The sequence below is a fragment of the Neopsephotus bourkii genome, unplaced genomic scaffold (genome assembly GCF_033783945.1).
Source record: "Neopsephotus bourkii isolate Nb327-2 ecotype Australia unplaced genomic scaffold, CSIRO-AGI_Nbou_v1 NB_1638, whole genome shotgun sequence".
NCBI lineage: Eukaryota > Metazoa > Chordata > Aves > Psittaciformes > Psittacidae > Neopsephotus > Neopsephotus bourkii.
This window is the reverse complement of record NW_026902113.1, coordinates 7,036,609-7,108,232: the sequence shown is the minus strand read 5'-3', so window position 1 is coordinate 7,108,232 and position 71,624 is coordinate 7,036,609. Positions and strand designations below refer to the sequence as shown.

At 42.6% G+C, this 71,624-nt stretch overlaps 1 protein-coding gene across 3 annotated transcripts; it reads left to right on the top strand.

Annotated features, from left to right (window-relative positions):
• The first annotated feature begins 14,302 nt into the window (after positions 1-14,302).
• LATS2 (large tumor suppressor kinase 2) lies at positions 14,303-64,586 on the top strand. Of its 3 annotated transcripts, none has more exons than XM_061374411.1 (8): positions 14,303-14,339; positions 18,589-19,160; positions 49,219-49,351; positions 52,902-54,439; positions 57,177-57,759; positions 58,365-58,547; positions 61,082-61,188; positions 61,941-64,586. In XM_061374411.1, exons 2-8 carry the CDS (start codon positions 18,822-18,824, stop codon positions 62,433-62,435), a joined length of 3,378 nt encoding a protein of 1,125 aa, XP_061230395.1. In that variant the 5' UTR covers positions 14,303-14,339; positions 18,589-18,821; the 3' UTR covers positions 62,436-64,586. The 3 variants fall into 3 exon arrangements, with proteins under 3 accessions (XP_061230395.1, XP_061230394.1, XP_061230396.1); XM_061374410.1 differs by lacking the exon at positions 14,303-14,339 and adding an exon at positions 17,176-17,297; XM_061374412.1 differs by lacking the exons at positions 14,303-14,339; positions 18,589-19,160 and adding an exon at positions 46,917-47,056.
• Positions 64,587-71,624: the final 7,038 nt, after the last annotated feature.

Genomic DNA, 71,624 nt, shown 5'->3' with positions numbered 1-71,624 from the left:
TCTCAGCCTTACATTCCTGTGATTCCCTGTAAGGAAGGACTGGTTTGACTTCCCAGCATGAAGAATGGCAAATATAGTCTGTTCTCTGCTCTGCAACCTGCTTTCTCTTTATCCAACCTCTTGCTGGGACCAGCACTAAAACATGATGGACACTCCTCCCAACCCAACAGGGCAGAGCACTGAGAAAAGGGAGATGCGTGCAAGCAGTTTGTGTATTCATGCATGAGAGAAATTGTGGTGGCCGTGGTGGTCTCTCATAGTAATGCAGAGCAAGACCGAAATGTGATGAAGGGCTTTTTTTTCAGGATTAAACAGAACAAGAGCCAGTTGTTTTGGGGAAAAGGAAAGCAGTTGCTGTCAAAACGTTTCACCAACTTGGCAAAAATGCCAAGCTGGCCCTGCCTGCCAACATACATGGACTTCAAAGGGCTTATCTTGAATAAGGATTAGAAGGAGCCAGATCACTGCTTCCTACATGCAGTCATGAGATTGAATGATAGGCACAGCTATACCCCAAGGGTGTGTTTTCCTTCTAATGCTAGCCAAGTTGCTGACACCTCTGCCTGCAGGTTTGTGGGACTGGTCTTGCTTTAGCTGCATACACACAGAGGGAGCTCAGTTCTGACCAAACACGAGGAAGAATCACACTCTCACAACTGGTCTCTTCAGGAGCTCAGCTCCACACTGGGAACACTCTGAAACAAATGGTCAGGCCCTGGCTCCAGCAGTGAGCTGGTGGTTCAGGAGGGGCATGTGGTTCTCAAACAGGATGCAGGCTGAATAACCCTCCATTCCTGAAGAGGGTGGTCCCCAAAGGTCAGGGCTGCCTTCAATGGTGTGGCAGTGTGAGAGGAAACTGCCTCAGAGAGTGCTTTCATAATGCTGCAACTACGAATAAATTCAGCCTGTTGTACCCTGGGTTCCTAAGTGTTAGTCATCAAAAACATGAATAGGAGAATAAGGTTAGGAAAAGAACAATTCGCCAGCTGAACTTTCATTACAGGATGAATAGGGGTCCTCCTCCCCTACCCTGCTCTGATTTCAGACAGAGGGCTTTGCATCCTATGTAGGAGTTCTCTTTGCTGCCTAGGAGGAACATATGGATGCAGGTGATACAAACCTGGTAGGGCTCAGCTCACAGAATCACAGACAACCTGAAGTTGGAAGGGACCTCATGATAATCTGATGCAAACCCCTGCTTGAGCAAGGGCAGCCAGAGCAGGTTGCTCAGGACCATGTCCAGTCAGATTTTGCATGTCTCCAGAGATGGAGACTCCACAGCTTCTCTGGGCAGCCTTCAAACACCAGAGACCTAATATCGGAATAGAAAGTTCTGGCACTTTTACCCTTCATGGTAAATTATTAAATACTTATATTTTTACTTACTATTTAATTTATTATTATTTATTATGGTTGTTTTATTTTTATTAAATTATTATTATTTACTATTATTATTTTTATTTATTTAATACTCTTTTTTTGCACTTTTACAAACTTAATACCCCACCTGTAGTATGGCATCCACCTTTGGGCACCCAACACAAGAGGGACATCGACCTGCTCATGTGAGTCCAGAGAAGGGTTATAAAAATTATCAGAGGGCTGGAGCACCTCTCCTGTGAAGACAGGCTGAGAGAGTTGGGCTTATTCAGCTTGGAGAAGAGAAGGCTCTGAGGAGACCTTAGAGCAGCCTTCCAGTACCTAAAGGGGACCTACAAGAAATCTGGAGAGGGACTTTTTACAAGGGCATGTAATGACAGGACAAGGGAGAATGGTTTTAAACTGAAAGAGGGCAGATTTAGATTTAACATTAGGAAAAAGTTCTTCACTATAAGGCTGGTGAGACACTGGAACATGTTACCCAGAGAAGCTGTGGCTGCCTCATCCCTGGAAATGTTCAAGGCCAGGTTGGACAAGGGCTTTGAGCAACCTGCTCTAGTGGAAGGTGTCCTTGCCCATGGCAGGAGGGTTGAGTCCATGATGCTATGAATAAATGTCCTTGATATTCACTTAGTGACTCTGGTTCTGGTGGGCTGGGCATGATGATGTGGAGAAGGACTTGGGGGTGTTGGTCGATGAGAAAATGAACATGAGCTGGCAGTGTGCGCTTGCAGCTCAGCCAACCGTATCCTGGGCTGCATCAAAAGGAACGTGACCAGCAGGTCGAAGGAGGTGATCCTGCCCCTCTACTCTGCTCTTGTGAGACCTCACTTGGAGGATTATATACAGTTCTGGTGCCCTCAACATAAAAAGGACATGGAACTGTTGGAACAAGTCCAGAGTAGGGCCACAAGGATGATCACGGGAGTGGAGCACCTCCCATATGAAGACAGGCTGAGAAAGTTGGGGCTGTTCAGCCTGGAGAAGAGAAGGCTGCGTGGAGACCTCATAGCAGCCTTCCAGTGTCTGAAGGGGAGGCTATAGGGATGCTGGGGAGGGACTCTTCATTAGGGACTGTAGTGATAGGACAAGGGATAACAGGTTAAAACTTAAACAGGGGAAGTTCAGATTGGATATAAGGAAGAAGTTCTTTATTGTGAGGGTGGTGAGGCACTGGACTGGGTTGCCCAGGGGAGTTATGAATGCTCCATCCCTGGTGGTGTTCAAGGCCAGGTTGGACAAAGCCTTGGGTGACATGATTTAGTGGGAGTTGTCCCTACCCATGGCAGGTGTATTGGAACTAGATGATCTTAAGTTCCTTTCCAACCCTAACTATTCTGTTATTCTATGATGTGGACCAAGGCTGATCCATACTTTACCCAGTTTCACAATTATGAATAAAAGACTAGACAAAGTTAAAGATTCAGTTGGGTGCTATGTGGGATTAACACCCTGTGGCTCTGGGAATTCTCCTGGTTCAGGACAGAAGCGACCATTACCCCAGCTAGTGCTGTGCTCATGTAGTGGAAGAAAGGCGAAGGGCTTCTGAACCTGTTACAACAGTAAATCCAGAAGAATGATGGAGACTTTTCATGCTTTAAGACACAAAGAGTTTTCTGAGAACATTTGTCTCTTAAGCTTCAGAAGGTGAGGTAAAAGGCAGGGCCATGCTTTCTGTTCCCGTGCTTCTGAGCCAACACTTTCCCTTGTCCATCATTGTTACCAGGGCATAGTCTCAGTTCTGGCAGGAGGTTCTATCTGAAAGCTTAATTGAGGCAGATTTAGGCTATCCAAGGCAGTTTTATGTTGCTCAAGCTGGAGTCTCTGAGAGGTTTTAATTAGTGAGCAAACACAGTCTGTCACTTTCTTCTGTGTGATGCACAGAAATCTGTTTGCTTCCTCCCCAAGTACAGTACAGCACAGCATGTCTAAGCCACTGGCTGCTATAATTATAATGGAGTAAGCATTTATATGTCTCTATAAGGGTGAACAGGTGAACTGGGTGCTTTGCAAATACAAAACCACTGGTCTCATTCCCAAAAATCCCCAGAGTTAGACGTGGTCAAGAAAAAACAGGAGGCAATTGCCTTGAGGGAAAAAATAGATCCCGCAGAGAGCAAGGATCACTAGGGCAGGATGTTTGAAGGACAGATTTGGAGAGAGGATTTCTGGGTTGAATGACTGCAAAAACTCTGGAAACATAGGAATTTCTTTCCCAATCTGCCATCCACCTCGCAAATGACTTTCAGGAATCAAGGAATCTGGGCACGAGTTCTCCTCCCTGTAAAACTGGCCTTACTTCAACTCATGCAGGTACCAAAATAAAGGCAGGCTGCAGAACAGAGGCTTGGAAGAGATGACAGCTATTGTGGCAGCAGAGTGTTGGGAGGCACACAAGGAAACAGGAGCGGGAACAGGGAAAAATGAGATAAAACCTCTAAAGAGTGAGGAGGCAAGAAAAATGACAAGAATAAGAAAAAAGATGGTCCCCTCAAGCATGGCAGAGGAGAGTGTGGATTAACAACGCTTTGGCCATGCTAAAGGGATTGCGTGCAGAAGATCTTGAAGAGCAGCTGTCAGTGGATTACAGTAGCTGAAGCAGGTAGTGGCCAGAGCATAGAGAAGAATTGTAGTCATGGTGATAGAAAAGCAAGGACCACTTCAAGAAGATACTGAGACAGAAACTAAAAGCTTCAATTAGGCCTTTAATGAGAGACTGGTTCTATGAAATGAAATAAAAGGAGAAAAAGCCTCCCAAACCCAGAAAAAATAGAGAAAGTATTGGAAGCAGATTTAGAGAGAACTGATACTTTTATATTGAAAATACTAACTTGAGGCAGAATGAATATGTAATAGCAGCAAGGACTTCAGGGGGAGAAATTTAAAAACCCACAGAGGTTTAAAATTGGACAGTCATGGACAGAATAGGAACTCATTGGGTAGAATAGGTACTCATAGGGTACATTGAGGAGGAGGGTGGAATGACTAGCAGTGCCATGTGTTGAGGGCAGCGGGCAAACAACTCCAGCTACATCAGCACCAACGTTTGGTGTCACCCACTGTGCACACACACATCTCATTTGCTGAGATGAGGATCTACCTTGATGTTTCAAATGGACACAAAGTGAAGAACAGTAATAACTGTGAAGTTTCAAGTGGCCAAGAAAACACTTGTTGCACAAGCACAGTCTTTGCTTTCACTTGACAACACTGCACAAGGCTTTTCAAAAAGTAATTCTAAATTTGCACACTCATGTTGCTACATATGCAGGGATGGCTAAACCCATCTGCTGTGCATGGAAATCCATTACATAGCCCCAGTCTGCCCCTTTGCTACAGTCACACCAAGGAGGTGGTGGTGTGCAGAGCACTAGAGCATCTGGAGTTATTATATGCAATTATGTGACAAGTGGAAAAGAGATGGAAGAGCAATTAGACTGATTTTGTTAGGCTAAAAAGAGTATAAAGGAGTGTGGAGAGTAATTGTAAATAAATTACAGTTTATTACTGTATAAATTACAGTAATTGTAAATAAATTACCTGAAGCAAGAAACAGCCAGAACACAGAGAAGATTTGTAGTCATGATGATAGAAAAGCAAGGGCCACTTGCGGTGTTCTGCATGCTCTCATGAGATGCTGCTTTAAAACAACTTGTTGCAATTTCTGTGTCTCTATTCACTTTGATTTACAGTATCATAAGTATTCATGTATTTTTGACATTCCAAGACTTACAGAAGACTTTACTCATTTAAGTTACAGATTCATAATGGTGATTCTCAGTATAACCAAATTCGGTATTCTAATCATTTGCAAATCACATATTATGCCTCCTGCAGTTTTAGTGGCTGGTGATGAATAAAAGCTACTCCTGACATTCAGAGCCTTTTTTCTTTAATCATGGAGCTGAGATTTTTATGAGCTGTACCACAGTATGCAAAGGTAACTTACAGCAGAGACTGAAAGAAAATAGCTAAAAATTGACAGTATATTTACGACCAATGTGTAGCTTTTTATACAAGCAAGTGTGCATTCCCAAAGTGAGCTAAAAGCAGTAGCTGTTGTGGGAAGGAAGTTCAAAATAGGTGTAGGTTGAAAGACTGTGTGGAAAACCAGGAGACATGCAGTGGTAATGATAGTCATCGACAGGAACATGTGATGGTGAAAGATTTTTAGAGTGGAATGTCTTTCAGTTTGGATGCTGGTTTCATGTTAGTTTATTCTGTGATGATGCTCCAGTATAGCATTATGGATAGTTGGGGATATTTCACAGTCCCCTACTGTGGTGTGTTGACCCTGGTTGGGCATCAGGTGCCCATCAAAGCTGCGCTTTCACTGCCCTCTTCAGCTGGATAGGGGAGAGAAAATATAACCAAAGGCTCTTAGGTTGATATAAGGACAAGGGGATATCACTCAGCAACTACCATCACAGGCAAAACAGATTCAATTTGGGAAAATTAGTTTAATTTATCACTAATCAAATCAGAGTAGGATAGTGAGAAATAAACCCTATCTTAAAACACCTTTTCCCCAGCCCTCCCTTCTTCCTGGTTTAACTTCACTCCTGATTTTCTCTATCTCCCCTCCAGTGGCACAGTGGGACGGAGAATGGGAATTTTCCCCAGTGTGTTTTTAGAAGCTGTAATTCTGAACCTGATTTGAACTTAATCTTTAAAATGGACATGTGGCAGATATGGAGGACAAGTCCCAACAGGCAATTTTCTGCTTCTGTTGCAAAAGCCAGGCAATGGTTACCCTCATCCTTCCATCTTGCTTGTGATTATATCAACTGATCTACAGGGTTCAGGCCAAGTCAGTTAATTTGTGCAAATCACTCATGGCACAGACAATAGTAAATAGCTTCTCTCAGTTTTCTAGTGTCCTTCTTTGCTGATAAAGGTATGTAAACAAACACAAAGCACACATGACATGATCTCTGCTCCAGAGTACACAAAGCTGTGACTGTAGCTTTTTCTCTACTTAGTATCTTTCTCTCTCCCCCTAGAAAATATGTGAGGTTTGTTAACCAGAGCTTCTTATGCTGCTTTGAGATGCCTTGACAAGTTGTATGTTATTCCACTTCCTTCCTGCAGGCAATCCAAACAGTGGAGGCTTCCCCTGGAGCCCTGCCCCTCACAACTGCACCACTGCAACTGCTCAGTTCTCAGGCCCTCTCTTGCAGCCAGAAATGTGGTGGCTGAGTGCTGGGCTCTGCAGGAGCTCTGGGAATGTTCCACTTCTGTGGGCAGACCTCACACACGAGAGTGCTGCAACCCTGCTGGGCTCTGAGATGCTGTGAGCCAATGGCTGCCACCTCATCCCATGGCACTGTAGACCTTCCCAGCACTGTCTTGCAGATGTGGCAGGTATGCCAACATAAGGCCACCTCAACTGGCACAGTCACCATGAAAAGCCAGTTTATTTAGGAAAATGATATGCTGCAATGGGCTTACAGCACCACTGGAAAATTACTGCATGTCAAAGAGAAGGATAAGCAGCGAGGATCTGAATTTCTGCAGACTGTCTAGGGCAAGACCTAAGTCTTACAGGTTTCCCCATGAGTCCAGGCAATAGCCTGGAACTGAGAAATTGGACATTCCCTCTGACTCTTCATGTTTTGCATCCTTTTAAATTTATTTTTTTTTTTAACCGAAATTATGATCTAGTTGCTGATCATGATTCAGCAGATGAGGATTCTGGCCCTGGCTTTGCCACTGAATTCCTTGTGTTCCTTGTGATCATTCACACATCCTAGCTGTGTTTCTCCATTCAACTTCTCTGACCAACTTATCTGTACAGATGTAATCCCTGCTCTGAAGAGGTGGTCCCTTATTATGTAGTTTTCGGAGAACAGTTGCAATCTTACAGTGTGCCATCACATATAGCAAGATTAAGTGGTACTTGTTGTCCTGTGCTTCTCTGGCATGTTGCCATTTAGTAGTTGTTCCACATATGCAGTTGCTTTGTTAGCATGATTTTACTTCTGTTTCTTAATTTCTGGTCACTGCTGTCACATTTGTCCCATATTCTTCAATGCAAAAGCAGACTTTTTAAAAACAGAGGTATAAATAAGTATTTTTTAAAGAACACCACTTCTACCTATAGCAGACATCTATTCCTGTTTTCACTGTGGTTTTGTTCAGTCTATCTAGAATATAGGAATGCACATAGTTCAATTTCTTATAGCTTGATTTCCATGTTTTATAGTGTCTCGCGCTTTTTCCCTTGTGCATTACTAGTGTCAGTCAACGATCTTTCTAGTTCTCTTCCTCTGCACTGTGTCTTCTTCTCACCCATGGTTGTCTTTGTTTGCCCATCTGTGCTACTATTTCAGTTGTCTTTGGATACACACTACTAGTACTTCTGAACGCATGCCAGTGCCCTTGTTTCTATGCCATCCTTTTCTTTATCCTGTTCCACATCCAGTTTTTAATCAGTTGGTGTTATTTCTTTTTTTTTTTCCTTTCCCCCTTTTGAGCTGATTCAGTCATAATAACAAGGCTTACAGGGAAAAATCCAAGTCTTGTTGAAAGATCTGATCCAAGGCTCATTACCATAGTCACTATTTTTTTGAGAAACTTCCAACTATACTTCCTCACTTTTCCAGACTCTGGCAGATCCAACGTCTCAGAAGAGGGATGGTTTCCTCTGAGTCCCACAGCTAGCCCAAAGTACACATCATGTTTGGAACCTGAAATGTGTTCAAATGATATCTAATCTGACACTTTCTTGTCCTTTTCTGAATAATAGGTTTTCCTTGTATCACTTTTGATAAGGCAGCCTATTAGCAGTGCTCACTTCTGACTCAATTCTGCCCTTTAGCTGTGAGAGAACAATTTGTATGTTTGTAAGGTAATTTTATTTTGTGGACTGACAGCCCTTGCTGTTGAAATCCTTTGTTAGTATATTTATTTTCTCCAGCTGACCTTCTTGTCCACCCTTAGGACAGCACAACTTTGATAAGTTTCTAACATGAAGACACCTTGAGGCTTTCTGAATTGGTCTTGTTTTTACTCTGAGAAGGGTTAGGACTAACTGTGTTAAAATGCCTGTGACTCAGTCTGGTTTGCCACCAAATGGACGTGGGTTCCTAATTAACCCCAAAGATGTAAGTTGTGTGTAATACCTCCTGCTGCGGCTGCTGCCATCTCTTTTATTTCCCTACTAGAGATTATCTACCAGATTTCTCTGGTGAGGTGTATAGTGGGTACATTTATAGTGCTGCTTTTGGGAAATGTGACATTTAGGTTTAGTGACCAGGCATTAATTGCAAGAAGATAACTAAGTAAAAGTACCCATTTTCAAGAAAGTTTTGTTTGCTGCTATTTTGGTTATTTGAGTAGATTTTGGTCTCTGTCACGTGAGTCATTTTTGTCTCTTCTTCTAAGATCTTATCTAAAATAATCTCAGATTTGCCTTATGTATGAGCTGCTCAATAGACAAAGCGTGTGTCATTTTATGCTGACATAGTAGCTTATTTCTATACTCCCAATGAAATGAGACACCATTTCTTCTGCTTTCCAGACTTCTGGTTTTCCATAAACCAAATATTTCACAGGAAATAGGAGATTTCTTCTCCTGCTCTCCCGGTTGGTAACAGAAAACAACAAAACACAGTATTTGGGTTAACAGTTGATTAAAGACAGCCTTTCCTTGGTAAACTCACTTCAAAATACATGTCATTTATCGTAGAGGTGACAATATGAATTTCTTAGCAGCCAACAGTCTTAAATTGATAATCAGTCTAATGCAAAATGTAAATTTTATAGTTACTTAAATATATATATATATAATTTTCTGATGGGAAGAACTACACAGGACTTTAATACCAGGCCTTCTGAAGAGGTGCATTAAACTATTAGAGAAATGAACACAGCTTTCTATTAATGTTAAATTATGATGCTGGGCTTTGAGGCATCAATTTAACATAATGATAGCTCACAGAAGGAGCTATTCATCTAGACATTTCTCGGTCTTTCCAAAATGTGGGAATTATTCCTCTTTCCTTACAAACAGGGAAGCTCTGGTGGAGCAATGAAGTGGTGTCACTCCCAAAGTGGGATAGGGAATGGAGCAGAGCTGATCTATGCTGTCTTTGGCTCAACAGACCTGGCTACCACCCCCTCCCAAAAATCAACATGAGATAGTTTAGTGAAGTGTCACCACTCTTATTGCATGGTCTCTATGATCATCTTCTATGATTCTGATGGTTGCAAATGCCCTTGCACTGGTGTGTGTATGTGTCTGCACAGGGCAGGGACAGTCTGTAGTGCTACATACATGGCACATTCTTCCCCATGTACTCTGGTGCTGCTTTTCCACCCAGTTCTCCTCTGGGAGTTTCCTAGTCCCAAACCCTCACCTCCATACTGGGGATCTGGGATTCCTTTGTATTTTCTTCTCCAGAGTACTGAATAAGTGCCTCATTCGTTCCTCACAGCTCCTTCCATTATTTCCACGCAGGCGTTTTAGGAAGATAGGAAGGTATCCTTGTCCTCACCGCTTCCAGAGTCCCTCATTTTCTGCACCAAGCCAAGGGCTGTGAGTGTGCTGCTGTTCCTCCCACACTTTTTCTTTCTGTCTGGAGTGTGAATCACTGTCTGAAGCAGGATGGGCAGAGCTGTGGTGGGAGCACTGTTATGCTGGAAGATGCTAAGAGCTACTGTGCCAGGCCTTTGATGAAAAGGTAATTACAGGCCAAACTGATGGTTGCTGGATGCCCTCACCAGATGCCAGGGCTTCCTGTGTCCTGCATTACCCACTTGCCATTTTCCCCAGGAGCAGAACTTCCCTGCTTATGGATGCCCAGAAACTTTCCCTAAAATTTTGGAACTAGTTGGCTCTGATGTTCAAAAACCATCCACATTTCATTTGAACTAAGTGATGCCATCAAGCTGACTGCAGGGACTTGAAAATTTGGCCAATTCTTTCACAAACGGTGATCACAACTGGCTCGCGCTGGTGAAATTCCACACAAAGTCCTGACATTCCTGCAGTCCTCTTGGGTGCTGCCTGGGCTCCAGCTGCAGTCAATGATTGATATGGAGTGTGGGGCTGGGGGCAGAGTACATAGGAACATGGGTCCTTGTGAAATTTGAAGTTTTGAACCTTCTGTGTGAGGGCTGAAAGACACTGTGAATATCCAGCACACCCTACCTAGTTAACAAGAGCCTGGATTCATTTTTCCTCTGTAAAGCTGAGGCAGTTTCCTAGTCAAGTTTTTCCTATTTCATCTACTTTGTGCTGAAATAAAATGTAGTTCTGAAGTATCAGCTCTTATGTTCATTACATCCTTTCTGCCCCCCCCAAAAATGCTGTGATAGATCTCATAGTGATGGTCCTGACAAAAAGAACATTGTTAACCATAGTTAGAATTTGGTTAGAATTTATTTTTTCACTCGCTCAAATATTGAAGCAATGAGCCTATCTCTGCTGCAAATGTAATTTTTTATCACAGTTAAATATATATTTTCATATATAGGTTTTGCTGTCTGTACTGTGCTGGAGGCCTTAGAACTGTTTTAAGTTGGTTTTGAATAGCTGATTTTGGGAAGAATGATTCCCATTATCATTCTGCAGAGAAATCACTATATTAAAACAAGAACAGTTCAGCAATGTTTACCTAAATCTTTTTTTCCCTGCACATCATTCATTCTGTGTCACAGTGGTTTGTTCTAGACACGTTGTCCTTGTGAAGGATGTCACTGTCAGCAAATCCTTTGTGTCTGTATGCTCATGCACACATGTGCCCACATGTTCATAAAAATTTCACTTGTGTGTGTATTCCTCTTTTTGAAAAAAGACTAGTGGAGGACTAGACATTGCCAATGATGTTCTTACTTTCCATTTCTTTTTCACATTTTCTGAATGGGTTCAAGTTTTTATTGGCTACCAGCACTGTGTAAAGAAAAAGTTCATCCACCCACATCACAATTATTTGGTTGCTAAGAGTATTTTTAGCAGTATGATTTGATAATTGGTTCCAAATACAATAGTTTAGAAAGATTCACACTGTGGCCCAACAAACAGTGAAACAAGAGTACAGGTAGGGAATGAGGCAGGTGAGTCACAGCATTAGATGCGAGGGGATGGAGCCGCAGAGAGCTCCTGCTTTCCTTGCTGTCTTGGGTGGGTGGAAGGAGAAAGAGTAGAGCTGTGGTCCCTCCCACCGTACCCACACAGTGGGACAGAGAGCTGCTCAGACAAGCCAGGAGGGCAGTGCTGTAATCACCACAGATCCAGCGGAGTCACTCACCAAAGCAGAGTCATGAATAAACACACTGACCCTTACTCATAGTAGATTATTATCTCATGGTCTAGTCTGTGAATGGATTTGCTCATATAGACAAATTGTATTGTTCTTTTCATGTTGCATCTCTCCTGGAGAGATGTGGAGAAGATACTTGGAAGGAATGAGTTGACTGATACACAGTAATCTCCAAAAAACTTGCAGAGATCAAATTATGTTTTAACCAAGTTGTTGTATCATGCTACAACCAACTCATTCCAATTTCCTTCATATTTCTGAGGGATGTGGTTTCTAATAGTTTGGGTTTCTAAGGACTAAAAGCACAAATAGTCTACGGAGTCTTCTCATCTGTGGTGGACCAGCCAAATACAGATACTTTCTAGGGAGCAGATGCAACCCATTTTACCTATACCTGCAGCTCTGCTGGTGGGAATTTAGACTCAGCAACTCTGCAAATGCATTAAATTCAGAACGTGCCACTGGCTGGAACCAGGAGATGAAATAGTGCAGATGAATCTCATTCTCAGATGGATTGGAATGCAAAAGGAAAACAAACAGTTCCAAAGGAGAAAAATAAATTAACAGATCTGTTTTACCTAGATTTAAGAATGTGGATGACAACCAAATCTTACGAAAGAGAATATTAGCACAGAGTAAGCAATTTTTATCTAGATGCTGTGCCTTTAAACCAGCCTAAACTTTGTTGGGAAAAGGTCTCAAGCCATTGAGCAATCTCTGGTTTGGGCAATCACATTGCTATGCTTCATCGACTAAGCACAGCAGTAATTCATAAAATGAAGCCGTGCTGCATCTGTCATATCATTTAAAATTTACTTCAGTTTTGCAGGTATTTGAAGATTGCAGAATGAACTGCATTACCTTGCAATATTCTGCTGACAATGGAATCTGCTCTGAACCTAATGGGTTTCTATAGCTCCCCAGAGCTGGAGGTTTTTCCCCCAGTGTATTCCAGTCAGTGAGACCATTGAAATTCTGACAGTAATTTATATACAGTAACTGGCTGCCCTCAGATGAGATGCTAAACGATTTCTGTTCACCAGCCTGCATTTTTCTCATGAAATGTAGCACTCCATTGGCAGTCACTTCTCCCAGACCAGCATCATTTATAAGGACTATTAACATTTTGCATGAGAGGCATTTAAAAAAAAAAATAAATAAATTATGATAAACAATCTCAGAGAAATATCCTCAGATGGGACTGTCCATGAGTAATATTACTCACAAAAATAGTCCCTATGTCTTGGAAAAGGCTGTAAATATAGCTCTCATCCTGGAGAGACAGTTATGCACAGACTTCTCTTTATACGTGCTCTTGGTCCTGTTGAAGACACTGGGACTGGTTGCATGATTAAAGATAACCATGTGTCTCAAGCATCTGCAAGATTGACATTTTCCATACCAGACAGAATGCCTCTATGATGAGCACCTCTCAGCTTTGCAACAGGATTTCAGGAATTTTTATTTGAGGAATAAAGGCTTATTCCATGTTAATGTTCTAAAGTTACATGCATATATCTATACAGAGGAGCTTACTTTCTTATTGTTCTTACTCAGTATTTGTGGGTTATTGCTAGTGTGCGTATCTGTCATGCTACGGGATCAGAGCCAGCCTCCCAGATCCAAACATTACTGTATTTGGGGGTGTGTGGATTATTTCTCATGAATAACTGTCTTTTATTAAAGACCATAGAGATAGCTAAAATCAGAATATTCCTGCTTTCATAGAAAACAGGCTCTTATCCAGGCAGTTCCATCCATAATAAGGTCAAAACACGAGCTTTGCATCCAAAAATCCTTTGCAGCTGGGTCTGCATTTTTGTTCCAGATGCGAATTTCCTGGCTGCCCTCCTCCAACACCTTATAGCTCCCTTGTCTCCTTACCATGATGAAAGCACATGAAAAATAAGTAACCACCTCAAAATGATAATAAATAAATAAATAAATAAATAAAACCCTAAACCAAACCAGAAACCAAAAGAAAAGCCCAAGTAGGGACTGATGGTCTTGACTCTGTGTGTGCAAATAGTTAGCTCAGCATGGAAGGAATAATGGTAGTAAGGGGTTATCACCACAAAACTCTGTTAAATTAGTTTGGGGGCACCTGACAAGCAGCAGACACTGCAAAGCCTCCTGCTTCAGCTCTCTTTACCTCAGAAAGTGAAGGCAGCACCATTCCCTCAGCCACCCGTCTCCCCAAACAACAGTGTGGGCTTATGGTGAGGTGGAGTGAGTTCTGTGAGGGTAAAGCGCCACAGGGAGCTTGTAAAAAGAGGAAACCCCGAAGGGGCCGGAGAATGGAGGGGAGTGAGACAGCCTCCCCTCTGCCCTCCGGTCCCCTCGAGGTGCCACAACCACCCCTCAGGTTGCCGCAGCCCTTGACAGCCCTTGACAGCCCTTGGCAGCCCTTAACGGCCATTCCCGCCCTTCCCGCCTCAGAAGCCCCTCCCCCCGCTGGTATGCGCCGGGAAGGGCGGGCGGGATGAGGAGGGGGGAGTGGAATGACGCGGGCACCGCGGGTCACGTGACGCTTTTGGAATGCCAACAATGTAGCGAATGTCCCGACTGCGCCCCGCACTCGGCGCCCGGGACGGCGAAGAGAAGATGGAGCTCGGCTCGCGCCGTCGCCTCCTCCGCTATTGAATCCTGACGGTGCCCGATGAGGCGAGCGGTGGCGCTGGGCGCCCCGAGGAGGTGAGCGAAGGGTGGGTGGGAGCGGCGATTTTCCTCTCAACTCCGGGGGTAAGCGCCCCCCTCCCTCACCGCCCCATACTGCTGCTCCCTGAGAGTGAAGTCGTGTGGAGAAGCGGAGGGAGCAAAGGCGGCTTGGTCCTTGAAGCAAGAGGGAGCGTCCCGTGTGTGTGTGTCCCTCCCAGGGGCAGCCTCGGCGCCCTGTCCGCACCCTCCGACATTTTCCGGACGCCCGTGTGACAGCCCAGCCCGCGCGGGGGTGTCCCGCCCGCCTGGGGCCTCTGCCCCGGGCCGGATAGCACGGCCTCCCCTCCGCCCCTGCCATGGGACCCGTCTCCGCGGGGTGCCCCAGCAGGCCGGAGCTGCTGGTAAATGCAGTGGCCGGAGTTTATTTTGGGAGCTTTCTGCCTGCGAAAGGAGCGAGTTTGGGGTTTGAGGAAGGAAGAGTTTGGGCGCCCACGTTCCGCGGAGATACTCCCGGCCAGCCCGGGGGTTGGAGGAGGAGGCGAGGGCCGGGGTAGCCGAGCGAGGAGTCCGGAGCCCTCGCCGTCCCGCTAGGCTGCGGCGGGAGCCCTGCTGTGCCCAGTCAGCTGAAGGTCACTGCCAAAATTCAGCACTTCGCCACCCTCTCCGCAGCCTCCCGAGTGGTGTGCGTGTTGAAATACCCCCGTCCTCGACAAGCGCACTGGCGCAAATGACGCAAAAAAAAGCTTACTTGGAGTGTCCGAGCTCTGCGGTCAGTTACTGCTTGTTTGCTGTGGATGGGGAAGGTGAGCTGTTTCACACAGCGCTGGATTGGGCCAGTGCTTATGGTTGGCAGTTGGACACGGGCACGGAGTTACTTTTGGAGTTTTGTAAGCCGAAGGAAGGAGAGGAGGAATGACTTGGGGAAAAATCCTCGCTTCAGTTCTTTTCACTTTCACCATATGCCCACTTATAAAGGGGAGTACTGACTGTATAATATTTACTGAGCCAGTTCCGCCAAACAATCTTGTGTCTCCGGTACAGAGTGGAGGATACCTGTTTCCCTGAATTTGTGATCCAAAAAGCCAAAGCAATACCTGTAAATTGAGAGAGGGAAGGGAATTGTAGCAGTTCCTTAAAACTTCACTCCTTCCTTGCAGTGATCTCTAGTTCAGCTCGCTAGAGAGCCTGCACGGTTATAGACTGGAAAGCAGCTTGTGAGTTCAAGGTTTGGGACTTAGCTCTTCAAACACAACTGAGCTTTAGCTTCTTGCCTGTGTCTCAGCTCCACAGCCGATAGCACCTGTAGCCTGTTGGTGAATGAAGAAACAGCAGAGTGAATAGCTAGTGCTGCTGGGACAACAGGCATCAGCATATTTATTTCAGCATGGTTGGTTGACTGCTGCCAGAGCAGCTGTTGGTATTTCTCAAATAAAGAAAAACATTCAGTTATAAAAAATTGTTACAACTTTATGCAACTGAAGTAATGCTGCACTTACTTGAAATAAGGATAATGGACACGCTTATAATTTGTGCAGAGCATGGAATATCTGGGGGGGGTAAAAAAGCCCCAAACCATTAGAATTGTTAAGTCACAATGGCTTGAAGCTCAAAAATAATTCTAAAAAATCGATTCTTCTGATGGCAGGAAGGCTATTGATACATTCACGCTCTAGGCAAGGTGCAGCTTAGGATTTGGAGTTATCCAAATCCAGGTGTACCATCATAAATGCTTAGACAGAATTAGACACACTGCTTATCTTTTAAAGTACACAAGCCTTTTTTGCTAAAAATGCAAATCACAGTTGGATTGTAAAAAGAAAGGCAGATTGCCTTTCTCTGTAAATCATCTGTAATATTTAATGTTATGATTTCTTGGCTTATTTTACATATTTAGTTAAAAAAACCAAAACCCTTCTGCAAAATACAAACCACATTTGCAGTTTGCTCCAGTACTTACTGTTGTTGCTGTTCTCATTCATGCTGTCTAAAGGATCAGAGTTTCTTTCTGGTTTAGCAGTGTTGTAAGCTGAGGAAGCTGCCAGCTGGCTTGACCTAGCATTATTAGACTCGAGCTTAGGCTAAAGGTCACAAAGTTCTTTATGCGAAGCATGTGTGTAAGTGGGAAAGCAGTTCTTTGCTGCAAAAAGGTGGGGGGATTGCAGGCTTCCCAGCATGTCCTAGGCCTGAGGATTGGCATAGGGACTGAAAAGGAAGAACTCGGATTCCTAAACCTAGCCATATGGTGCCTGCTGCTGTCAGGAAAAGAAAGACTGTTACAGACCAATTAATTGCTCTGTATCTTTTCAGTATCAGCTAGGTATGATGTAATCCTAACAGGCTGGGTTGGTTTTTTTGTGGGTGTTTCATTTTGCTTTGGTTTTGTTTTTGTTTGTGGGATTTTTTTTTAGCAAGGTTATCTGTTATCTTTTGCTCTGAGTAGAAAAAGTTGAGTTCTTGAGATCCATTTGTCTTCATTGCGAACAATGAAAGCTTGATCTGTTTTTGACTAAAAGCTGATTTGTCGTCTTTGAAAATACCAAAATCTAGATGAACAGCTTTAGCACTTTCAGAAAAGTGACAAACCCTTTCCACTGTGCGTGTGGACTTTTATGTCACTGTTAGTCCTTGATGAGTTAGGGTTGCAGGATATCCTTAGGGAAGTACTCAGTGGAGGAGCTCAGGACCTTGACTACATTATAGGTGTCTTTTGCTAAGATTTAAATGGTCACTAAAACTTCAGCTTAACTTTCAGTTAACTGAAAGACGTTGACGTGGATTAATCTCAAGTGATTAATTTGTGCTCCTGCATTTCAGACTGATGAACCATCATAAAAGAGTCTGGGGCCTGACTTCACTGTTGCATTTCAGTCCTTGCTTGTAGGGGAAAGCTTGAACTCTGTGCTAACAAGGAGTTGATGATGGGCTTCGGAGGTGAAGGTGTCCAGATTGTCTTGGCCTTCACAGGAATAAACTGTTTGGCAGTGAGAAATTATGGTGACCTTATTGAAATGGTTCTTTTGCTGGGGAATGCTACAGCTATCAGGAGGAGTTGTTGCAATGAGTTGAATTTTAGTACGAACAACACTTCCTGGAGAAACTGTTTCCAATGATAAATGTGCTATGATCAGAAGTGAAGTGCCTTAAAAAAAAAACCCAACCAAAAACTGTTTGACTTCTGAGTGACAGAGAGGAACATACAGTATGTTACCTTCTTCTGTATTTGCAATTTGAAAACAACTGAACAAAATTCTGACCTTCCCTACAAAGTGGCTTGAGCACCATTTGGGCTTCACTTTGCCAAGTCTTAATAGCAGCAGCAGAGGCAAACTTGCATAAGCAGCATCAGTAGGGGGGTGACATTTCTGATAAAGCTACCTTTTTCATCCTCTTCAGAATGCATAATTATGTAATGTTTCTGTTATGATGATGCCACGAGGACTTAGTTAAGGTAGGATTCTTCTCGCTTCATGCTGCACAGAGTTCATAAGTTGCTGGGTAGCTGAGCTATGCTGCATAGTTCTGTGCTGCATGTCAGAAGAGGTGCATGAGGCTGTCTCAAAGTCTTTTCTGTGTGGGATACTATCTGAGCTGGTTCTGCCACTTCTGCTGTTGCTGTGTACCTCCATTGAGCCCTCTTTTCCCTTTCTTCCCTATAAAGCACAGCTAATGAAATATTATATACCCTCCTCCACTTTTCTTCTCTTCCTTCCAGTTCTGGGGAGAATTCTTACCTTCAGGCTTTGCTAAAATATTAATTTGGAAAAGGCAAAATATCTTGTCTTTCTGTTACTCACTTTGTTATTGAAATACTAAAAGTTGCTATGGTTAGAGTCATCAATATTTCCATTATAAATCTTTTTCATAAACTTCTGAAACTGAACTCGGCTAGTGTAAAATAAACAAAATCTTAAGTGGGGGAAAAACATTTCATGAGCATACTCTTCCCTAATTATGAAATAGGATAGGCTCGTCCAGGCTTTGGTTATGCAATTGGGTGGGAAACTTGTGGTTGAGTACTGAAAATTCTGAAACTTTGGAGTTTTTAAGGGTTTTGTTTTCATTTATTTTGAAAATGAAACATTAAAGTTTATTGATTTATTATGTTGATAAAAGAGTTTGGAATCCTAAATTCAAAAACAGATAAAATCATTAAAGAGTATCTGGCTGTGACAGCTTAATGGGTTAAACTGACTGACTTTCACTTGATTCATTTTCATGCTGTCCCTTCAGAGGCATTTCTAATATCTACTTAATTGCATGTACTGTCTGTTTTCTTTTGTTTCAGACACTGTCAGTCTGCAAAATGATGATTCCAAGGATGTTCATTTTCTGTAGGAAATGTGAAGATTGTAAGCTGAAGTAAAACGTTGGCAGAAACTTGAAAATTTTGCCTTTTTCTCTTTGAAGGATTATGTTCACAAGAAACTGATACCATCAAGTGACACTTTTTTGAAAGAAAGTAATTTAAAAAAATTAAGAATAAAGCTGTATTTATGCTCAGAGAAAACTGGATTAACAATGAGGCCAAAGACTTTTCCTGCTACAACATATTCTGGGAACAGCAGACAAAGGTTACAAGAGATTCGAGAAGGTTTGAAGCAACCATCCAAATCTTCAGGTCCAGGACTACCTATTGGACCAGGCAGTGAACCTTCGCTGGACCATAAGATTTTAATAGGGAAGGATGCTGCAAGGCAGCAGCAGATGAGACAGACACCCAAGTTTGGACCATATCAGAAAGCTCTGCGAGAAATTAGGTATTCTTTGCTGCCTTTTGCTAATGAGTCAAGTACTACATCAGCTGTTGAAGTAAACAGGCAGATGCTCCAGGAACTGGTGAATGCAGGTTGCGATCAGGTATGTATGCGTTTGGAGGGGGGATTGTCACTGCCTTCAAAACAAGTTTATTCCCGGGACTGGACAAAGGATTTTGATGGCAGTTATCAAACTTGACAGTTGACAAAATGTACCGGTTTTTCTGACGGTTGTGTTGCTGTATGACTAGCAGAGTAGATGACCTGCTGTCAAGCAATGTGCCTGGAATGGGAATAATTCATGTTAAAAATGGTCATGGTGGCCTGTAGGATTCCCTTAGGATTTCTCCACTTGATGTATAAGGCTGATCAGGGTACCTCGTCTGTTTTTTTTTTTTCTTTCAATTTTTTTCTTCCTTGCTCTCCTTCCTTCTTCTTGTTTCCCTCAAGACTGGAAGAAGCCTTAGCTGTGAGTAGGATGGAATTTAATCTAGCACATCTAAGCTTAAGTTTCTGTAAGAAGCAACTAGAAGAAATAATTGAGACAGTATATGGTCTTTGAATTCTACACGCTTCACTTGGTGGTTGCACTGGCTGGATGTTCAGCAAGCAGCAGTGGTTGGGTACATACCCTTTCTCCCTCACCTTCCCCGCTTCTAGCAAGATGCGGTAGCCCTGTCTTAGATAAGGGACTTGGCACAGGGATGTTTGCTTTTGTCATTCTGAAGTGGATTATAGAACATATTCTTAATTCAAAGGCCACTCACCTGGTCCAGCACATGGTCTGTGTTGTGCTGCATTCATCTTGCATGTGCTTCCAGTGTTGGTATTGACTTTCACCTCTGTTCAGGAATAATTTAAGGTTTTGCTTTTTCAGATAAAGTGCTGGTTTGGGTTCAGATTCTGGTTGTTGTAGAAATGACTTCCCCCCCATTTGATTGAATGGCAGTTATTGACAAGCTGAAGTATGTCCATTTGTAGTCTGTGATACAAATTTAAGAGATTTTAAACTGAGGTGCTTTCAGTAGCATTTCCTTGATTTCAGGACTTCCAACTCCATTTACTCATGCAGAGTGTGAGTCTCTTGCCTCTCCTAGACTATATTGTGAATCTGTATAACAAAGCTAACATCAGCCATTATTATAAAGTCATCATTTCTCTGGACCCATATAGACATTAATTAGTGCTGTTGCTATTCCAAAGAGTTCATGCTGTGTGAGCATAGAGGAGATTGCAGATCCAATGAGAAGTGCTGTGCTACAACTAAACACTTTCTAGTCCAGTGAACCAAGATGCTGTACTGAATTATTTAACTGGAGGAACTAGGGATTTTCTCTGGTCTTAAGCATGCCATGAAAACATGGTGTTTTTTAGAATTCTACCCTTTACATTTCCCTAGCTGTTTAGGATGAGAACACTCGCTGTGTGTGTGAGCCAAGGTTAAATGAGCACAGCTGGATTCTGGATTGGAAATGTGCATTTGGTAAGTAAGATAGACAAATCACTCACACACAGAACAGGCTCGTTGGACTGAAATATTGGAAAATACTTTGAGCACACTACAGCACAGGGATGTTAAGCCAATATATAAAACAGAAATACCTGAACACCTGTTAAAATGTGTTGTTGGTATTGAAGGCAGTGTAATGCTCTAGATATATGAAGTTTTAATATCTTTAGCTATTTTGACTTCAATGTTCATGTAACAGTATTGCTTTTAATAGAGCACTGACGGTGAGCCCAGTTCTGACTCTGATGTGAAGATTTTTTCCACCTTCTTAAATTTGGTTGCACATTTTTGGAGGGTTGTGTATTTTGTTTGTTTTGGAGGTTTTGGGGGGGTTTCTTGGGGGGGGGGTTGTTGTTTGTTTTTGTGTTGTTTTGTTTTTTTTTTTCCCCTCATTGACCATAATACTTCCATCCTCACTTTTAGCTTTTCTTCCTAGCTTGTGACTTGTTGCCTGGAGGTGGCATTATTTGGCCAATCGCTTAGGTGTGTTTGATGTTCATACCTAAGCATGAGTAGGATCACATTGGCTAGAGTCCAGACAGGGGTTCCAAGACTGGAGTCCTGTGGCTAAAAATGCTGAGTTCAGGCCGTATGAAGGCTGCCTGTCCTGGGGCGTTGCGAATGAATGGAGTTTCTTGATGCTGTGAATGGTATCTGGCCCTGGGGATGACGTGGTGTAGGGTGATAGACTTGATTACTACCTCTGAATTCTTTCTTCCTGGTGCCTGAGCTGTTTTGAATCAAATGCTGAACTGTTTGAGAGCATGATGTGTAGTAAATCAGCCATCCCAAGCTACCCTGTCCCTGCTAGTGAATCAGAGTCTTTAAATACCTACCTCATGGATGTCTTCTGTAGTCCTGTAGGCAACTAAGATATCTTGGATTTAACAGAGAAGTGAAGTCAGCTTCAGTTTCTTTGGGGATGATTTTATTTACCTCTGGACCCAATGCTAGTGTGAGGTTGGTGATTGTAGCCCCTCCTGCCCTGTTTCAAATACCACCAGCAAATGTTTAGAGGTTAAAGATTTCAGTCCATGAACAGCTTATGGTCTTCTTGAACCTTCCCCAACTGTAGGTGCGCAGAGAACAAGATCTTACACCTCCTGATCCTGCTTCATGGTGCACTAATCAGTTGTTCAGCAGCTGCAAATTTCCCAAAGTTAGCCATTTGCCCTAAGAAGCTCTAATCATGGGTGGGTTTGGAAGGTGTGAAGAATGAATAGATAGCTATAGCATTATTCAGTTTCATCTTTTGTGAACTCTGTTTTCAAGTTGGATTTGGGAACACTGGAAAGTATCCTAACCTTGTGGTAAGTGGTCTGTTCTGGTGGCCACCATGCAAAGATTGAGATTCTTCTTCAGTCTGTTTATTGGACCACAATAAGGATTTTTGGGAGGGTGAAGGAGAGCAGTCATAATTAACAAGAAAGGAATATAAGTTTTAGAGGTAGGTGAGACAATACTTCCATTTATCATTCTTGTCAGCTCCAGTCATCTGGTGCATCTGTAGCATGGTTAGATTCTAACAACCATTTTGCATACTGCAAGTGATGTTGTCTGTTAGGTAACATAAAGGTAAGGTTTGTAGCTCCCTTTTCTGCCTAAGTGGCTGTAAGTTTTAAGATTAAATCGGTCTAATTAAACAAAAAGAAAACATAATCTTTTACAACTTTATTATTGCTCTGTGAAACACCCACACAGACATAACTGGTTATGAGGGGTTGGTAAATTTAACAAGGATATAAAATGCAGTGTAATTCATCAAGTAAATAAAAATTTCTTGTGTCTTTCAGTTACAATCATCACAGGTGTTAGATGTGAAAACAGGTTTCTGGTGTTTTGTTTTGTTTTGTTTTTTAACTGATTAGGAAGTTGTGTATCCTTTAAAGGACTCATGTTCTTTCACAGTGATTTATTTTCAGACATCATTTGGCTTATGATTTTATAGTGAAATCTGGCCCCAAAACCTTAACGGGGACGTGGCTTCTTTCAGATCAATAGCCAGGATTACACACTCTTTTTTTTTAAGAGATACAAAACAAAATTACACACATAATTAGTCATAGTTCTTCTCAAACAAATGGAGTAACTTGCCTGTTGTTTGTGTAAGTCATCTTTTCAACAGTAATTATTTAGTAAGTTTCAATAAAAATAATTGGTGCAGCATAAATGGTTTTGAAACTTGCAGGACATGACTGCAAAAGATGCAATGTCTTTTTGTTGCAGAAGCTTGAAGCTAAAAGCACAGCTAATTGGAAATGAAACTCCCTGGGTTTGGAAGTGTAACTTGCAGTTACTGTGGAGGGACAAGAGTGTGGAGAATCTGTCCTGTGGGCTGGTAAACCGCTGGAATCACCTGGGGCAACTGGTTGGCATTTGGGGTGTGGTGGTAAATGCAGCTGCTGTTGTGGATTGGATTTTTCTAATGAATAGATGCAATTGAGCATATGATCAGTGACGTTCCAGGAACCTGAATAGGCTGTAGTGTATTTACTGTACTTCCTTCAAGTATAAACAGCCACTGACATTGTAATTTAGAGTGGGCTGCAGCAGTTTGAGATGAACTGTGGAACGTTACACACGTCAGTTATTCGCCCCCCCACCCCCACCCCCTGGCCTCAAGCAAATTTCTTTGAGGGAGAGTGCCTTTTCTAGGTAAAGATTTATAGACATGGTTTGCTTAGGCAGCTACTTTAAAGAAAAAGTGATGGTTTAGGATTTTTTTACAGGCTATGTACATCCAGTAACATGCATCATGTACTACTATGCGCTGTACAACTGTGACTATATGAAGTGGGGAAGTTCTAATGCTTCATTTTTTGCAGAGGCTTTTATAAATATCTGTGTAATAAAAAATGTACTCTCCACCTGTGCCACTATCAGAACATTCCAGAGGGGAAGATCTGTCCTTTGGCCACTAATTATAGTGTCTTTCAAGGAAGAGGAATGGTGTTTGTGGGTACTGTAATGTGTCTAAGAATATCACATCTTGTCATCTGTGTTACACTGGACTCATGGAATTCAGTTTGAAGAAGTGGGGTGGTTTTTTGTTTGCTTCTTTCTCAATTCTTCCTTCTTCCCTTCCAGGATTCTTTTGATCTGTTCATTATGGATTTGCATCTTTTTTATTTAACCCATTTTGTAAAGATTCTACCCTGATTTGGGAATGCGGCTTGATTTTGGACAACTTGGATAATGGGGAATACATTATTTACCTCAATTTGAACAAATATTTGCACCTCTTTAAGTGAGGGAAATTCTGCTATGCCAAATAGACCTTGGGCAGAAAGTTCTTTTATGTTTTGCATTCTGTTTTTTCTATAAAAAGTTTTAGGTCATGCTTGTCCACATATAATCCATGTGCTATTTAGCATTGTGGTACTGACCATTATGACTTTCCATTCTGTTGTTGTAGTGATGCAAGGAAACAGATACAATGGCAAGTTTTCTTTTGGTAACAGGCAGTGCATGGCTGGAGTTTTCCTTGTAGTGAAAGATCTGTTGTGATTTGGTTGTTAAGGGAACAAGGCTAAAAATGCAACTTGCCTTCAAGGTGAAGGGCAGCAAATTTTGTAATAGCCCCGAGTAAATGGGGGAATTGATTTTGTAACATTGGCCTGTCCTGTAACAACATTTTGTCTTCTGCTTGGGTAGACATTACCTGTGTTAAGAGTTCTGCTTGCCCAGCTGTTTACTAAAACCTCCAGATGAGCATCTTAGTCATCTTCTGGGTGTTTTGGGTCGAGATTAATGAAAAATACCTGCAGAATGAGCTGTTAACTGCCTAGGTTATTCTGTGGGACATACATTTGAGGTAGCAAGAGTCACTATGAACTACATTGCAGGTCAGGAGGATATAAGTATTTTTGGGTTACAAGGACTAAAAAGGGGACCCTCAAACGAGGGCACTCGCTGCTGAATGCAGAAGGAATTTATTTTAGCAACTGAAGTAGATTTGATAATTGAGGCCAACAGTCTCTTGGGTGTTCGTTTGCCTCCCTCATTTGAAGGTAAGCTGTTCATTCTGTCTTCTCTTTACTGATGTGTTGAGAGCTTGTTTCATAAGCTTTTCCTATACTTTTTTCCTTTTTTTCTAACCTCCCTTTTTTTGCTTCAACCTTCGTTTCATTTTTGAGAAGTTTCCAGTATCATCTGGTGTTCTTCCATCAAAGCATGTAAAAGAACACGTTTTCCCACCAAGATGTCTGAAGTTAGCCCCTTAAGTAATTTCAGTTCTTAACTGCTTCAGGGAAAAAAGTGAGTCATACCTTTGCAGAGTCTGAAAGCAAGAGTAGAGGATTGCTCTTGAGCCAGTACCTACCTATTCTATCCTGTTTCTCTTGTCTCCAGTCTCCCTGTGTTGCTGTTGCTTCATAATGACCCTGTTTTAGTGAATATACTTAAATCCCCTGTGTCATGATGCAGTTTCTGCAGTATATTTTGGAAGGTGCTCTTGCCTTTGCTCTGTGTGAGCATGGCTTGGAATATGTCCTGCAGAAGGCAAAAAAAAGAATTTTGCCTTTTCCCTTACATTTCTGTGGTGGTGTAAGTATCCCTTAGCAGTAGTAGGTGATTGCATGTTCTTCACATGACAAGATGTGGCTTCTAGACAACTGGGCAGTGATACGACATTGAACAAGACTGCAATTTTAAATTCTGCCCTTTCTTCTTTAGCAAAACTGTAGAATAAATTGTGTCTTGGTAGTAGGATTATGTTTGAAATGACAGAACAGGAATCAGATACTAGACTTCAACTGTAGATAAGTGTGAAACTTGAGTTACCTTAAACTAATGCTTTCCTATTTCACATGTCAGATAATCATTCTAGAAGCTTGGGAGTTAATATAAAAGTCTAAAATTATATATTGCTATAACAGGGTGCAGTATTAATTTGCACTGGGTACTTAAATTGTATTTATTAAAATTTAATTGACAGGAAAAAGCTGAGCTATGGATTTTTATTTTTTTCTTTTTAATAAGAAAAGAAATGGCTTCATCACAGTCACTAAAAATTCTGCATAAGCATTACCTTCAGTCTCTGAATAAAAAAAGCTGTTGTGACCAAAAGTGAAGATCGCCATTCTTATAACAGGAAGTTGATATCACAATAGTAGTAGGGTGTAACTGTTCCTTTTGCTTTTTTTGTTGTTGCTGTTCTCAGTCTAAATATCTGCTGTTCTGTTCAACTTGTATCTGAGAGGAACCAGTGTGATTTTTTTGCTGAGGTTGAAAACTAGTGTCTCTGCATGGGCAGGGGGTGTATGGGGTGGCTTTTTGGTTGTCATTGGGGGGTTTTCTTGGTTTTAAAAAAATCACTGTTAAACTTAGATTTCAGTAAAGGACTGAATTCAGGTCTCTTGCATGCTAAAATCTTCAGCGGTAATCCAAGATGTGCATTTAGAACTCAATTTAACCTCAGAATTCTTTTTTGATAGGTACTGAAGTAATAAACCCTCATGTTCAAGCTGCTAATGGAGTATTGACAGAATGCAAATAAAAGTCCATGACTCCTTCTCATGTGCTACAGGAGTATGGGCCATACCTGTGTGCAGTGATTTTTATTTTATTTCTTTTAATTTTGTTTCCCCCTAAAGCATGGCCAACTATATGAAGAGTAACTTACCGTGATAGTCCTTTTTCCTCACTTTTTGTTCTTGCTGTACCCACAGGAAAAATTACTTTGCAGACATTTTGAAATTAGCTCATCAGCAGAACTGAAACTAAATTAATGGGAAGGAAAAAAAAAAGGGAGAATTTCATCTGTACTCTGTGTATAAATACTGACACTGTCACCAGGTATGGGAGTTTATAGTAATTTAAATTAGAAAAGTGTAGCCAGGCATTGAGTTGCATAATATGAAGGGAACCAAACTACTTTTTCTTCTATTTTATTATAAAATTTAATTGTCAAATGCTGTCATATTTGCCCAAGTGTAGAATGAAGTTGCTGTTACTGCGTGTTCTGAAAGCATGATACTATTACAATTGTGTCTCTGCTTTCTGGAACCATTCAAGATACTGACTAAAGTCTCACCAGACCACTGTTGGAAGGAGAAACAGTGACTGGCATGGTCATGCCTAGGCACTGAGGATCACACCGCTGTTACTCTGAAGGTGAATAGTTATGTAGTGCAAAATACAGCAGAAGTGCTTTTTGGTTATGAGGTTGACCATGTCAGTCTTCAGCAGACCACAGCAGGTTAGTGTTCCCTTTGGCACAGCGTTCAGATCCTGTTCAGCAGCTGTTTGTGGTGGTAGTGATTCCTAGCGAATGTTCATGTCTCATGTGTTGTCCGTATATCCCCCCAATTTACCATAAACTGAGCTCCAGTACATACAGTCTCTGTTCCCTTGGTACCAGCTGTCTCTGTGACTTGCAAATGCATGTATGCAGTGATATCTAAAATAAACCAGGAGAGACATGAAAGAGAACTTAAAAGTAGTTCGGATTTTCTTGGTGGTGATGGCTCCACTGTCCATTTATTGCTCACCATTGCATTATTCTTTTTTTTGTTGCATTTTGAAACTGTTTTCTATATCCTTTGTTCCTCTAATGCATGGTGTGTAAACTACTCGTTTCATCCAGAGCATACAAAGAAGCAGTGTATTACTCTTTGTGTACATAAAATGCTAGGAAGAAGGGTGCTGATACAAAGAGATAATATAGTTAGGTTCTTGCCCTTCAAAGAAATTGGCTTCAGTAAGACAACTAGCAGTGTGAAATTACTCCTGTGTAAGTCTTTATATGGTTAGGTTTGGATTTGATCCACCATTTATGAATCTGTTGGATGTGGGTTATTTCAAACCAGAAGAAAATGCCAGCACAGACTCAGGTCATCGCTGCTGCACTGCAGCTTCGTTCTCTCCCTGTTCATTTTATTCTTCTATTATATCAACTCTTAAATATTTTCAGGGCTGTTCAAGTCTCTTCCTTCCTTTTCCTCTTTTCCTACTGCATTGCTTTTTCTGCTCTGTTGTTTTGAATGGCTAATATTTAACACCTCCTAGATGATTTTCTCCATGTGCCTCTGAATACGCTAATTTTTTTTGTTATAATTGAAAACTATTAAGAACTCTTTTAGAGACTTCAACCTCCTTTTTAAGGTTTTATGTGACATCCTAGAGAATTATAGATGTAACTCCCCATGTATTTTCTTCTCTGCGTCTTTTCTTCCATTTAGTGCCAGGACTCCTTAGTTGTGTGGTTAAATGAGCCACCTGTCCCATTCATGCTCCTTTTCCAGTTTTTCCACAGTCGCTGTGTTCATTCCACCTTCCTGCCAGATGCCAGCCTGATAAAGATGCATAAAATCCAACCAGTGTAACTGGAACCGTGAAAATACTAATATGTGCATGAAATCCTAGTTTACAAACCCCAGAATCTCTGTTTGTCCCAATTAAAAATAGAAAAAGTTGTGGCCATGTGACAGAGATCTTCAAGACAAATCCACTCCATATTGGGCTGTATTTGCCCTGGCTCCAGATGAGGGCTTTCTCCAGAAATGTGCATTCATTCCACCTTGCTGAAGCTGGTTCTTTATGGTTGTCCAGCTTAGTTTTTTGATTGTGCTTTTAGATGATCCCTGATTGCCTGTGTAATGTGTGCTGTCCAGACATGATTGTGATTAGCTGGCTGCGTGCTGGAGCATGGTGGAATCCCTCTTTCTCTCAAGTACTTCAACAGTAGCTGTGCTGGAAACTTGCTTCTGTGTCTTTCCTGTGATAATTTCTTGCACCTTGGCCATCCCTCACGTTCTGAAAAGCTATTTATGTTCTCTGATGCAAGCACTAAGTTCACTGAGTGGTTTTGTCAAGGTACTTTTTGAAGAACCTGTGTTTGGTGTTGCAGTCTTGCAAACGGTGGAGAGATGTTGCAGTGCTCAACAGTGCAAAGCACAGACCTAGAGTCTTGGAGTTTACAAATAGGTAGAAGTCCTCAGCCTGAGCGAGGGCGCGTGGTGAGCCAGCTCCCCATGCTACACAAACAGGACCTCACTGGGAACTGCCAGCAAATTCAAATGCAAGCCACAAGAATTCTCCTTTGCGTTGGTGTGCCTCCCTCCTGCCCCCCTTCTCTCTGTTTACTGAGCAGTGAACCTTCAGGGGGTTTAGCCACATGAAAGTAACCTAGAAAAAGTATTTTTCAGTACTACTTTGGTGCTGTAACAAATCAGTTCCACTTTTCCAGGAACTTCCCAGTGGCTCATAAGAGTTAGAAATTGCTGGAGGTTGAGAACTTGCTGTTTCAGGTCCAGCTCAGATTTGCTGCCAGGGAAGGAGCTGTTGCCTCTTGAGTCTGGAACACCTCTGCTCAGGAGGCAAAGGAGACTGAGCTGCAGCACAGTCTGTGGCAGAGCTCTGGTACTTGGGGCAGAGCTGTCTATTCCCAAATTCCTGGGAAGGTCAGAACGTCCTGCTGTGTGTTCAGCATCTCCAGGAACACTATTTTGGGCAAAAAGTGCTGTGTTTAACAGGATTCCTTATTGGTTTGGGGCTCCTCCTTTTCCTTTTTTTTTTTTTTTTTCCAAAGGACCATTTTCCTTTCTTTGCCTCATGGAGGAGGGTTTTGGCTCCCAGCTTCTTCAGTGACTACAGGAGTGTGAACTTGGTCATCACCCTGCCTTATGTGGGCCAAACAACAGCTGTATCATTCACACAGCATCTAGGGGAGGCCAGTTATGTTACTTTCAGGTGTGCATAAAGCTTCTTTTTTTCCTTGCATTATCTTACCTTGGAATAGGATTATTGGTTAGCACTAGACAAAACTCTGAGTCAAACAAGCCAGGGCACCATCAACCCTCTTTGCACACAAACTTCTGAACCTGTGAATTTTGTGAAAAGCCTGCCAATAGATCACAGATCCGGTTTGTTTGCCACGTTCACATGGTGGTTTTCTGGTTTCTCAGTCTGGGAGGAGGCTCAGTGAAACAAAGCTTTACGCCACCACCACCCCCTCCCCTTTTTTTTTTTTTTTTTTTTTTTTGACCTTGATCCTGGCAGCCAATGGGAGACTTAAACTGGCAGGGAAGTGATAACTGACAATCATGAGGGCAGAGGGGAAGCATAAGAAGCATGAAGCCCCCGCTCAAAAGTAGGAACTGGATGTGCGAGCAGAGAGAATGATGTTTGGCATTTGCTTGGGGAGGAGAGCAGATGGGGTGCAGAGCCAAATTTAAACTTTAGTAGCAAACTGGTTGTTTTAACTGGAGAACATTAGAGCTGAGGAAGTATCTGCTTTGAAAATTGGATGTAGTTTTTGAGGGTGAAAATCCTAATCAAATAGACTGAAGTGCTGTTTTGGTCTCTCAGCCCCCAAGCCACCTGCATGACTAAAGCCAGCACGTACTTGCTATGGGCTTGTGCTCAGGTGTGCAGAAGCAGCAGCCTGGGCCAGAAACACTCCCTGCATACCAGGGAAACCAGTGTGGGGTTCCCAGTGGTGCTCCCCACAGTGTCCTCCTGCTGCTTGCTCTAGCTGCAGAGGAGCTGTCTTCGTGTTCCCTAGTTGAATGTAGAAGTTCTAGGTTGCCTTTCTTTCCTCCTCCCCACTTCTCTCTTTTCAGTGTTTCTGTGTGCTTGCTGTCTAAAGTCATGTTTAACCCCTCATCCTGCCCATATGCTTTGCTCACAAGGCTTAGTTGCTTTTTGTGGTTTTAGGTAGCACCCTCCTGTATTCAAAAAGCCAGGCTCCTATGCTTGTTGCAATACAGTTCTTGCTTCTGGGAAAATAAAGGATTTGCTTTCCATGTAAAAATAGGTTTATTATTTCCATACACAAGTAGCAATTGGGGCAGGCATATAGGCAGGTCAGCCAGGAGATGGGGTTGGATGGTGAAAACCTCTGTTCCAAGAATGGGCTGGAACCAACAGTTCCTGATGTGCTGAGCAAAGCAAACTGGCTTGAAGAGAAGTGGTATCCTTTCTTTGGGTGCACGTGCAAGGTGCTGGTATTATTCTACAGAGGGGAGCCAAGCACTGACAGAATGAGCACTTAACTCTGTTAAGTACGTAGTTTTACAGTTTCCTCATGATCACATTCTTCTGGTAATGGAAGGCATGCACTTTGAATAAGAGATTACAAAGGAAGGTTTCTTAGAGTGTAGTCTATAACTACAAGTGCTTGGAGCATCTAAGTAGAAGGGATGTTTGCAGGAGCAGTCTCTATTATTCTCCAAGATTGTGCTCAGTTGGGTACTGAGTAAATAAACAGTAAATGTGCAAATCTTGGGTAATGTTGCTCTGTGCTTGTTTTGATAGTCCAGCTGTACTGTGGATTTTGTTTGCTGTGGTAGCTGTCTTGTGAATCTTCTGGCTTATTGCCACGTATTTCTAGATATATATGAGCCTGATGTGGATCTTTTTCATCTTTGTATGTTGCTAGTTCATATTTTTCTTCCTTCAGGCGCATTTTAGAGGTCTCTTTAAGGGTTTAAAAAGTAGTCAGCTTGAATTTTCCCTTTATCTTCCCAAAAGTCACTGCAAAAGTAAGAAAAAAAGCACAAAAGAGGAATTACAGGCAGCATTAAAAATGTTCCTTCAAAACAGAAAAGCAGATTTAACATGAATTAAAAACTCAGATTTGTTTCAGAGTTGTAAAAGCTCTTTTATTCACCAGAGAACTGTTAAAGCTAGTCATTTCTGGCATAGTATCGGTCAGGGAAGCGTGACAAAGTGCGGTGGAATGCACTGAGCTGCAAGCCAGCTTGTAGTAGTATATGACTTTAGTGTATGGAGCATTGCAGGAAGTGCTGGGGGGGGGGAGGGGGAAGCCTTTTCATTTGATCAGCTACTGAGTAACAGTGTTCTGGTTCCTCAGACCCCACCTGCAGCAACAGAGGGGTCCCTTGGATGCTTGTGTCAGAAGACAGAACTTGAGGAGCCTGCACAGTCTGAGTTTCTGGTAGAACCAGGCTCTCTTCTCTGAGCACTGCTGTGCAGGATGCGGGGAGATGAGAAAGCTGGGAAGAGTAGTGGGGTTGCAGAGCAACTGTATGTATATCTAGGCTGGGACTGTATGTTAGCCCGATCGTGCTAGAAGATGAAGATTCTTGGGCCAAAATTCTGTCCTGACTGAAATCAGTAAAATTGCTATTGATTTCATCAGACCAGAGCTTTGCTGCTTATTTTGCGCAGTAAAAGAGTCCTGTTCCACCAGTACACACATGCGAAGTCCATTTACTTAGACTGAGGTATTGGCACAGATTTTGGCCTTAAGTGGAAATCTGTTCTAATCCATTTAATATTAGTAGCTTGCATTTCAGATTCTGTGGACAGTTAAACCCAGTTAAGATATTCCTGTAATTTGAAGCGTAACTGGTATTTTCCTTCGTTCTTCCTGAAATTGTGATGTTGGTGTCCACAGTTTTCCAAGCTTTTGTAATGACATTATAAGAAAACATGATGGTACCTTTCCTGGAAAGCTTGATTAAAATTAATTATAATGTTGATAATTTTAAGAGCTGATGGATGCCTTAAAGAAAGGAAGCAGACTTTTGCAGTGCTTGTTACAGGAAGTGAATGTTGACATTGGAAGCAGAGTGTCTTAAAAACTGCTCTTCAGGTATCAGTGCATCTGTAATTCTGCGTCTCACAGTGCTATCCAAGGCAGTGTGTACACAGGCAGAAGCCCTAGTAAGATGCACAGACAGTAGAAGTGAAGAACATTTCTCTGGAGCTCCAAGATGACCTCTCAGAGCTTACTGGTGTAGTGTGAACGAGATCAACAAATATCAGGGTCCATCTCTATGTGTTATTACCATAGATGCTGAGCTTTGTTTTGGGCTTGGCATGCTTAAAGAGCATGAACACATATCTTCTCATGAACCTGCAGTGTGATGTGATGCAATGACATCTGTTTAACAGTACTTGCCAGCGTGCACACAGGTTAGAAACCAGTAGGAGTACTGTCTCCACCCAATTCTCACAGGGGAAATTTAGGAACTTGGAATTCGATTGCCTAACCAGACACACATCCTTACCTTTGGCAGCTTTGTCAAACAGGTGCGTAGAAACTATATTGTTTTACTTCATCCAGAAAGTGAGACATTTACCAGCATGCTACTGCATGTTGTTGAGTCCTAGTTTCTGGGACTCTGTATTGTGAAGCCTCTCTTCCATGCCACATAGCACTGTGCTTGTTAGTGCTCATGTTACCTATCAAAGCACTGGCCAGGATTCATTCTGAACTTGAAACTTCTGTGAAAAATTTTGCCCATGATTTTGCTGTAAAGATCACTTTTTAAGAATAGTTTTCTCAAGGAAGAAAAGTGATTGTCTGTTACTATTTCTTAATATTTTGTACTCTTGAAGATCTCAGAAGAAACATTCTGGTTTTGAACAGTATTCTTGCAACTGAGCATGCACGGTAATGGTAACAATACTAATAATGAAGCCTGAAAAGCAATTGCCAGTTGTTCTCCTATTAAGTGACATGGGTTGAGAGCAGTGTAAAACAACAGTCCCCTAAAAGTTTGAGTAAAGGCTTGAGGAAGGGAGGTGAGGAAGACTGATCCACTGCCACGATTACTGGCAACTAGTAATAAAATGTTGTCAGCACTGAGTGACTTGGTCAAGGGACCAGTTTCTTTATCTTCTTGAGCCTTCTCATGCTTCCTCCTCAGACTTAAACTGTGTAAGAAGGATGAGTGGAATCATGGTCCTCTGCTCTGCTTTCCTCCCTCTCCTTTGTTTCAGTCTAATCAAGTTCAGACTTCTTAGGAGTTCAAAATACTGTATTTTCCTAAGAAATATAGTTGCTGTGGAACAGGTCCAATATGTGCTAGAGTCAGTGTTACCAGGGTTTTTATTGGCTTGATACAGTGAGATATTTTTTTCTTCCTCCTGTGGTTTAAAATTACTTGTCTAACATGTTGATTTATAGCCTGTCATGTAAGACTGTTTCCCCTTGGCTATATCTTTTTAAGATGATCAGATGTCTTTCTGAAAAATGTCCTGTTGTTGCCTTGAAATATTAAGTGATAACTGCACCAGTAAGAGAGGGATTAGCTTGTTAAATCTCATACGACCCCAACACGCAAAATACGGCAATTAAAGACTTTCGTAAGGCAGCACAGAGGTAAGAAAAAAAAAAAAGACAACCTTATGGTGTGAGATGTCGGAAGCATATTCCATTCTCCTGGGAAGTTTGTAAGTTGGTGTGTGAAGGAAGGAGAGGAGGCTCCTGGGCCGGGGCTGCAGGAGGGCAGCTTTTGGTGGTGCTGCCAGAGCCACCCGTCTTCCCGCCTGTTCATTCCTGCAAGCTGTGCCAGCACAGTGTTTGTGGAGCTGAGTGGTGACTGATCAGGGAACTGATCCAGGTTAAAAATAACCTTTTGGGGATGGTGGGAGGGACATGAGCACAATTGAGGGTATGGCAGGGGGATGCAGAAGGGAGCAGGGAAGTTGAGATTGGTGGCAGCTGCCTTGGGTGTCTACCACCATCAGAGGAAATGCTGAGAGAAAGCTCAGCCTATGCTCACGTGCTCTCCTTCTTCCAGCTGTGCTCCAGAGATGGCCATCTGCTCAGTGCTGTCTCCTCTTACTCCTTCTCTCACCCAGGTCTTACTGCCCCAGCTGAGCTGCTGCTGGAGTTAACCCTAGCTCACTTGGGTCAAAATGCAGAGAGTTAGCTTCAACAGCTGAATCGTAGGTCTGTGCTCACCCAGCTGTCCCTGAGAGTGAATGCACTGCAGCATGGTCAGACAGGAGAGAAGCAGGTGACACCTCCAGCACAGGGAACACTGACAGGCAGCCAGGGACAAGATGGAAGTAGATTCTGCTGGCACACTTGCAGCTGAAGATAGTAAGTAAATACTAAGTTATAAATGCTGAAAGTAGTGACATGATCATTTTTTTGTGTTGCTGTGGCTGATATCACAGATGGCAGGTTTGTGAAGTGATACTGATATTAAGAGGATAACATTGAGGAGGATCTTGCAAGAGGATTTCTTTCCTGCAACTACTATCACGGCCTTTGCACTTAAATGAAGTGGAGTGAGAAAGATGCTTCTTCAGTACTTTGTGTCTTGCCTATTAAAGTGTGTTACTTGGCCAGGTAGCCAGCAGTAGTAGTGACGAGGTGAACTGAGTAAAAATACTGATAAGAAAATACCAGATTTAAAAAGGACAACCTTTAAAAAGGAAATCTAGAAAGAAATGGTTTTATACTTTCAAAAATACTTTTGAGACTGATTATGCAATAAAAGTGAAGCTGGATGACTGTATTCCTTTCAGTTGTGCTGTTCAATATTATCTGGTATTTCTCCCCCTCTTCTCTGTTGAACTGGACTTGGGTGACTGCTTACAAGGTTTCTCTAGGACATTGATCAAATTGTGTGTTACCAACTGACTTTAATTTTTCTGTGCATTCATTTATTTATTTTTTACACTTCTCTATTCTCACTGAGCACAGAAAACCAGCAGGTGGGTGAAGCATTACCATGGAGCAGAAGCAGTCATTGATTTTCTTCCTGCTTCTGGTCAGTTTTGGGGACCCCGGTGGGCATTTCTTCCCCCTCCCAGTAGCTCAGGAGCTGAGGAAGATGCAGCTGCTCTCTGGGGGAATTGTTTACCTCTCTGTGGAATCTTGTCCCGGTCAGCTATGTGCTAAGAATGTGAATAATTCTGCAGCGGCTGCTTTACATGTAAAAAGCCTGACCTTAAGATATTTTATCCAGCTGGGTTTTTTTTCTTTCTCTTTTTCTTTTTAGCCTCTAGCACTAGTAGAGTTGAGTTTTATCTTGCAACTGCAGGAGGCTGCTTTACTGGCCATCATATAAAGCTTTAAGCACAAAAGGTGGTTTTGTAGTCTTAAAAATCATTGAGTGGCAGTCAATGGTGTTCAGCAATTCTTACTTTTGGACCTGTAGGGTCCAAAATTCTTACTTTTGGACCTGTATTTCCCTAACAGGGAAATAGATATTTTTTAATGGGAATTTTAAAAAGAAGCATTACAATTAATATATGAAATTAAAAAATGCCAACAAGTGTTTAAGAAATGGTATTGTATGGAAAAGTTCTGCATTTTCCTACGCTTTGAACAATAACTATGCCAAGTTGTCTTTCCCAGCACACTTGCATTCTGCATGTGTGTGTGTATGTGCTTGTACTGAAAAATATTAGGAATATTAAGGTAAACCCCAGGTGTTTCTTCAGTCACATGGGATGTGCTGTGTTGCACTGTGAGGCTGAGGGAGAAGTGGCCTTCGTCTGTCTCCCAGTGGGAACTCTATTTCTCAGATACATTTTTTTCTTTCTGACTGTGCATTGCTGCTTGATGTCAGTTGGGGTCCCATTGTGGCATAAATCCTCAAAGGAGTGAACAGTTCAGTGATAATGCATTCCAGCCAGATAGCCTGGAGGCTTTATAGTTCTGTTGAGGTATTCCCCAAAGAAAAATTAAGGGGAACAAAACTCCCCTAAACTTCTAAAGGCTGTATCAGGAATATGCTTGAAACTTGTTTGGAAAATTACATTACTCTTTGACCTTGAACATGAATGGGTGACTTCATTTCACTGTCTTCAGTTGAATTTTTCTTGCCTTGGAGTATTTATAAAAACACTTGAAAGCTCTGATGGTTTAAAACTCGAGAAAAACCCAAAACAACAAGCAACCCAAACCCAAACAAACCCCAACATGTAAAGTTACAAAAAAGGAGGGGAAACGTGTATCACTCTCAAAATGTTAAAATCTGATGAAATATAAGAAAACTTGTAATGCGCTAAGGAGGCATCACTCAGCAAAAATGACAGAGGAACCATTAACAGGAATACGTGCAAAATTCAGTTTGTAGAATCAGATATGGAGAAATGTAATAAACAGTACTAAAGCACTGCAGATTTGCAGCACCTTGCGACTTTCTGGGGAGCAGCTGACTTTGACAGTGCAAAAAGCTCTTCCAGGCTTTCACACAATTCTTTTCTGTGCTTTGGGGCTTTATTCCTGGACATCAGACCTCATAACTCATCTTGCTGAATCTGAATACTCAGTTTACAAGTCCAGTTTGGCTAAGAAATCATATGCAAGCTATGTGAATATTTGTAAAAATCCTCTTTTATACACAACTCTATATATATGTAGCTTTATAGTAGGAGGAGCAATGGAAGGCTCTCAGTGTCTGAAAAGAAATGCTTTGATACACAAATAGCATTCTTGTAAATGTAATGCCAGCCAAATGCATCTTTGGCTAGTGCGTGAGCAATAAAATTAGCTAACACATCACTTGCTGCTAATGAAGAGGAATAAGCTCATCATGAAAACTTCACTGAACTGCTATTCTGTCCAGCTTGACTTTTCTGCCCTGATAGAGTAAGAAACTGCATCTCAAAAAAAAAAAAGAAAAAGGAGCAAAAGGGAGGGGGGAATGTGGGTATGTGGGTGCTGGTAGAAAGGAGTCATGTTATCGTTGTGACAGCTCAGAATGTGAAAAGCAGGTCTGGAGGAGTGCAGGGATGGCCTGCTGTTCTTGCCACAAATGTGATCTGGTTACTAGTAAGTGTAAAATACTAAGACTGCAACAAGACCCCACCTGAGAGAAAGAACTTCAAAGACCTAGACTAGCCTCCAGTGTAAAGTAGGAGATGCTAGTTTTTATTCATGGCTGGATTTCATGCATGAGGATCCTGGTACTCAGCTGGAAATGAAGGTATACTGGAGTACCTTTCTTAAAACAGCAGTGCTGTTCTGCAGTGTGGTGTGCCTTTCCCTCAAGGTTGGGTCCAGTTCTAGCTCACCTTTGAGAGTGCCTTCTGTGCAGGTATCTTTACCTTGTTTTGCACATGTTGAGAGTTTTGTGAGATTTCAGTGGAATCAGTCAATTCCTGAAGGCATTTTTTTTTCCCGAGGAACTTGCATTGGTTCTTTGCTAGGTGCTGCCGTGTTTGTTTATATTCTCAAATTGGCCTATAATTCTTCCATTGGTATTAATGTCAGTACCAGTGGCCAGATTTGCATGTTTCATTAGTCTGAATCAGACAAGGGCACAAGTGGAATAAGGAAGAATTAGTCTGGCTGAAGTCTGCCCATTCTCTTGGGTGGGAGAACTTTCTGATTGTATTGATGAAATGCGTAACATGGCTTCTGCTCTCCTAGGGATTTCAGTACACGTTCTGAAGAAATGATGGGAAAGTGCTTTCTGTTCTTGTCTTTTCAAGCTAAATTTTGTCTTTAAATTCAGTTTCTAAATCCATTATTGCTTTCAAGATGTAAATCATACTGATCCAGAGGAAGGTTTCAAACCAAATGGTGACTAAGTATTTGAAGATTGTTGCCCCATGCTTGTCTTCCTCTGAGTTACAAAGGCTGTAACACCTGATGCTGTCTGCTAATCACTTTGGGGAAATCTTGCTGCTCAGTGTTGCTGCTGAGAGGATTCACTGCCCTCTACAATTCTTTACTGTTAAGATAAAGACTGTAGAAGAGAGGAAGATGGGAGATGCTGTATTCAAGACTAGCCACTTGAATACAGAGGGTTGGACTTCTCTACTGTGTAGAAAGGATTTGATTTGGAGTACCAGATCGGTAGCTCTTGTTCCTTGAGTTACAGTTGTAAGCCTCAGATCTCACTCAGTGTTGGGCTTGATATGAAAAGGAGGTGGCATGTTTAGTAACATAACTGGTAACACCAGTTACGAAAAGGTGTTAACAGGAATCTGGAAGGAGTTTTCAGTGAACAATACAGTATGATGCTGCTTCTTGTTTTGGGACAGCTCATTTGCTTATACTTGAATCTGTTTCCCTTTCTTCAGAATTCAGAAGCTCTTGTAGGGTGTTACGTTACCTCTGTAGTATTAAAAGTATTGATGAATAGTGCCACTTCAGTTGTGGGAACAAGTTAATCTTTGCTGATTAAAGCAAGGCATGTGGCTGAGGCACTGTGTGGCAGAGTATTGGTCAGCCACAGTGGCTGCCAGTCAGGAGGGACAGGAGTGAACTGGAGCTGAGGCTGAGCCTGCTGTGGACTGTGTTCAGGGGGTGGGAAGTTCCCTGTTCCTGTAACTAAAGTGAATGGATTTCAGGGAAGTGAGATTGCACCTTTGGGAAAAAGCTGTGTACAGACCTGTGTGTGTGATTTGGAAGGAAGCTATGTACAGACCTGTGCACGCATGAAGCAAGCAAAGCTCTTTTTTACGCTTCTCTGTAACATAAACCTGGCAATGCAGTAGTTTGTAAAAGCTGTTTAAATAACATTATTTTGCCTCAGTGTAAGATTTCTGAATTAGCACATAATAGTACTTCTGGTTTCAGTTCCCTCTGTTCTGGGGAAAGATGAGATTTGTGCAATGTTCTGTCTGTTGATGCACCCACCGTGGGTCATTTGGTTAGACTGAACTCTAAATAGTTTAAATAGCTGTCCAATGAGCAGACTTAAAGAGTAATGAGGAACAATTATGGCTGTATATACAATTGTTTTGTTATGTTTGAAATTAGAAATCCTTTTCAGAATAGGATTCTTCCCTTGTGTTTGTGTAGGGCTTAGCACAGCTCAGAAGGCTTTGGGTGCCAATACAGTAGAAAGGAGCTAACAGGCACCTTGAGCAGTGAATATCTACTGGTACACACTTTCCTCTCTATTTTACCATTAATGCAAACCTGGCCTGTGAATTCTGGTAGATAATAGATAATTATAGATAATCCTGAAGTACCACATGCGTTCAGAACTGAATGCTGTGTGCTCATTCCTTACACCACTATTCTGATGTGAGGTCTGAAGCAAAGTGTTTTCCAGAATGGGAGCTTTCTGTAGCTGGGGAAGTATTACTGCTGCCTGTTACTGTTGGCCAAATTTGATTGCTACATCAGGAGCCTGTGCTCTGTCAAAATTTGGGCAAAAGGGTATCTTCTGAAAGGGACATTAGAGCACCTGAGGTAGGCAGCAAGTTACTGTGTATCTTGGGTGCTAATTGTGTCGCTCTCTCCACCAAATATCTAGAGAAACCAGGCTTTCACCACCAGCTTTTCAGCCATAGATGGGCTTTTTCCAAGGCCAGGGGAGACAGGGAGAACAGTCTTTTAATCACTATGCCTCAGGTCTATCTGTTAAGCCGCCTCTGTGATGCTCTGCACTCTCCTCCCCTTCCTTTTGTGTCTCTGTTGTGGCTGGGACCAAGCAACTGGGCTGTGTTCTTGCTTCCCAGCCTACATGGAAGAAAGAAGATAATAAAAAAAAAAAAGTTATATTCCTGATGGCTTTTGATTATTTTCACTGTCTTTCCATTATTGTTCATACCATGGCCTCTTTTTTCATGCCTGTTTGTAACTTTTCTTTCATGACACTTGAGCTTCATACAGAGTTCATGTTTGCTGCCTGTAGCAGGACTTCTTCCAGCTTCCTGCAGGCCTTGTCCTTTCCAGAGTGCCTGACATGCTTCCCAGAAATGCTATGATAAATGTATATATAAATATAGCTAATGAAATTGCTTGTCTAACTGGTGATGCAAATAAGAGCCTTATTTCTTCAATGAGAGACAGTGTCGTGTCTTTTTTAATTCATTGCTTTTAAAGGACTTACAGGTTTACTTGAAGTTAGATTAATTTCAACAAAATCACATATACAGACATGCCACCATGACATAATATCTACATACATATGTGTGTATGTACACACGTGCTCTCAGGGACATCAGCAGGAATTGTCTGCTTAGATTGGGTTTGAAAATGGACATTGCAGTGTGGTGTGGTTTTTTCTGCTTTAAACAGATTGCATCTCTTGAATCGTTCATCAGAGCTTCTTGAAGTGTTTGCATATGTGCTCTTTGTTTGGAGATGCCTTCTTACAAATACTCCATTTTCAAATGAATCTTCAAATACTCAGTCACCATTTGGTTTGAAACCATTTCATTTGTTTGGAAATATGTTGAACGGCCATGCTTGGTTTATTTCCAAATGTCTTTGGGACCCTGGGTTGGCATATAGCCTGAAGTTCATATATCTCCTTTTCATGCAAAGAGTCGTATTTGAACAACTCATGGAGCGCAAGGACTGTAGTGTAAAATGGCAGGTGTCCTCCATGAAAAACACCCATGGCCAAACACAGTGTGCCTTACAAGCAGCTGGGGTGGGAGAATGTACTATGGTATTTCAGTTAAAAGAACAGGAAAATGAAAACAGAAGTTATATGATCCTACTTGGTATAAACCACATAGTGTTAAAACAAGTATTTTGATGTAACTGTTGCCTTTTGAGACACCTGCTAAGGAGCTATGTCATATTTCCATGTTACTGTTTTCAGCTTGTGGGTTTTTTTCTCTTATACGCCTTCCAAGTTAGTGAAGGTGATACGGTGGCTGTTCCTGAAAAGTACCCTGCTGCTAAGTCTATAAAGTGTTTTTTCTTTTCTTGGAATAACTTAAATAGCTTTCATTAGTCATGAACTTAAGGAAGAACAGCTGGGCAAAAACAGTAGAGAGGTGTCATGATGGCACTTCTGTTTTTATTTTTTTGTGATACTTGTGAAAGAACATTATATTAGCTGTAGGGCAAATAAAATACAGTGTGATAAATTTCAGATGTTGGTTTTATTTTTCAGTTTCATTTGTTTGCTTTTTAATCATCCAGAGCTTTTAAATCTGAAAAGATACTGGAAACGTTTTGAGTAACTATAAGCATAGAATAGTTAGGGTTGGAAAGGACGTTAAGGTCTTCCAGTTCCAAACCCCTCTGCCATGGGCAGAGACACCTCACCTTAGACCATGTTGTCCACGGCTCTGTCCAGCCTGGCCTTGAGCACTGCGAGGGATGGAGCATTCACAACTTCCTTGGGCAACCCATTCCAGTACCTCACCACCCCCACAGTAAAGAAGTTAACATTTAACCTGAACTTCCCCTGTTTTAGTTTGAACCCATTGCTCTTATCCTGTTGCTACCTTGATCATCAAGAGATGCTTCTTAATCTCTTGTTACTTTAGTTTCATTTTGCCTCATTCCTTCCATAGCTATAGGAAATGTGCCTAACCCTAACCCTTGGCTTAGAGGATTAAGGTAGTCTTATTTCAGGGTTGGTTTGTGGTGGGAGCAATACAAGGGTTTCTGTCCTGGGACCAAGGAGAATGGACACTTTGGCCCTTCAATATCTTTTTGCCTGATACCCAAAGTTGAATATTTTGGGCTGGACTTAATTACCTTACTTTAATAATAAGTTGTCATACTGCCATATACAGAACAGCAGCAGGACTGCATTGTACTGGATGCTGCACAAACACAAAGTAGTTAATACATCTACCTTCTGTAGGTGAGAGTGTGTCTAAACAAAGACTGTAAGAGTTTGAAGGTAAGAAGAATGAGCAGTGGTGTGGCAGCAAATGTCATGTTAGTTTTATTTTAATTTTTCTTCTGATAGGACGTTTACCAGAGCATTGTATCATGTCCAAAGTCCTGCCTCTATCTTTTAGACATACTCCCTTTGTTAGTTCTTCAAATATCCCTTTGAAATTATATATAAAATATACCTGCATTATATAAAAAATATACCTTTAATTCCCCATTCCTAATTTACAGTCATTTTTTTCATATGTTCGTTTGTTTTAACTTAGCGAGTCTTAATATTTCATCACCTATCCATATTATTTTCCTGTCTGCCCCAACTTTATGTACTAGAGGGTGTCCGTTCTGCATGCTTTTAACATTAATAAATCTGGTATTTAAAAAAAAAAAAAAAAGGGAAAGGAAGCACTCTTGACAATGTGAAGTGGGAATGCGCAGTCAGTGCAGAGCAGAGCAGAGCAGGGCTCTTTAATCAGAGCATCCAATTAAGATAATGGATGGCTTTAAGGGCTGGAGTGCTCCCAGAACTGAAAATAAATTCAGGAGCTTAAAGGGTAGAAATGCTGCAAGCAAGGACTAAAAGCCAGGATTAAAGTCCCAAATTTAAGCTTCCTCTGCCGAGATCAACAAAGGAGTGACTTTACCGCAAGGGTAACTTTTCTGCCACTGTTTGCACATCATCAAGAGTGGTGGTTGCAGCTCTTTATCAAAACCATCTCCTCGTTCAGACTAGGGCTGAACACATACAAAGCTGGGCTATTACAGTGATAAAGAGAACGAAGAGCCTGTTGTACAAGAGAAAAGTAGAAGGTAGTTTGTTTAGTCCAGGAGGGCAAGCTGCAAGCACCACTTTCGATGAAGGGGGCTCTCTGTAGAAACAGAGCTGCTGAAGTAAAAAAACTATGGCAGAGGGACTAAAAGACTAAAGGCAGAGGGAATAAACTGACTCTGCATAGTTTAGGCTGAAAGGAAGAGGGAGATTTTTCACGACCAGCACAGTATAGCTTTGGAGGAGCTTTGTAACAGGAGCAGGGGGGAGGGAGGCAAAAGCCCCCCACTAGCTGTGGATAGATGGATCTCCATTAGTTTCTGAATGGGTTACCTAGTTTATGAGTGGACTACGTGATCCTGTGGCAAAGCACTGGACATTCAGTAGGTTTCTGCCAGGGCTGATTTCCTCCTGCTTTTTTGATAGACTAGAACTGAAGAGCACTAATGATTCTCAGGATGGTGTCTTAATGATGTAGCTAGAATATTTTAATCAGAGTTATAGTTAGGCATGGGAATTCGTGGTCAAAATTTAGTCCCTGGTGTTTGCAACGTGCAAACAGGCACAGCAAAAGTAGAGTACAAAATTGGATGTGGCATCCAACTAGAGAATAATTACAGAGAGAGAATGTTGCAAAGTAAGTTTCAGTGGGGCTGCAGCAACCCTGACAGAACATACTCTACACATTGTTTCCTGAATTTCTTAGGGTTTGCATGTTTAAAGTAATGAATGAAAATTCCCACAATGGTAGGTTATTGCAGAAAGGTTTGCAATCGATTCTGCATCATCTCTTCTGGCATGAGCTTTATTTTTTTCCCTTCCGCAGGGAACCTGTATCTGTTTCCTGCATCTGTCGCCCATCCTTCTTTGTGAATGGAAAGCAAGTAATGAATTTCTGTTGTTGTTAGCGATTAATTCCCCTTGCCAAATCTTGGAGCACCTATTGTCTCCTTCAGACACAATGTTCTTGGGAAAAAGTCTTACTTATTGTAACCTCTTGTGCAATCTTCACTTGGATAATAAATACATCTTGGCAACGAGGAGCTTTCTGAATGAAATATGTTGCTGGACAACCCTGTAGTACAGCAAGAACGCAAGCAGCTGCCAGCGCTGGTGGAGTGCAGCCAGGCGGGAGGGGAACATGGGGAAAGCCTTTCACATTGCCTACAGCACACGGAGCGAGGTGAAGTCTGTGTGCACACACATCCAAATATCTGTTTACCATCAAACAAGGATTTTTGCTGTTGAGCATTTGAGCTTGAAGGTGGCCTTCCTTCTAATAAAATCTTGAGATCTAGTGGAAAGCTGCCTTCTAGTATCTCAAGACTGCGGAAATAACAGAGAGCGTGTTGACTGTGTAGCAGTCTGGTTTGGGTAGCCCTCTGTAAGAACTGGCTGGGAAACACCTTCCATCCCATTTTTCTCTGTGAACCCACAACTTTGGGATCCTGCAGAGTTGCTTCAGTCTGCTTCGTGCTTTCATGGGCTGAATTTGGTTTTCCGTTAGATCTGTCCAGATCCATGGCTGGCCACTTAAGCCTCATTTTAATATTGCAGCTGTAACGTTAATTAAAGGTACTTTAGAGTTAATTGTAAAAGCATATTTTCACCTTTACTTTTTCTGTTTTATTTTTTCACCAATAGCTAGCGATGTCTGGAAGCGAAAAGGTGCATAAAAGCCCTGTACAGGGAGTTTGAATCCTCCAGTGGGAATACACAGAATGCAAAGAAGGAGTTGGAGCCAGTACCACGCTGTTCTATTGCGGTTTCTGTACACTGGCAGTGGGTTGTGTTTTCTCCCTGCAGCCTGCCAGTGTCTGTGGGGTTAGCACAGCACAGCTAGCAGCTGGTTTCTCAACACATGCTGTGGCTCACAGCATTTGGCCTTGTGAAAAGGAAACCGTCTGAAGCTAAGGGCCTGATGCAGTGTACCTTGCAGTTAATGGATATCTTTATTGACTGAGAGGGATCTGGGTTTGATCCTGTACATCCTTGAATGTTTTGGTGTTGGATATGGCTCTGAGTGGACTATTTTCAGGTCTCATTTCTGGTCTTCTTTCCCTTCTCTTTCTAAAATGTGGTTACTTCAGAGAGGCATAAAATCAAGCCAGCTCTGCCTGTGTCAACTAGCTGTGCACTTTTATCCTTGCCCAGTGTCTGTTGTTTCCTCAGCCCTTCTACAGTCTGCAGTATCAGTTTGCAAAATTTTGGCACTGATTTCTGTCCTTGAGCCATTCTGCTGCTTCTTACAAGCACCCTCCATCTTACTTAAGCCTCCACTCTCCAACAGGTGTTGTTACTGATGCTGCATAATCCATTTCTGCCCTCCTTCCCATCCCTCAGAAGAGTCCTTATTTTGATTTCCAGCAAATGCAGCACAGGCTCTGGTCCTGCTGCCAGCAGGGAGGTAGCTTCCCCTTCAGCAGGATCCTGGAGGCCAGCACTTTGCTACCTTGTCCCAGCCACATTCCCTCATTCAGCAAACCTCATCACTGTTGAATACAGGAAGGAGAGGGCCACCATGCCCCATTAGCCAGCAGCTGCCTTGGGCATCAAGCACACCCTCCAAGCCCCAACCATACATCAGCTTGATGCCTATCCCTGATGAAAAGGTGCTCAAATGAATAGAACCCTTTTCAGGTGGCTGTCAGAGAGAGAAAGCTGTGAGCATGGAGGGTGGCAATGTGAAAAACAATACAGAGGAGGCCAAAGGCCACTGTTAACAGTGCTGGAGCTCCTTGTTGCCCTCCACTCTCCTGGAGTATCACATGCCCTCAGAGGCATCTCCTGGGTGGAGAATTATGATTATGTGAGATCTGTCTCTGAGAAAAACTCTTTCCTTTTGTGTGTGGAATGTTTAATTTTTGTTGGTTGCTCTCTGTCTGCTTGGAGATGCCACGAGGCTTTTGTGAACCAGCATCAGAAACTGAGGCTGTTGGTGTTTTACGAGAGGTACAGGGCAAAGGGCCAGAGGTATAGGGTGGTGTATGGGGAGTCACAGGTGTTCTTTTGAACCACAAAAAAACCTACTTCATTTTTTCCAGTAGTAATGTGGATGCTAAGCAAACATGGTACGTAATGAGGAAACCCTCTGGAGGGTGGGAGCTGACTTAATGACAGATGAGTAGCAGTGAGCTGGATTAGTGGGCTCAGCTGCACTGGGGGCTTGTGAGGGTAAGACTGCTGCTGGTCCCGAGCTCTTGCTGGCCCTCTTAGGTTAGCATACAGCCCACAGTGAAATGTACTGGCTTTTAGTCTCCCATTAAACCTGAAGTTTAAATGTGAATCCCATCATGTATCTGCTGAAGGTAGAATGTGCTGCTTCAAATAGACCAGTGTCATTTTTATTCTGCTTATCTGACATAAGCAATGGCAAAAGAGGAAGAAGTAGTGCCACAGTAGGGAGGCGGATTGTATTCATAGATTATACCACTATGCTGGTGATAAAGAAAATAGCCTATTTTATTCCCTTTGAATTGTATACAGCTAAGAGAGGGAAAATTGATTATACGGGCTGTCTTATTAATCATTAAGGCAGTTGTTTACCAAGCATATGTTCTTTTTGTACTCCATTGCAGACAAAATCAAAAAAAGCCTGAACATCCAAGCCAGCACAAATGTGTATGTGGAGCACATTTGATTTAGGAAACTTCAAGACTTGTGATTCAGCGCTAGATCCAGCTGGTGTAAATAGCCAGAGTATGTTAGCAGCCCTGTGGAACTGGGCTGTAAAGCCCAGAGTCCCTGGATAATGGGAATGGTGAGCACTAGGATGAGAATTTGCTAATACTTTAGAATATCCAGAAGAAGAAAACAGGGAGGAAAAAAACATTGTGGGAAATTCTTTCCTTTGTTCATAATAGTTTTCTGTTGATTTAAAATTACCCTTAGTAATGTGTAGATGCCAGTGAAATATTTCAGCTATCGGAAATGTGAAACCAACTACTGCCTTTCTATGAATTATGAGTCATAAATTGTATGAAAAATATTCAGTTTTGCTATAGCTGTTCCCCAAGCAGAACCTCTGAGTAATGGAGAATATGCTGCTGTTTTGGGGGGAATAGGAGGGGACTGAGATAAGCAAAGCAGAATGCCAAGTGCCAGCGTGTAGGCTTGTGCTAAGTGTGAATTAGCGTCACCTGAGACGATCCTCCCTTGCAAAGTAAACACTCGGCGAGTATGTTACATGTACATTGCAGTTCAGGCAAACAAAGTTGGTCTTTGCTCCAGATGGTGTGGGAAAGGGATATACATGTTGGGGCTACCTGAGTGCCAGTGCACAGAACTGACCCATGGGAGAGGTGTGCTTGTGCCAATCCAGGAGTCACTTCTGCAGTTGGTAACCCAAGCCAGGAAGGCACAAAATCCATCAGATCAGCGCTCAGTGGGCGGGTTGTGATGGCAGTATTACCCTAAAAACAGAAGTGAAGTGGCAAGATAATAGGATACTGGCATTTGCAGGTGAGTCACAGAATCACAGAATAGTTGAGGTTGAAGGGACCACTTCAGGTCATCTAGTCCAACCTCCCTGCTCAGGTAGGGCCACATAGAACACAATGCTCAGGATTGTGTCCAGACAGCTCTTGGAATATCTCCAAGGAAGGAGACTCCACAACTTCTCTGGCCAGCCTATTCAATGCTGAGTCACCATCACAGTGAAGTTGTTCTTCCTCATGTTCAGATGGGACTTTCTACATTTTAGTTTATACTCATTGCCTCTTGTCCTATCATCAGGCGCTACAGAGTCTGGCACCATCCTCTTGACAACCCTCCCTTCAGATACCTGCACACATTAATCAAATTTCCCTGAGCCTTCTCCTCTGTAGGCTGCACAGGCCCAGCTCCCTCCGCCTTTCCTCATATGAGGGATGCTCCAGACCCTTAATCGTTCTAGTAACCCTTCACTGGACCTGCTTCAGGAGCATCATGTCTTTTTTTGTACTGGGGAGTCCAGAACTGGACATAGCACTTCAGGTGAGGCCTCACCAGGTCTGAGCAGAGAAGGGAGAGTCACCTGCTGTCAATGTTCTTCCTAATACAGGCCAGGATACCATTAGCCTTCTTGGCCCCAGGGGCACATTGCTGGCTCATGGACAGCTTGTTGTCCATCAGGATCCCCAGGTCCCTCTCCAGAGCATTACTTTACAAGAGATCAGCCCCCAGCCTGTACTGGTGCAGGGGGTTATTCCTGCCCAGGTTCAGGACCCTTGCCTTTGTTGAATTTCAAAAGGTTCCTCTCTGCCTATCTTTCCAGCCTGTCCACATCCTTCTGAATGACAGCCCAGCACTTCGAGGTGCCAGCCACTCCTCTGAGTTTTGTATTATCAGCAAACTTGCTGATGAGGCACTCTGTCCTCCAAGTCATTGATGAATAACTTAATGCTGGACCCAGTATTGACCTCTGGGGGACACCACTAGTTACACATCCCCAGCTAGACTGCACCACTGACCACAATCCTCTGAGAACTGCCATTCAGCCCATTCTCAGTCCACCTCATTGTTCACTTGTCCAGCCCTTGTTCTTGACAATGACATCCATTTCATCCAACTTCAGTGAAGAGTCCAGTTCAAATTAGCCCTCTAATCTTCTGTCACCAAAGGTCACTTTATCTCCTGTTATATCTATTTTATGAATTACCTTTTGGAGATGATTATAGAAAGGTGCTTAACAACTACTTTTGATGAGGTATTGAACTTATTAATGGGTGAAGTCCAGTGAGTTGAATTCAGTGTTAAAGCTCTGGATTTCAGTTTCTCTGTCATTTCAGAAAAGACTATGCAACCTTGTGACAATTTGTGGATCTTGCTTTGCAACCAGAAGCTAGAATCATTGTTGAGAGGTATTTTATATACCTGAGCTTTAAGTAAAAGTATAAACAAACTGCAGGAGAATGTGACTTGCTGGCCATAGACCAGGGGATGCTAACTGTGGTTGTGTTAGAGTAGTTTAACTACAGCATTCGTATTTGTTCCAGTTTTAGTTTTCAGGTTGTATGTCTGGCACCCATATTAACTTCTCAGTGATGTTTGTGTGCCCAACAAAATACAGCTAAAAAGATAACGGTGTGAAATGCAGTTTGGTATGCCTGGTTATTTTTCAAATAGAGAGAGAATGATGTCCCAGCTGCACTGAAAGCAGCAGTCTGTCTTCCCCAGTGACTAGTTAGCAGAAGTCTGCCCTCACCTCGTTGCCTTCTTGTGGCATCTGTGAAATGGTAAAAGCTTCTATTGTGTTCAGGTGTGACTCAGAGCCATGCTCTCAAATTCCAAAAGCTAAGTATTTCATTTTATTTCATCCTATGTCAAACTATGCTGCCTTTTCCACACCTGATTCAAAGTTTATTTTAAGGAATCTTAAAGTGCACATTACAGTTTGATGCTTCTTTAACTGCCAGAGTCTGGGTAGGTTGTGTGTTTTGTTAACTTTATTCTTTTAATGTTGGAGTTGTATATGGCATGCAGATGTTTTCAAAATATGTGTTCATTTGGCTTCAGCCAGCTGTGAGCTGGTGTGAATTTGAAAATGTTTCTATAGCTGTAAGAACACTTAGCTGCTTTCTGTCCTGCAGTACAGTGCTTGGGGTTTGTCTCAGTGTGATTCAATTCTTGTTTGCTTTATACAGGAGATGGCTGTGCGAGCACTGAAGCAGACAGGTAGCAGAAGTATTGAAGCAGCTCTGGAGTATATCAGTAAGATGAGCTACTTGGATCCTAGAAATGAACAGATAGTGCGTGTAATTAAGCAGACCTCACCAGGTAAGCATGAGCTTTGGTTTTTTACATTTTGTTCTTCTTTCTTGCAATAAGCTAGGAGAGTTGCGGCTGGTGAGAAGTAGTGGATGCCAGTGTTCAGTAGTAGCTGTGTAGGAGACAGTGAAGCAAACATAGCCCTGCCAGGTGAGCTGGGCTGGAGGCTAAATACAACTCACCTGCTTGGCAAAAATTGTCCATGTGCACATTGTTCAACTTGATTCCGTTTCAAAACATTGCATTAATTAGAAAAACTTGCAGTCTAGTGGGCAAGCCTGTTAGCTCAGTGCCACTGTTCTTGCAGACCTTGTGAAATCAAGATTTTAAAAGGAAATTGTTTAGGCATAAATGGTTCAGGTCATGTGACTTGTGAAAGCTAAAGAAAATTGAAGGGGAATATAACCATTTGCTCCAGGGCAGCCTTGGTTGTAGCAATCATGAGATGACTGAATTCGAGATCCTCAGGACAGTGAGAAGAGTGTGCAGCAAGCTCACTGCCCTGGACTTCAAGAGAGCAGACTTTGGCCTCTTCAGGAACCTGCTTAGTAAGATTCCATGGGATATAGCCCTAGAGGGCAGGGGGGCCCAAGACTGTTGGTTAGTATTCAAGGATCACCTGCTACAAGCTAAGGAGTGTTGCATCCTGACTAGAAGGAAATTAAGCAAGAGGGCCAGGAGACCTTCTTGGATGGATAAGGAGCTGCTGAGGAAACTTCGAGGGGAAAAAAGGCCTATAAAAGGTGGAAGCAAGGACAGGTGGCCTGTGAAGAATACAGGGATGTTGTCCAGGAAGTTAGGGACCAGGTTACGAAAGCTAAGGCCCAGTTAGAATTAAACTTGGCTAGGGATGTGAAAGATAACAGGAAGGGATTCTATAGTTACATTGCAAATAGAAGACGGACTAGATACAGTGTGGGCCCTTTCTGGAAGCTACCAGGAAAAGTGGCTACCCTGGATTTGGAGAAGGCTGAGGTTCTGAATGATTTCTTTGCCTCGGTCTTCACTGGCACAGGCTCTGACCACACCACCCAAGTCTTGGAAGGCAGATGCAGGGACTGTGAGAATGAAGACCTTGGGCCCACTTCAGGTGAGGATCTGGTTCGAGACCATCTTAAAAACCTGAATGTGCACAAGTCCATGGGACCTGATGAAATCCATTTGCGGGTCCTGAAGGAGCTGGCGAATGAAGTTGCTAAGCCACTGGTCATCATATTTGAAAAATCATGGCAGTCAGATGAAGTTCCTGATGACTGGAAAAAGGGAAATGTAACCCTCATTTTGAAGAAGGGGAAAATGGATGACCCAGGGAATTACAGACCAGTCAGTCTCACCCCTGTGCCTGGCAAAATCTTGGAGCAGATTCTCCTGGAAGGCATGCTAAGGCACATGAAAAACAACAAGGTGCTTGGTGACGGCCAGCATGGCTTCACTAAGGGTAATCCTGCCTGACCAATTTGATGGCCTTCTGTGATGGGGCTACGGAACTGATGGACAGGGGTAGAGCAGTTGATGTCATCTACCTGGATTTGTGTAAAGCATTCGACATTGTCCCACACGACATCCTTGTCTCTAAATTGGAGAGACATCAATTTGATGGCTGGACCACTCGGTGGATAAAGAACTGGCTGGATGGCCGCACGCAAAGAGTTGTGGTCAATGGCTCAGTGTCCAGCTGGAGACCAGTAACGAGTGGTGTCCCTCAGGGATCAGTGTTGGGACCGTTCTTGTTCAACATCTTTGTTGCTGACTTGGACAGTGGGATTGAGTGCACCCTCAGCAAGTTTGCCAATGACACCAAGCTGTGTTGTTCGATTGATACGCTGGAGGGAAGGAATGCCATCCAGAGGGACCTTGACACGCTTGTGAGGTGGGCATATGCCAGCCTTATGAAGTTTAACCATGCCAAGTGCAGGGTCCTATATGTGGGTCGGAGTAATCCCAGGCACAGTTACAGGTTGGGCAGAGAAGAGATTCAAAGCAGCCCTGCGGAGAAGGACTTGGGGGTGTTGGTCGATGAGAAAATGAACATGAGCCGGCTTCAGTGTGTGCTCGCAGCCCAGAAAGCCAACCATATCCTGGGCTGCATCAAAAGGAATGTGACCAGCAGGTCGAAGGAGGTGATCCTGCCCCTCTACTCTGCTCTTGCGAGACCTCACTTGGAGTATTGTGTGTAGTTCTGGTGTCCTCAACATAAAAGGACTGTTGGAACAAGTCCAGAGGAGGGCCACGAGGATGATCAGGGGACTGGAGCACCTCCCATACGAAGATGCTTCATTCTTTGGGCTGAAAAAGTTGGGGCTGTTCAGCCTGGCGAAGAGAAGGCTGCGTGGAGACCTCATAGCAGCCTTCCAGTATCTGAAGGGGGCCTATAAGGATGCTGGGGTAGAACTCTTCATTAGGGACGATAGTGATAGGACAAGGGGTAACGGGTTAAAACTTAAACAGGGGAAGTTTAGATTGGATAAGCAGAATGTTTTTTAATGTAAGGGTGGAGAGGCACTGGAATGGGTTGCCCAGGGAGGTTGTGATTGCTCCATCCCTGGCGGTGTTCAAGGCCAGGTTGGACAGAGCCTTGGGTGATATGGTTTAATGTGAGGTGTCCCTGCCCATGGCAGGGGGGTTGGAACTAGATGATCTTAAGGTCCTTTCCAACCCTAACTATTCTATGATTCAATAAAAATAGTGACAGCACAGTCACCCCTTGTCTTTTTAGCGCAAGCAGTGCTTTATATACCTGCAGTTTGTCCTCACATCAAAGAACTGATGAAAAGTGCCATTAACACTTCCATTGTAGTAATGCTGCTGTCTTGTCTCTGCACTTTCTTCAAGCTAAGATTAACATGTTGACACCCTCAAAGATTTGACTTCCAAACAGGTGGAAGATGAGTAGTAAACATGAGAGGATATTTTGAATCCAACATATTGGAAAGAATACAGGACAAACTGTATGATGCCTTTGCTGTAAAAGGAGGAGAGGGAAACAAGGATTTTTGAGGAGAACGGTGGAACAGAAAGATGTAGACAGATCTCCAGTGTGAGAAGTGAGCTCACTGTACAGAAGATGTGCACTATGTGATGACCTAGTAGCTTACAGTAGTGTTGACTTTTAAGTTGTATTGAGAGTCTTACTGGGAGGTTTTTTTCCCTTGTTGGTGCTGTACTTAACCCCCTGCTCTGTAGCTTCCTCCTGTCTGTGAGCAATGACTGGTGATACTGGTTCAGCTTTACAAACCAAGCTGTAGTGTGATCCAATGATTCCACAGTTCAGGAATTTTGTGCTTCTATTTTTGTGATTTGATAGGACTCCCTGATGATTCCTGGCATGAGCAGTGTTGTGGGCCAGTATCTCATTATCAGTAATAATACTTGGCACCTGTAACATTAAATGTTCAGAGTGCTTAATTTAGATTTTGGAAGGTGTTTTTATAATACATGCTCCCTACACAGTGTGCCTGCGCTTGTGTGTGTGTGTCTGTATGTATAGATGGGTGAGTAATGGAAAGTAATTGGTTCACCTGAACTGTTTCCTAACATTCTTCTGTGTTCTTTTGTAAAGGAAAGGGTATTGTGCCAAATAATGTAACCCGCAGGCCAAGCTTTGAAGGATCAAACGAGTCTTTTCCGTCCTACCATCAGATCAGTAATGCAGCCTATGAAGGGACAGGCTTTGGAGTAGAAGGTGCAAATATGCTTACCGAAGTTCCAAGGCCATACATGGACTATTTAATCTCTGCTTCACAGTCCACAGCTATGAATGCTCCTGTACAGCGACCCTCTGGAGTAGGCACTCACAGCACACCAACAAGCCATCAGCAGAAAACATATCCTTCAAATATTGAGTCTTCTGTGATGAATTATCCCGTAGCTAATCACAGCAGTCAAGCATTGCAGCTACAGGCATCCCATGGCTCCAACAGTCAGCATTACAGTAGGCAGCACATGATGGTGCAGGGGGAACCTATGGGATATGGTGTTCAGCGGAGCCCATCCTTCCAAAACAAGATGCAGCAGGAGGGAGGATACACCAATCTCCCAAATAAAGGGGCAATTGTTCAGAATAATTCTGGTCATGCATTTCAGCAGGCACCAGCAAGCTTGTATATGTCACATTCTCATCACAAACAGACAAGTCCTTCTTCTCATCAAATGCATGTGATATCCAGAGGTCCAGCTTTTGCCAATGATTTTTCAGACAGTCCACCACAAAATCTATTAACTCCATCTAGAAATAGCCTAAACATGGACCTGTATGACATGAATAATCCTCAAGTTCAGCAGTGGCAAGCAGCAACATCGTCACGCCGAGATTCTTTACAAAATCCAGGAATAGAAACATCTCCACGGCAACATGTATCATTCAGACCTGATGCCACAGTGCCAAGCAGAACAAACTCTTTCAACAACCACCAGCAACAGCCGCAAGTGACAGTGTCTATAAGACAGGTTCCTCCAGGAAAACCTGATCCTTCAATTACGTCTTCAAATACAATCACAACAGTCACATCTGCTCATATTCTTCAGCCAGTGAAGAGCATGCGAGTGATGAGACCTGAGCCTCAGACTGCAGTGGGACCTTCCCACCCTGCTTGGTTACCTGCACAGGCAGCAGCTGTGGATGGCTTGGAGATCATTGAGCAGCATGTGCCACCTGTTGGAACAGCTAATGCCTATCAACTAGATGTAGATTATGGTAACCAGGAGCTGCGATGTCCACCACCACCATATCCCAAACACTTGTTACTTCCTGGTGGCTCTGAGCAATTTGATGTCAACTGCTTATGCATGGGCGTAGAGCAGACTCTCCGTGTAGTCCCCAATTCAACGTGCAATAAGGTTGAGGAGAACAGTGAGCGAAATGATAAAATCAGCAAGAACACCAAAGCTGAAAAGCCAAGTAAGGACAAAAAGCAGATTCAGACATCTCCAGTGCCCGTGCGAAAAAATGGCAAAGATGAGGAAAAGCGAGAATCCCGAATAAAGAGCTACTCGCCGTTTGCCTTCAAATTCTACATGGAGCAACATGTAGAAAATGTCATAAAGACCTACCAGCAGAAAATTAACAGAAGATTGCAGTTGGAGCAAGAAATGGCTAAAGTAATTCTTGTTTTGTTATAATAAAAGCTAATGTGGTCACATTGATTATTACCATTTTTAATTAGTCAAAAAAATTATAAAGGCACTGGAAGTAGTGTAGGTATCCAGCACCTCTCTGTACCAGGCTATTTTCACTTAAAAGCATGGGTGGAGGTTTGGGAGGCTGTTTGAAAAACTTGAGATGTGAAAAAGTAAATCTTCGTACCGTAAAGTAAAATAAAGCAAAACCTCCCATACTAGTGAGTGTGTTAGTTTTGCTTAGGCAAGACCTCAGAAACCAGGTTGGAGCTGGGATAACTGGCAGTACTTTGGGAGCTTTTGTGAAACTGAAAAAGTTTTTCCCTTTGCCTCAATTCTTCCTGTTCCATGATAGCCTCTCATTCATCAAAGCCTGGTTGAACTTGGTACGATATTCACTGTGCCATATTTTCAGATGAATGTGTAATACTTGCCTGGAAGTTGTCAGTTAAACCCACATAAGTAATAATATCGTGCAAGTAATTGTATCTCAGCCAGTTTGACCTGATCTTGGGACCCTTGTTGGAACTCTAGAAGCAGGTCTCTGGGAGGCACTCTGAGTGAGAGAGCATCTTTCATGCCTCATTGTAGTGCTCAAACCTAAGGAGATTCACTGGCAGGGCTGCTGAATAGAAAGCTGCCAAGTTCTGATGCTTCCTCTGGCAGGTTTGGTTTTAATTTTTAGAAGTGGAAGAGTGTTGGTTTTTTCACAGGCATGACAAGAATATGACGAGTCTACTTTTATATTGAAGGATAAATTCTAAGAAAAACTATTATTAACTTTTATTATTTATGCATAATGGATAATAAGTAACTACTTGACCTTCGGCAGCACAGTTTTCAGAGTCAATTACTTTGGTACTCGTGTTGCTCCAGAAAACTTGGCAGTTTGTTTGTTGAGGTTAAAATAGAAAAAATGTGCTTCTAAAAATCACTTGAAAGGCTGGCATTTTAGTGACAGGCAATAGTCTGTCCTCACTGCAAGTACAGATTGTGTTGTGTTGCTTGGATTTAGGAAATGTTTTCCTGAGATTGAGACAGGATGATCTTTAGAGAAGTAAAGCAGCAACTAATTGTGCTTGTTCTTCTCTTCTGACTCTTTGTCTTTCCCTCACTTCATATCCCAGAGATAATTCAGCTCTAAACAAAAGTAACTCTTTCCCCTAGCAACCTCATCACTGGCTGGAATAATGCACACAGGAGATTTTGGCTATCTGAATATTGCATTATTCTAGAATGAACCAAGAGCACAACACACTAATTATTTTACCTTAAAACAATAAATGCTTCCTTTATTAAGGATTGATGTACTTGCCTTACTTTTTAAAAACAGGATTACTTGTTCAATTTGGCTCTGCCTCCAGTCTGAAAATTCATCCTACCTGTTCTGCAAGTTTCTGCAGACCTCCTCCATCCTTAATTCATACAGATTCCATTTTTGTATGGCAGGCATCTCATTGCATAGGCTAACTGTCCACATTCATCTTTAAAGACCTAGACTACAGATGTGAAATTAAATCACTCTAAGCAGCAGCCATGTGGGTGTACAGTTGGGTCTCTAGCCTGCTCGTCAGTCTGCTTCACTTCCCTCCACCCTCCTCCCCATTACCCCTTCTCACCAGGCACTACTCTTCCTCTCAGTGGTTCAGTTGATGCCATTTATTTCAGGGGTTTGGAAATGGGCTATGCAGAATGAAAGGGGCATGCTGCAGAGGAGGAATTTTTAGAGGATCCTGGAGTTCAGCTCCAGGGGCTTCTGCTGTTGGAGGCCACTGGTGGCTTTCAGGAGGGAGAAGGTGCTGAAGTTGGCAGAGTTGGCAGTGTGCAGGCTCTGTCTTGAAGAGTGGGGAAAGTCTGGTTGGACACGGCTGCTTCTCCCTTTTTCAGGAGCTCTCTCCCTGCAGCCATGTGAAATGTTACTTGCAGTTACTTGGAGTCTTTCGTGGGACTGGAGGAAAACAAGCCAGCTTAGGTCCAGATGGGAAATAATCAATTTTAGGGGGAAATAACACCAGTGGATACGCAGCTGCCCTGGGCTGCAGTGGCTGAGAGGAGAAGAGACCAGACCTGAGGGTTATATGCACATATTTTGGGAGGGAATAAAGGGAAATTTATAGAACAGATAGTCAGAAGATCTACAGACCTTGAGAGTGGAGCCTGCATATGGCAGAGGAAGAAAAAAAGGAGGGTGCTTTCCAAGGCATTTGGGAATGTGTAGGTCAAAATCAGCTTCTTAATTACAACACAGAAACCAGCAGTCAAACAGCAGTCAAGGTAAGAACTATTAATGGGAGGTGCCCTGGAGACCCATTCATGAACAAAGCAGACCGCTGCATATAGCTGTAAGTTTCAGTTTTAAGTTAAGCTGTACTGCAGTGCACACACATATAGTGGAGTGCACTGGCAAAGTGCACACTTGAAAGGTGTGAATGAAATCCCATGATCAGGTTTGTTGTGTTAGATTCTCTTCTCTGACAGTATTGCCCTATGCCTTTTTGTTCAGTCAAATGAGAAAGGCAGACCAGTCTCAGACACAGCAAATTCAGGTGACAACATAGGGTGCAGTGATTTCTCAAACAGACAAGAGTATATCTCTTATGAATACATCTTTTCTGGTTATTAATTTGTCTAAGAAATGCATTTTGGGAATGCTTGTTTATTGTTATCTTGCTATGAATGTAACAGTACTAGCTCTTGTGGTTTGCTTTCCTTTGTAAAGGCTGGCCTTTGTGAAGCAGAGCAGGAGCAAATGAGGAAAATTCTCTACCAGAAGGAGTCCAACTACAATAGACTTAAAAGGGCCAAAATGGACAAATCTATGTTTGTGAAAATCAAGACTCTGGGTATTGGTGCATTTGGAGAGGTTTGTCTGGCCTGCAAAGTGGATACCCATGCCCTGTATGCCATGAAGACTCTGCGAAAGAAAGATGTGCTCAACCGGAACCAGGTGGCTCATGTCAAAGCAGAGAGGGATATACTTGCTGAGGCAGACAATGAATGGGTGGTTAAACTCTATTATTCCTTCCAAGATAAAGAAAACTTGTACTTTGTGATGGACTACATCCCTGGTGGGGATATGATGAGCCTACTGATTCGGATGGAGGTCTTTCCAGAGCGTCTGGCTAGATTTTATATTGCAGAGCTCACTTTGGCTATAGAGAGTGTGCACAAGATGGGATTCATTCATCGTGATATCAAGCCTGACAACATTCTGATAGACCTTGATGGGCATATCAAACTGACTGACTTTGGACTGTGTACTGGATTCAGGTGGACTCACAATTCAAAATACTATCAGAAAGGTAGTGTTCGTAGTCTTCATTTGTGATAGTATTTTGCATTATTTACTTGGAAACAGACACTCACCTCTTGGCAGAAATGCCATCTCGGAAGCCAGAGGTGTGTGTATGTTGACAATATGATGTTTCTGTCTGTCTCTGACTCATTCAGTTTGTTTCCAGTTGTTTGTTTCTAATAATGTTCAAATCCCTATCAGTAATGTGGCTGACCACTGCATTAGCAGCAATTTTTCAGTTTATGCTTGTCTTTTGATGGCGAAAAAATTTAATCATATATTTGAACTAATCCATGCACCTCCTGTATGTGCCATTGAGGAGTATGGGCATCTGTTGGCAAAAAGGCTATAAACAATTGGTATAGTTAACCTAAATATATTCCATTGTTCGGTATTTCCCATTTGGGAGCATGCTTCCTTGCGCTGAGACAGACACATCTGGCTGGTTGTGGAAAAGCAGTTGCAAAGGGGAGGGCAAAAGGAAATGCCTTGGGTTTAAATTCTAAACAGTGTTCTTCAGAGAGAGTAGAAGATAGCACAAGTAGATAAATGCTTTTCTCTGTGTTTTGTGTTTTATGATTATGAATGTAAATTTTCTCTCCCATTTCAAAGGGAGCCATATCAGACAAGACAGCATGGAGCCCAGTGATCTTTGGGATGATGTGTCCAATTGTAGATGTGGAGATAGGCTGAAGACATTGGAACAAAGAGCTAAGAAGCAGCATCAGAGATGTCTAGCCCACTCATTAGTTGGAACTCCTAATTATATTGCTCCTGAAGTCCTGCTTCGTAAAGGTAGGTAACCTATATTTATCTTCTGTTTAATTGAACATTGATGCTTTGAAATACTTTTTTTGAGGGCCTTAAATAATTGTTTTGCTTTGGAAGATTGTCATTCTGAATGCCGCAAACACTCAGATTAAGGAGAACAATTTCTCTACATGCTACACTGTTCAGCATCACATCACTGACATTGATGGTGGTCATACTTTGTGTGTCTGAAACTGCTGGCTATCTGTATGGAACAGTGATGATCACTGCAGTAAGGAGATCAGATGTTCAAAGTTGTCTGCAAGCCAAATCCTAAATCTGATCTTTCTCAAGTTGGCAGATTGGACCCTACATTATCTGATGGCACAAATCTCCATTCTTTTTCAGAAATCTCAGTCATAGACCTTATTTGTCCTGGCACAGCAATCAAGTGATTGAAACTGTTGCTCTGCTTGGAACTTGCTCAGAAAGTTATCAGTGGCTTGCTTCTGTTTCTAGAGCCAGGCTGTGTCTTTCATCAGCTTTTCAAACTCGTGGTGTCACCTCCAGTGAACCTAGGGGGGACATCGGTCACTAAATCTTGGAGTTATTCTTGGGGTCCAGTTTGTGCTGTGTAGTGATGTAGTTGTGCGACAGGGCATGAAAAAACATTCTTTCTAATTGTATGATTTCACCATTCACTTTCATTGGAAATAAACTTATTCCGAAAGATGCCCAGACAGCAGTATTAGACCTTTACTGACAGCAGTAGAATTCAGGTCAGCAAGCAGAAGTGACTTCATGATGAAGGAGTACTGGCTATCCTTTAGTTTTAGGTCACAAGTTGTTTGCCTGAGAAAAAGCAGAAATCTGTGCTCTATGTTTGTCATATTTTGTATGTTAGGCATGCTGAGGCACATGAAAAACAACAAGGTGCTTGGTGACAGCCGGCATGGCTTCACTAAGGGGAAATCCTGCCTGACCAATTTGGTGGCCTTCTATGATGGGGCTACAGAACTGATGGACAGCGGTAGAGCAGTTGATGTCATCTACCTGGACTTGTGCAAAAGCATTCGACACTGTCCCACACGACATCATTGTCTTGAAATTGGAGAGACATCAATTTGATAGGTGGACCACTTGGTGGATAAAGAACTGGCTGGATGGCCACACACAAAGAGATGTGGTCAATGGCTCATTGTCTAGCTGGAGACCAGTAACGAGTGGTGTCCCTCAGGGATTGGTGTTGGGACCGGTCTTGTTCAACATCTTTGTTGCTGGCATGGACAGTGGGATTGAGTGCGCCCTCAGCAAGTTTGCCATTGACACCAAACTGTGTTGTTCAGTTGATACACTGGAGGGAAGGAATGCCATCCAGAGGGACCTTGACACGCTTGTGAGGTGGGCTGATGTCAACCTCATGAAGTTTAACCATGCCAAGTGCAAGGTCCTACACGTGGGTCGGAGCAATCCCAGACACAGCTACAGGCTGGGCAGAGAAGAGATTCAAAGCAGCCCTGCGGAGAAGGACTTGGGGGTGTTGGTCGATGAGAAAATGAACATGAGCCGGCTTCAGTGTGCACTTGCAGCCCAGAAAGCCAACCGTATCCTGGGTTGCATCAAAAGAAGCGTGACCAGCAGGTCGAAGGAGGTGATCCTGCCCCTCTACTCTGCTCTTGTGAGACCTCACTTGGAGTATTGTGTGCAGTTCTGGTGTCCTCAACATAAAAAGGACATGGAACTGTTGGAACAAGTCCAGAGGAGGGCCACAAGGATGACCAGGGGACTGGAGCACCTCTCATATGAAGACAGGCTGAGAAAGTTGGGGCTGTTCAGCCTGGAGAAGAGAAGGCTGCATGGAGACCTCATAGCAGCCTTCCAGTATCTGAAGGGGGCCTTTAGGGATGCTGGGGACAGACTATTCATTAGTGACTGTAGTGACAGGACAAGGGGTAGCAGGTTAAAACTTAAACAAGGGAAGCTTAGATTGGATATAAGGAAATTCTTTCCTGTTAGGGTGGTGAGGCACTGGAATGGGTTGCCCAGGGAGGTTGTGATTGCTCCATCCCTGGCGGTGTTCAAGGCCAGGTTGGACAAAGCCTTGGGTGGCATGGTTTAGTGTGGGGTGTCCCTGCCCATGGCAGGGGGGTTGGGACTAGATGATCTTAAGGTCCTTTCGAACCCTAACTATTCTATGATTCTATGATGTGGACCAAGGCTGATCCATACTTTACCCAGTTTCACAATTACGAATAAAAGACTAGACAAAGTTAAAGATTCAGTTGGGTGCTATGTGGGATTAACACCCTGTGGCTATGGGAATTCTCCTGGTTCAGGACAGAAGCGACCATTACCCCAGCTAATGCTGTGCTCATTTAGTGGAAGAAAGGCGAAGGGCTTCTGAACCTGTTACAACAGTAAATCCAGAAAAACGATGGAGACTTTTCATGCTTTAAGACACAAAGAGTTTTCTAACTGTTCTATGATTCTATGATTCTGTGTTTTGACACTTAATTTCAAGTGGCTCTATACACATTCTCCCTGGTTGGTGGAGGACAACCTTTTGACTTGCCTTTCAGGATACACTCAGCTCTGTGACTGGTGGAGTGTTGGTGTGATCCTCTTTGAGATGTTAGTGGGACAGCCACCTTTCCTGGCTCCCACACCCACAGAAACGCAGCTGAAGGTGAGTGGGAGCAAAATTCCAGTATATGTGGCAGCAAAATCTTAGACTTTTCCCTTTGCCATGCACAGACCTATCCCTTTTTGTTCTACTAGAGAAAGGAGTAGTGATTACAAAAGCCTGGTTTTAAGTAGTTTCATGAAGGCACAAATCCTTTCAAAATCGATGAAGTTACTGAGTATCAGATTACAATTGATTTGTCCAGCTGCATGGATAGTTCTTAGTTTTGTGAGCCTTCTCAGCACAATTCTGATTTCTTAAGCATGAGTTCGTCCATCTAAATTCCTTAGAGTGCTTGTCAGATTGGAGTGAGCTGATATGCCAGTGGTAATTACAGTTGGCAATTTAATTATTTCAAAGTCAAGCAGTGAGTTTTTTATTAGAAAGAATGTGTCTCATGACCACTTTTTCTGGTTTACATTTTGGAGACAAAACAAAGTAATTTCTTTGAAGGCATTCCATGAAGTCATGTGTATACTGAACATGTTCTCAAATCTAGCTGTGGAGTATTCAGGAAGGAATTTGCCTTTTCTAAAACTGGAATTGCTCATTTTATCTGCTATTTGACAATGTTTCTTCATTCATTAAAATAATTATTAACAGCCAATGCAGTCTAGTCACTGGGTTCCTGAACCTCTAATGTGGAGACTGTGAGCTGATTAAGTTATGTGTCTACTTCTGTACAGTTAATGTTGTCAAGCAGAAGCATTCTGTTTCCAGGATTAAAAGTTATTTAATACCTTTCTTAACTCCAGGTGATAAACTGGGAAAGCACACTGCACATTCCCTCACAGATCAAGCTAAGCCCTGAGGCAACTGATCTCATCACAAAGCTCTGCTGTGCTGCTGAGGACAGGCTTGGAAGAAACGGAGCAGATGATATTAAGGCCCATGCTTTCTTTCACTCTATGGACTTCTCTACCGATATCCGTAGGCAGCCAGCTCCCTATGTTCCAAAGATCAGCCATCCAATGGACACTTCCAATTTTGATCCAGTTGAAGAAGAAAGTCCTTGGAACAATGCTAGCGGTGACAGCACCAGGACATGGGATCCACTAGCCTCTTCCAATAGCAAACACACAGAACATGCTTTTTACGAGTTTACTTTCCGAAGGTTCTTCGATGATAACGGGTATCCATTCAGGTATCCCAAACCTTCTGGAATGGAACTTGGCCAGTCTGAGAAACCTGATGTAGAAGACAAAGGTGTGGTGGATCAGTCTGGAGCTTGTCAGCCTGTATATGTGTAAATTATTGTATAGAATACTTCAGGTAAGACTAATCTCAAATCCAGTAGGGCCTTTAACTGATCCTTTAGGAGCTGATCCTGCAGTGCTTGTGAAGATGTAACTTCAGCTGAAGCTGGAGGTATCCTTGGGAGTCAAAAGCTCGCAGGGCCAGGTCCTAAAAATGGCACTCTTGAAAGTTTGGGTCAGTTTTACTGTATATAACTTTGTTCTTAATTACACTTGAAATCCTGGTCTTCACCAAAACCTGCAAGGCCAGCAGTCTTGTCATTTCTAGGCCTGCTTTTCTTTGAGGTCAGCACTCCCCTACTCAAATTAACATTTGCAGACTTCCGCAACTGTCAGCATTATTTTTAAATGAATAAAGAGCACTTATATTTTGTTTATAGCAGGGTTTTTTTTCCTACTAAATTATAGGGATTAACTTTGACAAATCATGCTGCTGTTCTTCTTTTCTACATTTTTATTTTATCCATAGCACTTATTATTTCACATTTAGGAAGATGAATGAAGCTGAAGAACATGTGATGAAAGGTCTCTGTGCAATAATGTAAGGCAGAAAAAAAAAGAAAAAAGAAGAAAAAAGAAAAAAAATTGCTCTTTCATTTTCTAAATTTACTGATGCCGTTGTATTCGCACTGTGATTTTTGTTTATGATGTATTTTCCACATTTCAAAATTGTGACATAACCTGAAAGCTGCTTTATTTCCTTCTGCTTATTGGAGTGTAATAGAAAGTGTGAGCAAGTGACAATTTGGGTGTGATTTCATTGTCTAGTGTGTGAAGAATGTTGCATGAGCAGTGTTTTTTCTGTTTGAAATGGCCTTTTCTTGCCATTCACAGGCAGGTCCTGTGGAGCCATTTTTACTAAGGGTCTAAAATTAGACCATTTTAAGCCGTGTGTTGATAATGTATTGTGTGGATGGTTTCCTCTTATGATTGTATCCAATACTAATTTTGTAAAACAGATTGCAAAGGTTATAACTGAATAGTGATTTTGTGGTCTGATGTAGTAGATCGTTTTAGTAACAATGTATCATTGGCACACGTTTCCCCACAAAGGATCGATAGCAACACCCTTATTACAAAGCTGATTAGTGGCAACAGTTTAGATCCGGCTGGCTTAGATCATGTAGTGTCCAGCACAGCGTTCACTGATAGCAGCAGCAACACAGAGCACCAGTACTAAAAAGCGTAGCTCAACGTCTTCAAGACAGAATGTCCAATGCTGTGCTCCTGTAACGCGAGATCCCAAGTGCAGTGAGGCTGATGTTGACTGTGTGCAGCTCCATGGATATCTGTAGAACTGGAGGTATGTGGCTTTTCTGAACATCACATCCCTACAGGTGACTGGCTGGTATCCATTTAGGATCCCAATGTTTTAGGCACTGACAACTGAAAATGTTGGCATTGTTCATAGGTCATTCTGTTGTGTAGAGGTAAAAATGTTGCTGTGATGGAGCACAATAGTCCTTCATTTCTGTCAAATTATAGGCATACTTTGAAATATCAGTTCTTAACTATGTTAAAATATGCATTTTTCTTATATGTATAAGTGAGAATTATTCAAGGTGATATCAGAATACTAAAGATAATTAAGCCATACATATTTGCATATATATTATATATAACTAAATAAGTAAACACACACAAAAATCCTTAATTCAGATTAGTGTAACAGGCCTATTTAAAGTGATTGAAGTAATAACATTTGAGGAAAACACTCCTTTAATGTGTTTTTGCTTTATTTTATTTTTAAATCTGGAGCGTCATTATTTTTCCATATATTATTCCACATATTATTCCTTAATGTGTTAGCATATCCTATCTCCTATCCATTGTTTAGATAGCTAAGCAACAACATATAAATTCATCAGCCTAAACTAAACAAAAATGATTGTGTATTTGTTTACATTTGTATGAAAGGAATGTTCTGAGGTATGCAGTGCTTGTGTTGTGACAGTTCATGTAAGATTCAGTATTATGGCTTTTTTATATAGTAATGCCATTTTTTGTTATTTACAGCTATCTGACATCTTTCATGTGGTAGGTTCTTTCTCAGGAACTCAATTTAACTGTTATTTATTGATATATCATTGCCTTTGAAAGCTTCTACTGGCACAATTTATTAAAAATCTGAATCAAAAGCTAAAATGTGTGATGTGTTCTTGAAAAGGATAATTTCTGCCTTACATAAACCTTAAATTCTGGTTTACAGCAGAATCTTTAATGGGTTTGAGTTTGTGATGTTAGTCTTGGGTTTGAGCTGCAAACATGAGATCCAAATGTCACCTCTCCTGCAGCCTTTGGTGTGGGATCTCTGCGTACCTTAAGGCAATTTCTCTTGTCCTCATGGCCCTTGGGAGCAAGGGGCAGGATTCAACGGTAAAACTGCATTTGGTGTGACCAGATCAGCAGAGAGCATGAGATTCAACCCGTGCCTCTGCAGTGGTGGCTCTGCCAGGGCAGCTATAACCTGTGTGCTTCCCCCTTGGGCTGCTGCCTCTGCTGTATTTCTAAAACATGCATAATACACCTGCAAATACAGAATCTTTGCAACTAAGCAAAACAAGACAAACTGGCCCAGAAGGAAACAGGTGCTTCCATGGTGAATACATTACTCATTTAAAATCTATGCTGTGGGGAACAGAAGCCAACTCCCATTTCGCCTGAAGAACTCATTTGAAAAACAAATCCTTTGAGCAACTCAGGCACTGTCTCAGGAAGGCTCATGTCCTTTTGCAGACGTGATTCCAGGGATAAACAGGAACTTCGAGTAAACTTTATGAAACCTGGACAAGTAAACAATACGTCATATACTGGGACTGGCTTGAAGCGTTCTCGGTTCTGCTGAACTTCCTGCAAAAAGATGTACTTATTCCTGACTGAAGGTAAGGGGTTCATTAATTCTGAAATAGTGTTCCTGGTTAAGGCCACAGCTGACATTTGAGATGCAGTCCCAGCTAAGCCAAGACTGAACCTGCTGCTGATCAGGAGGTCAGGAATTTCATCCCTGGGTTTCAGCAAAGACACATATGCACAGTAACGCCACTTCCTGTGTGTGCAAAAGTGTCTAAAATTATCTCAAAAACAGAAGTAGTTGCTGTTTCCACAATGGAAACCTCATAACACAAGGAGTGCTGGTGGCACGAGGGCAGGAAGGGGTCCTGCAGCCTTTCGCAGCTTTGACAACAAGCAGCAATACTTCTTGATAATCAAATCATTCCTAGTTGGAAGCCGAAGAGCTAGCAGAGGAAGTTAAAACCAAGTACCTAGCTTGAATAACACAGAAGCTAAATGAGGGAGACTTTTCAATGGGAATGGAAGAATGAGGTTAACTCTGCAGGAAGCAGACAAGAGGCTGGAACCTGATGGAAACTCAGTCTCATAAACAGAAGACAATTCTGCTCTATTTTTGAGGCATAGAAATAACTGCCTTAAAAGCTTTCCTAGAGAAACTGTAATAAGAAAAGAAATTTAGAACATATAATTTGGTTCTATCCCAAAATGCAAAAGCATTGGCAGAAAATTGCAACTTACTAAAATTATTATTGGAATTAAAAGATATTAAATCTTTCCCACAGGAAATAATCTTGGGAATAGATAATGTAGAAATAGCAACCATTAAAACACACATACAAAAAAAGTGTAAAAATGTTTTTCCTGGCAGAGAAATCTGCTGCAGCAAGAACATGGAAGTTGTGTTTCCCTCTGGTTTCTGTTCCGAGCAGCAAATGAGCAGTGTGCGGCATTTGTTAAAGACAGACTACTGGGCTCATTCTTCCCAAACTGAGGATTCCATCCATAAAGCTATGGTTACCTGCTGCAAATGCAGCTGCAGCTCCAGGCCCTGCAGAAGAAACTGGAGCCTGGTGACATGGACAAGTGAAATTGAAATGGACTGGTGGATGCACTGAGTTAGCTCTTGTGGTTTGGAAGGTGCCTTTGCTTCAGTTCTGCAAGATGAAATAATCACGTCAGCATCTGTTAATGTTTAGATACATGAAGAAAACGGGGCTTCACGAAGCCGGGCTCATGTGATATCAAATATTTCGCAAACTTCATTATCTGATGACAATTTCAGAGTAGTTAATTTCACTAAAAGGATGCCTGATTGTGCTGACTAATAAAACGTTCAGAAAAGAACACACATTTACTTTTTATGTGTCTTAACTTTGCTACTGGGGCCTCATCACAAGGCCAAGTGTCCATTAGCGCATGCTGATGAAAGGCTCAGTTGTCCAGTAGCTTACAGGTGTGTTCAGCTGCTATTTATAGTGTTTGGTTTAGCTCAACATTGGAGGATTGATAAGAGGCTTTTTGGTTTGGTTTTCTAGACATGAAATCTAGTGGCTAAGAAAGGTCAGAATTCAGGCCCAGTTAACAGGATAATGGCTTCAAAAGCATCTATGTCGAGTGTGATTTATCCTGATGTCGGGATGGAACCCTTAAGAAAAGGAGGGGTTTTAAAGGAGGAACTCGCTTGGGTGGAAACTGAGGAGACTGCAGGTACACAAAGCAAACAGGGAGTGACAGGAGCACCATTGGGTATCAAGGCTGGCTTTACAGCTACATTTGCTTTGGATGGGGCCAAGGTGAATAAACAATTGAAGCACAGAAATGCATATTGGCAGGAACCCGTGGAGATCACAGTCCAGCCTTCCACTCACTGTGGGCCAGGCACTGCTTTGTTCAGAGAGAGCTTGAGGGATGGCCCATCCTGCCCTAGCACGAGGGCCTGAGGCTGAGCAGAGCTGGAGATGGCTGTCACCAGCCAGATCTGCTGTTCTCCAAGCCCTACAGAAAAGTCTGGCAGTGGGCATTGCTTGGTTGTTGCTCTTAGCATCATGGCACTGCACAAAAGCCTTGTATCACCGTTGAGCATTGTACCGTAGCTCTAAGAATGCATGGAGAGACTCTGCCCAGCCCATTGAAAGAAAGTACTGCTAAAGAGCTGCATGAAGGATTATGAAACTGTTGAGATGTTGGTGCATGTATCATCTCCCTTGTGTCCCAGCCTTTTTCCACCACTGAACGGAACTGTGCACAGCCAGAACTCAAGTCTCACCAGAAGGGATCCTTTCAGAAGATGTGAACCCACATAGCTGTAGGTGAATGGGGTGATTGCCAGAGACCAGGTGCTGTTTCACAGATGGAAGCGCCAGATGAATGGCAGGGCACTGGTAGGGTGAGGATTCTCTGCTGCACACCTTGCAGGAGGGACACCTGCAGCATGTCACCAGGGGGAGCAATGCCCTCTTTATGTTCAGCTCCTGAATCTATACTTTGTCCTGGCTGAGCCCTATGTCTGTAACTGACACATGTCAGTGCTCTGCCCCCCAGATACTTAGTACTGGAGGAATTATCTAAATAAAAGTATCTCCCAGAAACAAGTTGTCTTTCCGTTCCCAGGGATTGGGTCGGGACAGGCTGTTTCCCTCAGGGAACTCTATTTGTGTCACTAAAGACCAAGTCACTGGGCAGAAAGAGGCAAATTCAAATCTACAGTGAGTTTTTTTCCCCCTCAAGAGTATGCTTCTCATAGGAAAATATTAGTTTGGCAAAATGGAAATGTTCTGAGGGAAGTTACTGGTGTGCTTACTTTCATTTAAAAAAAACCAACAAAAATATTGATTCAAAAAAAAAAAAAATCAAAGCAAAAAATGGCCAAGGGCTTTTATTGTGTATAAGACATGAGATTCACAGTTATAAAAATAACAATGAGCTGCTGTGACTGGGTCATTTTGATGTTTCCAGAACAGATTTTGGAAATATAATTTCTTGGAAATTTCCAACTGTGTGTTCCAATTTGGGCCTAAAAGATATTTTTTTTAACATCCAATTTCCCACATAACAGGACCTGCCAATTTAAACTGGCTCCAAAAATAACAAAAGAGGTCAAACAAATCCAAGTAATACCTGCAATTAAAATGAAGTGAATTGACAATCTCATCTCACATGTCATTCTGATGCCATCAGTCCTCTTGCCCTCTTTTCAAATTTAATCCATCTCCCTGGCAGGGCTTGGAACGGGGGTCACGGAAGAAGTGGGGCTGAGGTGGTGATGAACTGGGGGGGGGGTGTCTGCACTGTCCTCCAGCCAAGGGTGTCACAGTGGGGAGAGTCCCCATGCACGCAGCAGCACAGCCACAGCACCCTGCCTGGCAGGGGTGAAGCCAAGCTGCTGGGCTTCCACCACCTGCATCCGAGCCCACCACTGGAAGCATGGCTCTGTGAAGTGCCAACACAAGACAGGAGTTACTCACCCGGGCTCATGGCTCAGGGACTGACACCACTGCATGCACAGCTTCCGTTAGTTTATTGAAACACTGTGGTTTGCTGCTTTGTAAGTATTCTTTTCTATTATGATTCAGCTCAGGTGGGCAGTGGAACCAGTGTCCTGAGTGGCAGCATGTTTGCAGCAAGGCAGGAACATTTTGCTACCATAGTTTTCAGAATGAACCATAGCCCAGATCTACGTTGCAGCTTTCCAGTGGGAAGTAAACAGTGGTATAGATGACAAGAATCATAGATTCATTGAATGGTTAAGGTTGATGTGAAAGCATTCTGGGGTTCGCAAGGCATACTGACCTAAGGCCATAAGCCTGGAAGGAGCAAGCATGCTGACAGAACCACAGAATTGTTAGGGTTGGGATGGACCTCTGGAGAGGGCATGACTTACGTGTGGGCTATACACGTTTTGACAGGGACAGGGGACCCATCAGCACTCCTGAAGGCAAGTGGTAGTAATGGGCTTGTGTCCACACTGACTGCAAACAGTGTCCCTTCTCCAGGGATGTTTTTCTGTCCCCACAGGTTGGATCAGCCTCACACAGGGCCACTGAGTAGCTGAGCAGTGTGTATGGTCACAGCCCAGGGAATTTGTCATCTCACCTTGCAGAAGAACACAATATGGGGACTCGGCCATCACTGGGGGATAGCCAAGCCTATGTCTTCGCTGTCACAGGTAAGCACAGCACACCGACTGCCTGGAAGATGTCAGGCTGAGTGCAGAATATGGTGCCTGCAGGAAACAATGTTCTGGGGTTTATCTTCTCTATTCCGATAGAGTGTTGCTGTTTGACAGAGGGGCCTCCTGGTGTTTCATGACTGAAGACGAAGTCCACATAGTCATGGCAATCAAGAGCAATCCCTGATGTATGTAGCTCCCTAGCCAAAGACAATTCCATGTTCCTAAGTCTTGAACTTAGCCTTTGTAATTAATACAGCCATGACTTTGAAACCTAGTTACTCAAAGTCACAGTGAAATCTGGAGCCTCAAGCAGGATGGAGGCTAGAGGCTGTCGCTGAGCTACGGTGATTGCAGTGCCTCTTTGTCTACAGTGCTTTACTCTTGTGTTTGCTCTCTATTAATTCAAGCCTACTTCAAAATCTCTTACACAGGGTGAGAAACTTGGTGGCAAGCTGGAAAATTGTAATTGCTCAGCGTGGAGATTGCTTGGAGGGATTTTTAACAGCTGGGTCGGGAATCAGCTGATTTAATAAGTGGTTTTGCCAAAGCAAATTGCTTCTAGCACATTCCTACTTTGGTTCCTGCTCTACCTCTGCTGTAAGACACCTTGAGGTGACCTTATGCTGCCCGGTCTGAGTTCAGCACAGAAGGTTGGACCTGTGGGCCCCCTTCCAACCCAGAGGAGTCTGTGGTTCTGAACCTGCTGGAGGCTCCCCTGGCCAGAGGGTGGAAGTCTCAGCGGCATTAAAAAGGACTAATAAATAAGATGGAAAACAGTTTATCTGGAAGAAAAAATCCCCTCTGCTAGCAGCTGAGAACCAGCAGGGAAAATGAAGCAAGGCTGTACCCAGTGAGAAGAGAACAGCGATGATTAGTGTGCTTAGGAGTAACTTTGTGGTTCCCTGCTAAGGAATAGTCATGGTGTGAGACAGACCAGCCAACCGCAGTGACAGCGGCTGGAGCTCCAGGACAGGGAAGAAACTTTCCACAACAGATTGCACATATCTGGGTTTGTCTGCTCTTTTTTAATACATTTAAATTCACTTTGCAGTTAAATGACTGATTTAAATTAAATGATTAACATCCTCGTTCTTACATAAAGCTTCCTCATCCCTTTATTATCAATTTAAATGTTACTTTGCATTTTCTGAGTATCAACACACATAATCAAGCTTGACTTCCTTTTGAGAAGTATCAGTAAAATAACAGCTCCTACTGTCAGGCTGTGGCACCATTCCCAGTTATTGAGCTACTTGAAACAACATTTGTCATTGCTAAAAGCCATTTTTTAGTGTAACATGAAATAAGCCATAGGAGTTTAACTGCTGCCCTCTTTTGGGTAGGATAGTTACTGTTTATCTCTAACACCAACAGACGCTGAATTCTCTCGACTTTGGGAGCACCGTGGTGGAATGGTTTAGTACACAACAAAATATCCTTGAATACCCCGAATTCCACTTGCTGTTTGTACCCTCCTTTACAATTAACAGTTGCTGGCCTATGAAGGGCTTCTGCAGTCAGTGAAGGTTTCTGTGTCTCCCCTTTCTTCTTCTACATTTCGTGCGGGCACTGAACAGCTCCATGTTGCAGGATGCTGTAGATCACACATTCATAGTTGGCATGAGTTTTAATTGCTTGCAGAACACCAGGGAGAATAGTGTCGGTTTACTCAGTCTCAGATGGCTTTCCCTTGCACTGGGAAGCCCAGAGTTAATATGTACTTATATTAACGTGAACATACTGTGCTACTATTAAGACTCTTTCCCCTAGTGTCTGTATTTATTTTTAAAGCAGCTAACAGCAGCTAAGTGGTCACAAGGGGGATACCAGAGTCTGCCAAGCAGATATTGATAATGTCCCAAGACAGAAGCAGTAGAAGTGTAGAGGCAGAGAAGGATGTTTAAAGCCCGGAAAGAAAAAGACATTAAAGAACACCTGTGCCTTTGCAAATCAGCTTCTAGGTTATTTTTAAATCCTGGCATATGAGTCAAAGGTGAAACATTTCCCTTGGAGTCCCTGCACGTAGCAGCTATAGCTGATCAGCCCCTGTGAGAAGAAGCAGAGGTGGGCCGTATGGAACCAGTGGAGATTTTTCTGGGAGAACACTTGTCTCTGGGTGGCACACGTTCCTTCCTCTTTCACCCTTGCTGTGGCTGGACAAGAAGTGAAATGAGGGGAGATGCAGGTGTGTTAAATGTGTTGTTGTGTGATCGCTCCAG

Coding starts and splice junctions, on each gene's coding strand:
- LATS2 (XM_061374411.1), top strand. CDS start 18,822: ATGAGGCCAAAGACTTTTCCTGCTACAACATATTCTGGGAACAGCAGA. Junction 19,161..49,218: donor TGAATGCAGGTTGCGATCAG/GTATGTATGCGT, acceptor TGCTTTATACAG/GAGATGGCTGTGCGAGCACT. Junction 61,189..61,940: donor CCACAGAAACGCAGCTGAAG/GTGAGTGGGAGC, acceptor TCTTAACTCCAG/GTGATAAACTGGGAAAGCAC.